Below are 59291 nucleotides of genomic sequence, written 5' to 3'. Positions count from 1 at the left end.
CAATGTATTAACCTCTAAATCACTTAATTTTCTGCTTAGAGCATGTTATGCAGCAGAAATGCTGTGGACACATTTACTGTTGTTCAGCAATTTTCATGTGTATTCAATATAAATTCACACGATCTGGAATTGCATGTTTTAGTTTTTCCCTCGCAGATTCACAATGAGTTCAAGACGGTCAAGAGAAGTTTGCCACGGAAGCGAAATTTCCAACGAAATCTGTTTGAAAGTTACTTTGTCGTTACGTTACGTTTTTGACAGCACTTTTAGTCAGTATGTTTACATGGACTTTAAAAGTTTGATTTTAGTTGAAATTAAACAATTATTTGTTATTTGCATTGACCGATAAGGTGAACGTGATTTCAACAAGTGCAACATGATCCTGGATCAACATCTTTGTTGATCCTAGAACATTCCAATCAACCAATCAGATTTGAGGGACAAGTTTACAGTTTATGTCAAGTTTGACAGGGACATAAAAAAGGATGACATCTAGTCGAGTAATAATATTCACGTTAATCAGATATTGGTTTTCCGAAATCGCCCCTATACCCTCATATCAATATCAATTTTTTTTCTAGAACACAGTTCTAGTAGTGGGATTGAATGTGAGATTGAATAAGTGCACTCAATAACGTCCACAGTGGTTTCGGACACCCAAATGGCTGTTCCCTCAAATAGTGGCCTATTTAAAGTCTCCAAAACAATGACAAAATGTGCGTTTAGAAGACCAAACCCAACGTTGAAAATCAGGTTGATGTCAGAATCCAACGTCAGATTGACGTCAATCTCCAAAGTTGGACAGACGTTGTATTGTGGTTGAAAATGAAAATCGTCACCAACATCAGTCAGGTTCTGAAGTCAACCTGACTTTCATTTCCAGCCAAGATCCAACGTCTGTCCGACGTTGGATGTTGACGTCAACCTGACGTCGGGTTCTGACGTCAACCCGACTTTCATTTACAACCAAAATGCAACCTGTGCAACCAAAATCATCCCCTGACTGACGTTACTACTTTATACTCAAGGACCTTGACAGAAATTTAGAGGAGTAAAAGTGCGACATTTGTCTTTCAAATGTAGTGAAGTTAAAGTAAAAAGTTTCCAGAAAAAATAATACTCAAGTAAAAAGTGTACTTAAGTACAGTACTCAAGTAAATGTACTTTGTTACTGTCCTTCCTTGAGTGTTATTCGCCTATCATTTCCCTGTGATTTTAGGGATAAGTTATAGGGTTAGGTTTAGGGGTAGGGATAGGGTTAGGACTAAACCTTTGGACAAAAACGTTGTTACAGGATCAACAAAATAAGTTGTAAATAGTGTAACGTCTTACTTGGCAAAATCACGTTGACTAACAGATAATGTGACTGTAGCTCGGCTTCGTTCAGCATGCATACAGGTCAGTCAGACTACATTTGCTCTCAGGACTGCAAAAGACAGAGGTCACACGGAAAGTGTATTTAATCCTTCAAATATCCGATTACGCATTGTGTCGTATACTTCGACACATAGATAAAGACTGTAGCTCGACTACGTAAAAACCTGCTGCAGCTCAAACATATTGAATGTGAGTGCTTCAGTTACACTGCTGCTTTGTTTACGTACATGCTTGTGTGTGCGTTCTGAAACAGGCCAAAAAATGATGTTCTGTAAAAGTGAAAGTATTGTAATCTGTCAAACATTCAGTGTTTCCTGGGGAAGCCAAGCACAGTTTGATCTAATAAGGAAGCAGTTGTGCACAATAAGGTTTCTCAGATTGCTTTGAATGAGCTGCGGACCATTATAACTAATCGTTACAGTATGATAATTCAAGCCTTTTAACAGTGGCCTTAAACACACTTAATATGACCCTAGAGGATCAGGGCGCTGATAGAGAGATATAGAAACAGAGGGATAGAGAGAGATCAGTGCTGCCTGCAGCCTCATGTCACCAGCAAATAAATAGGCATCATGGTATCTGACTAATGCCAACCGATCGGGCCCCGCTGAGTGGTCTGTTGGGTCTGCCCTAATTCCGCTGGCGGGTGAGAGGGTGCATGACCCTGATTAGGATCCAGGTTGCATACGATGATTTATTAAACCTGGTTCAGAGAAGTTGGTTACAGGTTACTCTCAAAACCATTTTGGGTTTGCACGGCATGCACCCTTCTCAGTTCTGAGAAGAGTTGTTTTTTGAGGCCGAATAAAAAGACAGATGAATGATCTCACAGCGTTCTACTATTGACTTAATCCATCCGATGAAGAGAACTCAGGATTTAAGTTCTCTTTGATGATTTCAAAGTGAATTATAAACCATCCGAAAGGGTTTCTAATTAGGTGAAATTTATTAGTTGGATGGATGAAGATGTGGAAAATTATAGAATCTGACATGTCACATAGTCACTCTTAACTATATACAGAGGTATTTGATATATACGTATATGCAGAGGTATATATATATCAAAGGTTTGTGGTTAGTAAGATTTTTAAACGTTTTAAAAGAAGTATCATATGCTCACCAAGGCTGCATTTATTTGATAAAAAAAATACAATAAAACAGTAATATTGTGAAATATTGTAATTTAAAATAACTGTTTCTATTTGATCATATTTTAAAATGTAATTTATTCCTGTGAATTCCTGAGTATCTCTCCAGTCTTCAGAATCTTTCAGAAATCATTCTAATATGCTGATTTAGTGCTCAAAAAACGTTTCTTATTATTGTAAATGTTGAAAATATGCTTAATATTTCGTGGAAACCTTAATACATCTCATTCAGGATTTTTTGATGAAGAAATTCTGCATTTATTTGAAATAATATATTTTTCGTAACAATGTAAACGTCTTTATTGTTACTTTTGATCAATTTAATGTCCTTGCCTGCAGAATAATATATATATATATATATTGTTGCTAGACAAGAGGCCATTTGTTGTCATGATATCAAATAATAGTGCAAAATCTTAAACACTTTTCTTCATCTTATGCCATAACTTTATTTTAACTTTGATTTATTTGAATCAATACTGTAGTTTTAGCATAGCAAGCACTGTTTTCTAAATTTTTCACACACACACACACACACACACACACACACACACACACACACACACACACACACACACACACACACACACACACACACACACACGCACACGCACACGCACACACACACTATACTGTACAAAGAAAGGTGAGGAAAATATTTGATGTTAAATGATATTTTATAAAGACTATAAAGGAAGACAGAAACCAAAAGCTCATTCCTGTACTCATACAAGAGAAATGGACAGAGATGAAGGGAATGGGAAAAGGGGGGAATGAAGAGAGGTGAGGAAAGAGAAGAGAAGAGAGGAGTGTTGGGTTTCTGAGTGGCCTGGCGGGCATTTTTATCAGCAAGCCTGATCTTAATCTGAGCAGAAAAGCAGCCTTCTCAGAAACACACACACACACATTCATCTTCATTACTTCTCCTGTCACCTTGTGCTGCTCCAGTGCATGCTGGGGTCTGAACGAGACCCAAAAATCCAGTCAGGACGCTGCTAAAGATGCAAACGCACATACATATACACTTGCTCTCAGACTAAAAGATATCAGTATCACAGACCCCCCACTATCAGTGACACCAACTCGCCATTTGTCCATCTGAGTGCCTGCATGTCATCGGATTTTACCATACTCAATTCCTCTCTTCCTTTCTCCATACATCATTCCCTACCTTATTCACCTCCTTAGACTGACATCAGGTGAAGCTCTTCATCAGGTTGATAAGAATTCATGCTGTGAAAGAATCTAACATTTAATGCATAACATCATGGGAACTTTTCTCACAGATCTTTTTATAAACAATAGTTCACATACACATGCATACATGCACAGACATGCTAATTCAAGCGTATGAGGGCTGCTTCAAATCAAGCCAGAAACACTGCATTAGTTTCCTCTGGGGAAATTGGGATATTTAGTGAGTGTGTGCGTGTGTGTGTGTGTGTGTGTGTGTGTGTGTGTGTGTGTGTGTGTGTGTGTGTGTGTGTGTGTGTGTGATGATAGAGAGATATAGAAAGGAACAAGTTCTAGGAGGAGCAGCTTTATGGTTTTACCTATGTTTATAAGATTGCAGAGGAAGGCCAGAGGGAGTGACCACAAAACAGAACATAGAGTCCATTACGTGGTACCATATAAAAAATCCCCCTGAGTCAGCACTCAAGAATGCCTTCAACTGATCTTCCCTGTTACTCTCTGTCTGTCTGTCTGTCTGTCTGTCTGTCTATCTATCTGTCTATCTAAGACATTTTCCTAATTGTTGATGAATGATTTGCACTGAAATCCTGCTGTTTTTCAGCATATTTGTGCAGTTGTTTATCCTAAATTATTTATATATTATTTTGCCATATTCATTTATCATTGCATTTCAATGTGAACCTGAAAGAGTATGATTTTTGAAATGCTGAAAATATGTACAGCATCCAAAAGTCTGAGACCACATTTGAAAATACGGTTACACTTTATTTTACGGTGTCTTTGTTACACTGTAATTATACATTTAAGTACTGAGTGATATTAAGTAACTACATGTACTTACTATAGGGTTAGGATTAGGGTTTGGTTTGGTTTAGGTTTAGTTACATGTAATTATGGATAATTTATAGTTATTACTATAGTAACATGTAACATATGTAACAAAGACACTGTAAAATAAAGTGTTACCGGAAATAATTTGTATGGCATTAGTCTAATCTTTAATCTTTAATCTATTAATTGCATTATTAGCATAACAATTTAAGTGAAATTTTTAATTGAAAAATGTTCATTTGAGAATATCTGGTGACAGTAGCACTCAAGCTGCATGACATTTTTGTAAAAACCTGATGATAATGTTCTCCAGCATGATTTGAGAAAGATCCAAAGAGAATCTTGTGCTTCAATGGATGCAAGTGACTGTCTGACTATTATTGCAAACAAACTTATTTGATTAGTGACCTAGAAATCTTATTTTTTTATTTTTTATAAAGGTTTGGTTATTTTAAGGCGTATTTGTTACAATGTAATTATACATTTAATTACTGAGTAATATTAAGTAACTACATGTACTTACTATGGGTTAGGATTATGGTTTGGTTTAGGGTTAGTTGCATGTAATTATGCATAATTTATAGTTATTACTAGTAACTACATGAATGTAACAATGACACTGTAAAATAAAGTGTTACCAAAGTTTTTATCAAAAGTATTATGATTATGTTATATTGATTACCTGATTACATGAATGAGTGAATGAGTGCTGACTCTGCTTGTTGGCTTGAGGGTGTCCGGGTCAAATGCATGAGATTCCAGTCCTCTGAAAGGTATGAGTGCGCAAGAGCGAGAGAGAGAGCAGACAGATAGAAGGCTGGGGGATCATTCAGGTGCCTTTGAAGCTGCTTAGTGACTGTGCGTTTGTACCGATGTACTGATGCTCTCTGAACACACTTCACAAAAGTTTGATTCTGGGATTATGGGGGTAAGGGTCAAACTATTAAAATACGGACACTCAAAAACCACCTTTCCTGTTCACTTTATTTCTCAAGGTTGTTCAGACCAGATCATTTATACTGTGTGTTGTTAACGGGAGAGTTGCTCCGTCTGGAACACTGAATCAATGAGTCGAACAGCAAACATTACTGTATAAGATACAGTATGTCCAGTTTGCTTTTCACAATGAATCATTCAGTGCGATTTGCGAACCAATCTAACAGGTTCACTGAAAATAATGATTTGATATGAAACATATTCTAAAAAAAAATCATATATGTGCTCAGTTGAGGTGGATAATGTTTTAATCCGATAAGAAGACATGCGCATAAATTATGAATGAAACATATTTACCACATAAATCCCTCAATGAGCACTTTAACATTAAACATTTTTAATGAACTGTTACAACTATCCCCACCCAAAACAGTCATAACTTAGCATGTGGGTTTAAAGTTAGTATGAATGCAAAGCATCAAATTAAACTAGAGAAATAGCTTTAGATTATGCAAGTCAAACAATTATCTTTGCTATGCAAAAATAGATACAGATACAATAGATACTTGCTAAAAAAAATTACTTTCCTTGGAAAAAAAAAAAGTATAATTTTTTGGTCATAAAATCTAGTGTTGCTCAAAGTCACATGCCACTTCTCCTGTAAGCTCAAAAAGGTGATGCAAGTGTATGATATTGATGACGTCACCACAACTCTTTTCTGACTTGTCAAACTGACAGTGTTACAACACTCCCCGGTCTGAACACATTTCAGATCGTTCAGAAAACATTTAAAAGTAATGATCCCATAAAGTTTGCAAAATGATCAAATGGAATGTTAATGTTCAATTTAAACATTACAAAAAATTAAAATTAAAATTAAACATTAAAAAAACTGGATGGTTTGAACGATCAAAGAACATTCAGAAATAACTTAATTGACTTAATGGGTGTCACAAGCCGCGTTTCCATTACCCTTCAAATTGCGCAAATTGAAAATTGGAAATACGCTCAATGGAAACACGTCAATTTCGCAAAAACTCCCATTTATCGCAAAAAAGTTTCCACGCTCGCATGAGGTGGTTTTTCAGGCAATTCGAAAAAGGAATATTTCGCAAAACTGCAATGGAAACAGTTTTTGCGCATTTACAGGTCACCTGACTTAGAAGGTGTGGTGTGTTTGGACAGAATATGAGACAGAGTTCTTTGTTAAATTCATAAAAGACAAAAGAGTTACAGAAATACTGGATTCTAAACCTCATAGAGGTGCCACAATCAAGACCTCGGAGCAGAAATGAGTGAGAAACACCCAGAAACACCTCATATGTGCTGCAAGTAAGGGTCTTGCCTTGCCATTAATGCTTGGATAACAAGCCTATGTTTCCTTCTATTAATAATAATAATGTCTAGTGCGGTACCACGTCTGTTGCCATGGTACGTGGTACCAACGTCCGTTGCCATGATCTTTGGAATGACTTATCGAGAGAGGAAAAATTACTCTGAAGTCGCATAACATCGGTTAATGGAAACGCCGTCATTTCGCAATAGGTTTTTATTGATATTTAAAAAAATCTCAAAAGTTTTGCGCAAATCTGTAATGGAAACGCGCCTACAGTCACCAGCTCAGTCACCAACTCTGTAACCTATCTGCACTACACTTCCCAGCATCCCTTCTGGTCCCCACCTGCACTCAGTCAGCCATCACCACACCTGCTGCTGATCATCACCAGATACTGATTCCCTGCACCTGCAATCCCTCATCAACACAGCCTATATCAACCTGCATCATCCTCACATCAGTGTCTGGTCTCGTCAATGTTACTGCTATGTAAACAGTCAGACTCCTTACCTGAACACTCACTTGAGATTGTCCTGTGTCCTGTCTGTCTCCTGTCCGTCATCCAGATCCACCATCGTCTGGTTCTCGCTGCTGTCCCATCACTCTGCTTTTACTTGAACCATTTCACCTTACCATCTGTCTGTTCCCTTCTGTGTGTGTGTGACAATGTGAATGTAAGCAAACCATTCTTATAGCACTTTTCTGTTTGCTGGCTCAGAGTCTCGATTTCTTCATTTGTAATATTGAGGAACAATTTTTTTTTTATAAAATGAAACAAATTAAATTATATTATGCTTTAGAATGCAGTAAAATAAGTTTTCCAATATAAAAATACTCAAAGTAAAAACAATTTCTATCTACCCCTGAAAATGACCATGTCATTTGAAAACAGGTTGTTGAGAGAACTTTACCATAAAAAATGTCCTTTCTTTCTTCCTCAAAATGAATGCAATGGAATCGTTAAGGAACATCGGATTGTCGGATCAAAACCAGGATTTTTCAATTCCTAGATTCCCAACACATTACTAACAAACCAATGTGCGCACAAAACACGTACACAAACAAACACACCCTTACACACATTGTAACAGCTGAGTTCTTTTTTGCTCCTTGGTTTGTTTGACATTTCTCTCTTCCTCGTCTCAGAGCTGACATCATCGAACCCCCCCCTCACCCTTGATGGCAAGGACACTCCAACCAAAATAAACAGGCATGCCAGGGACACCTTAACGGCGCTCCCTCTCACAGCACTTCACTTTGACTCTCAAATCACATTTCTCAAAAGTGTTTAAACTGTAGGGGTTTACTCAGCCATAAACAGACTCCTAATGTGTTTACATAGCCATATATTCTGCCCATCTACAGCTGTTAGAGAGAGATGGCATGTGTGGGGAGGGCAAGAAAGAGACAGAGTGTGGCGGATGACTGACGGAGATGTGAAGAGAATGAGATTAAAACACCTGTACATCTCTGACACAGGTGTGGAGACCTACTTTTATGTCTGTGAAGCCATTGCAAGACTTTTTTTTCTAAATAGTGCAAGTTAGAGAGAGAAGGGAGAGAGAGAGAGAGAGAGAGATGTTTGTGCATGTTTGAAAGTCTCAGTAAACATTTCAATAAACACATTCCCACTCGACTAGAGCAACAGCACATCACATCACAGAGATGTTCATCTGCAATATCACGACATCTCACTGACGATAATCGTTCTCACTCTCTCTTTCTCCCTCTTGACCCCCACAGGTCAATCGGGCATATTTTTTATTTTACAGTTGTTTCTCAGATAAAGCAATGAGATTAAATGGAGAGCAAATGGAGGCCTTAATAATCTCAGGTCTCTACAAAGTCTAACACTGTGCTCGGATTCACCAAGAGACCAAAGTTTGAAAATGAAAAGTCCCAGAATGAAACCAAACTTTCTCACAAATTCTTCTAAGACCAAGTCAACAATTGACTCATTTGTTTTTGTTCTTTATTGCTCTTCTAGGAAAAACATCTGAGGCGAAGTTGATATTTAAAATACCTGAGAACGTACTAAAGCCACTCGAGCACTGAAAGAAGAAACTCTGAGCAATAAAAGAGTCTTGTTTTTCAGTTTTTCCCCTCGATTCATTCATCTGTATCTTTCCCAGTGCTTTTAGAGAAAGAGATTTAAGGGTTTCCTTTTTTCTAGCTTTGTTACACTTTTTCAGCAGCCAGTACGTCCAGTTTTTTTTTACAAGATACATTGCATAAGAAAGAGACAAAATGTGTGAGAGAGAACAGCACATTTGCTCAGTGAAGACCAGTGTTGTTGCTGTTAACTAAAACTGAAACTATTCAATATTTTGGAAATATTTTGGTTATGTTCTGTGGGAGAAAATGCCTTGTTGATGCCAGAGGTCAGATGAGAATGGCCAGACTGGTTCGAGCTGATAGGAAGGCAACAGTATCTCAAATAACCACTCGTTACAGCAAGGTCTGCAGAAGAGCATCTCTGAACAACATACAACACGTTGAACCTTGAAGAAGAAGATCTACAGCAGCAGAACACCACACCGGGTGACACTCCTGTCAGCTGATGCTACAGTTCGAACAGGCTCACCAAAATCGGACAATAGAAGATGTGGAAAAAACGTTGCCTAGTCTCAATTTCTGCTAGGACATTCTGATGGTAGAGTCAGAATTTGGCGTAAACAACGTGAAAGCACGGATCCATCCTGCCTAGTATCAACTGGTGCTGGCGGTGTAATGGTGTGGGGAATATTTTCTTGGCACACTTTGGGGCCCTTCTATTCTTCATACGGATCTTCTATTCCTCATACATACTGAAATACAAATCTAATGTTATTGCCATTCAGGTAATCAGTTTTCATGTCTCATAAAGGTCTTTGAAAGATGCTTTGATTTCTTTAGAAGATTCTCAGTTTTTCTGTATTACGTGAAGATTACATAAAGTGTCATAAAGTGACCAAAAAAAGTCAGATACCACTAATGAATCACTTTAACTTTACAAGAGTTTTCCCTGGAGTTTACTCAAAACACCATCACCACCTACCACACACACACACACACGCACATACACAAACATCCCGACACACACCTGAACGTGCTGATAGCACTCTTCTCCCCTTAAACACCAGCAGCAAAAACAAACGCTGCAGGGTGTTGTGATGCTTTACCGTCAAACAAACCTGACCTTCTGTCCCCCTCCTCTGTCTCTGTGTTGCTGTCTGGGTTTAGTGGAATGATAGCCTCTGCGTGAGGGATTTTTCACTGTCCTCACTGTGTGTGTTTGTTAGTGCTAAAGACTCTTTTCAGTCGTAACCAGAATTCCTCTGTGGAGATGAATCAGTCTGATTGGTTGTGACACAGCAATCGGTTGATATAGCAGTTATTCCCATCACATTTAAAGCCACGACCACATTTCATTCCACAAAAAGATCTTGTATAAGCTGTGTTTGATCCGCTAAGGCACAGAACACTCCATCTGGATAACTGGAGGTCTCCATGGACTCTTTGCCTTTGTTTTTGTGTCTCAAATGCATGAGCTGCCATTCTTGGTTTGAGATGTTTAATAAAATAGAAGGTAAACCCTTCTGGCAAAGCAGAGGCCCTTGACAGCATCTTGTTGGTGCAATCTGTGTTGGTGGGACCAGCTTTATGTCACCTCAATGTCTCTACAGAGAGAAGTACAGCGAGACAAAAAGATATATCTAGTTGGCTTCACATCAGCACTACTGCATAGGCTAAAAAAAGTCAAATAAATCATACAATGCAAAAATGCATGTGAGAGAATATGAAATAAAACACTTCGGGCAATGGAACAATGAGAAACACAGGTGACACTTTATTTTACAGTGTCCTTGTTACATATGTTACATAGTAATAACAGTAAATTATGCATAATTACATGCCCTCAGTCAAATCCTAATCCTACCCTACATGTAGCTGCTTAATATTACTCAGTACTTAAATATATAAAAGATACACTGAAAAATTACACTGTAACAATGACACCTTAAAATAAAGTGTAACCGAAACACATTATATTATATTATATTATATTATATTATATTATATTATATTATATTATATTATATTATATTATATTATATTATATTATATTATATTATATTATATTATATTATATTATATTATATTTAGGGCTGTCAAACGATTAATCGCGATTAATCGCATCCAAAATAAAAGTTTGTGTTTACATAATTTATGTCTGTGTACGGAGTATAATTATTTTCTATATATAAATACACACACATGCATATATATATTTAAGAAAATGTGTTATTTATATATAAAATATTTATATATAATATAATTTATATATAATATAAATATATATACACAGTATATACATGCAAATATTTCTTAAATATATACATGCATGTGTGTGTATTTATATATAGAAAATAATTATACACCGTACACACACATGTATTATGTAAAAACAAACTTTTTTTTTGGATGCGATTAATCGCGATTAATCGTTTGACAGCCCTAATTATATTATATTATATTATATTATATTATATTATATTATATTATATTATATTATATTATATTATATTATATTATATTATATTATATTATATTATATTATATTGCATTATATTATATTATATTTATATTATATTATATTATATTATATTATATTGTAATGTATTGTATTTGTATTTGTATTTATTATATTATATTATATTATATTATATTATATTATATTATATTATATTATATTATATTATATTATATTATATTATATTATATTATATTATATTATATTATGCTAGTTTTATTTTATTTTTTATGTATGATTCAGTGTCTATATTTTTGTGTATTATTTCTGCCCAAGCTGTTAGTGCATTCTTTTGGCAATAATGTGGGGGAAAAAAGTTGGTCACACTAAGCACTACTTTCTCCCATCCAGATTTATATGCAAGCCATTTACAGATTTCCCTCAAGAGTTTAAATGCATCTTTGGCACTTGCAAGTTGTTTGTTTAAGCAGTCTGACATGGAACACAGTGGCTCAACCAATTGTGTGATTTTGTGGTGGGGTTTGTCTGTTTTGACGACCAATTGAGTACAAGGGACACTGCCCTTGTCCTTAATTGGTCGTCAAAACAGACAAAGGAAACCTGCTTGAAAATAGTCATAATTTTTACCAATAATAATGGCACCGAAATCCACTGTGTCCTCTGCTGTGAAGTAACAAAAGCTTCTCAGTTACAGCACATGCGTGTGGTTTGGAAGAAGTCTCTGTGTTTGATTGGATCACAAAAGGGATAATACCTCCACATATCCCTCCACATCAAAGCGGGAGGCCTTAACAACTGTCACATCACATCAGTGGCTTTCCAAGTATGTGTGTGTGTGTGAGGCAGAATCTATCAGGGCAAAGCAGGATCAAAGGGAGGTAAGGTTACTACACGCACAGGTCGTGGGAACACACCTCACTTCCTCACCACACACGCACATACAAGGATTTTAACTGCAAAGTTCAGTGCAAGGGAGACGAACACAAGAAATATAAACCAATAGACACTAATGTTGGTTATGATCAAAGAGATGACACATTAGTGATGGATGACTTTCTCTCTCACTTCTCTCATCCCTCACTACCCCTATTTTGCTGTGTTGTGATGATAAGGCTTTAAAGAGTTCACACACACACACACACACACACACACACACACACACACACACACACACACACACACACACACACACACACACACACACACACACACACACACACACACACACACACACACACACTTGCATGAGTCTTTGTGAGGACGTTCATTGATATAATGCAATCCCTAGCCTCTTTCCCTAACCTTAGCCATCACAACGAAATGCCTAATCCTAACCCTAACCTTAACCTTAATCTAATTCTAATCTTAACCTCATATCGAAGAATTAACTCTCAAACAGCCCTTTAAAGGGGTGTCAGAACATGAGGACCGGCCAAAAGTTGTCCTCACTCTGAAGGTCTAAAACTCAAACTGGTCCTCACAAAGATAACTGTACAAGTAAACACACACACACACACACACACACACACATTTGTTCCAGTTTTGCAGTCTTCAACTGTAATCTTTATGGGAATGCCCTCTCTATAAGAAAATATTCCTCTCTGTATCTTTTCACTCTTTTTTTCCTGTTCAGATGTCATACGTCAATGCCTGAAAGCTGTTTGAAAGGTTGTGGAAAGAATTTGTAAATCTGAACGATATGTTTGCCTTTGCTTTGTTTAATTCTGCTCTGTTAAGAATCATATTTAATCTGTAAGGTTGAAATATTGAGGCCCTTCATAGTGCTATATGTAGCTTAGGTATGAGATAAACCTTTTTGCATCCAGCCTCTGGAAAATAAGGAGTTCACCAGAATCTGTGGTTTCAACAACAGGACATGACAGAGGAGATGGGAGAAGAGGAGCAGAGAGAGAAAGGGGAAAATAGGGGCGTAAAGGCTCTCTAGCAGCTCTCTCCAGGCAAGCGCATTAGTTCCAGGACGTTAAAATGAAGTCCGATGGATCATCCTCTTTCTGAGATCGACTTTCAGAATGCCTTGTTTACATTTATATGTTCATTGCATTTATGTTTTTGGCATACACTCTAAAACCACTTACAAAAATGTGCATGTATTGTGCAGTTACTTCAGCAGGTGAAAAAGTTAATAGAAAAGTCCTCTTTCCCTATTTATCAGAACTTGAACTCTTTATCTCCTTTTGAATTAGTGAATTGTGAGTAGGTAGGCCTACTCTGTCAAATATCTTCTTGAGAATAAAACAGGCCCCAGATGTGCATGTTGTTGGCCTGCAGTGATTTCACCACTATGGTTTTAGTTGTGAAGGCGCTTCCCACAGTGTTGGCGCCATCTGCTGGTCAATAAAGTTTTTTTTCTTCTTTTTTTTTTTACATTGAACAGCAGTTCAAATGTTAGATAAACACTGCTGTCTGCAGGACAGCAGAAGAATTGAATCTGAACGTTCAATTTATTTTATTGTAATACTATTTTTTATTAACTTTACTGGAGGATTATTATAATGTCTCTGTGTGTACCTGCTTAACCATGTATTTTTTCAACTTGTGTGTGTATTTGTATATGCTTTGACCAATTTGCAAATTAATACTTTAAAAATAAAAATTGAATGGAAATTAAAATTGGATACCTGGGATATTATAAAGCTCAAGTAATTTATATTTCAGACAGTAGATGCCATGCAATTATGGAGTATGGCATGCAGCTTTTTATTGTTATTATATAATAAAATGTATTATTTGTTTTTTTACACAAGTTCTTTCAATCAATTTGGTGTTGTTTAAAGTAAGCATGAAACGGAAGTTCCAGCCTTTTCTTTTCCTATTTTGATGTAGTGAAACGGCTTCTCAAAAAACAAGCAATGTAGGGCACAACTTGATTTTGTCCATTGGGAATTTATTGGATTGTTGTGATTTGCTATTGTTGTGATCTCATGTGTTGGATCAAACGTACTGGTTTGTAGCATTGATCAGCGGACTGCAGAAGCAGCAATGGCATCAAGCGATTTTTGCAGGATGTGAAAAAAAAACTAAAAAAACATGAAAGTGAGTGGTATTTACATCCACTTGAGCTATTTGTTTGACTAAAGTACTAAAGTACTATTTGTTGCTAAAGAAGCCATTGAGCATCGTCGAGAGGTTAAAAGGATTGGATTGGATTGGATTGGATTAAACCCGCCAATAGCGTGCCAGGTGGATAATCCAGTTTGTGATTTGTCCCCCGCAAATTTGTAACGGAAGCAGGATAGAAGAATGTACAGGTTTCCAGCCTGAGCTGCAGGGCAAAATCAAATCCCCGGCAGATCGGGCTGGGTTTACCCAGTCTAGCAATATTCCATAAAAAAATAAGAACTGTCAATTTTTCATGTGACTTTAAAGAATCGGTTGAGTGAATGATTCAGTGACAGAACATGCTCACATGTCGCCACCTACAGGCTTAACATTGTAACATGCAGAAGGACCACTAAATTAATCAGTGAATGTTTTTTTTTAACAAACTGATTCAAAAGATTCGAGTCATCGATTTGAATGAATCAATCCCGGACCCCATTAATAAAGTGCAACTTTAAATCTTCCTTATATCCTCTCTTCGAGTCGACTGTCAGACCGGAGGCGGGAGGGGAGAGCAGGAGCTGCGCGAGGCGGTGGCTCGCACTTCGTTTTGCCCTATTATGGTCACGAGCGTGACAGCGCGCGCTACCCAGCATGCGTCGCGGCGTGAGGCTCCGCCACAGCCAAGATGACCGACTTTGAGGAGCCGCTTTCAGACGAGGAGAAGGTAAAAATAAACAATAAGTTACCTTTCACAAAACACTGAAATACATGCGCTCGTATGTCCTTATATTAAAGCCCTCCGCTTGCAGAGGGCTGAATGGCTGCTTCCCGGAAGAAGCGCGAGGTAGTCTAGCCGGTTAGCTATGTGCTAATTTGTGAGGAAGTGAAATCGCAGCTTTGCACTCCCGTAAAACACAGAGACCTGACTTAATAAAAGCGATACACCGAACAAACAAACTGAATTTTAACACCTCTCGGGCTGTACGTTAGAGTCAAAATGGCCGTGTTGTTTTCAGTGGAAGTGTTGTGAGCGTCAGCTGTTAGCCTGTTAGCTGTCAGAGTGAGTTCAGAAATAGATGTCAGCAGATCCACCCACTCCGAACCGAGCCGATGGGCTTTAACGGGCCGTGCTCCGGTAGAGTTACACATGTGTGGGACAGCAGATGCCAGATCCTCCTGACACGACAGCCATCTGAGCCGAAAACATCGGCCGGATGAAGTTACGACCGCAAGAACGGGTGTGTTTGTAGGTGGAAGTCTGCAATCTCTGCGGGTTTGAGTGGATAGTCGATCATTTATATCAGTTTTTTCATCATTGATGCACTGTGATGTTTCTGCAGTAAAACACAAAATGAGATGTTAGGAGAATGCTAGTCTCGGTCACAGTTCACTTTTAATCGCGTCTTTTTCCATTTATTAAAAGTGAATGGTGACCGAGGCTGTTATGTTCTGTCACTTTGACAGTAGTTGTGAGTTTCATATGGTGCAGGCCAGTGGTGACTGATTTTATTCGTGGACTTTTTTTTTCCCGTTCTGTCTCTGTCATTTAACCGCCACATTTTCTTCCCCTTTAATACATGTGGTCATTTTCTGTATACTGTCAAAGCTTTGAGTTCCAGGCTCAGCTGACTTCCCCAGCCAGACCACATGAGATGGTAATTAGAAAGATTACCAGGTGCTTCCCTTTATGTTAACCTCTTTCCCTTCTCTTCTTTAAATGCAGTCAGAAAACTGCACTGTTAGTTCTGGTTATGTGAATGAATATGGTTTCAAAACAATTTTAAGAGACAAAGTTTACCCAAAAATGAAAGTGATCATATTTTAATCTCAATATGTCTCTCCAAACCTGTTTGACTTTTCTTCTTTGGATCACAACAACAATTTTAATTTTTTTTTTTTTTTTTTTTTTGTCAATACAATGAAAGTCAATGGTGTCTAATGATGTAAAATAGGGAAATATTACAATAGTAATGTTTATTTTGTTTGTTTTAATAATAATAATTATTATTATTACTATATTATATATAATATAATATAGTCATATTGATAATCACACAATTTTGGGCCAAATTGTGCAGCTTTTTTAAAAATCACATTTTAATTTACTATTGCAATATTTATCAGAAAAGTGCAATTGTTTTTTTTTTTTTTTTTTTTTTGCCTCCAAATCATCAGCCCAATCATTGACTTATTATATGGACAAAAACAGTTTAAAGGGCATTCTTCAAAATATTGTATTTTAGTGAACTATCATTTTAATAGCACACAACAGATCTGATGTATAATTGTCCTGATCTGAAACACATAGACATTTAAGCTAAGTTTGAGATTATGTGAAGTTAGGTTAGAGTGAGATGTTTATGTACATTTGTTACTGTGGTTTTGAAGTATTAACATTGTTTAAGTGGTAAGTTGTGCTTTTTTGGAATATGTGTATTGTTGAGATCTCAGCAGTGTGTGTTATTGAAGTGTTACAGGGTTTATGTATGTTGTAATTTGAGCTCTGGAGTCACCCGCTAGAAACTGGCTGTGATTCAGTATTGCTGAAGCCACCGTGTTTCAGTAAGGCAAATATGTGCCCGCTCGTAATTTATTATGTTTTATTTCTGCAGGTCCGCATCGCATCTAACTTTGTGACCCACGCTCCCCCTGGAGAATTCAATGAAGTCTTCAATGGTGAGTGTCAGTTTAAGCTGTTCTGTTCTGGGACCTTTTTCAGTTACAGTATTGGTCTAAAGTGGTAGTCCATGAACACATACTTTAGTTTTTCATTATGCTTTTACTACTTGCTGATGTGAACTGAAGCGGCCTGTTGCATACTACGACATGTATACTAAAATCAAACACACACATTTACACTACTAAGTTTAGGGTCAGTACGATTTTTGAATGAAATTAATACTTTTGTTCAGCAAGGATGCATTTTATTGATCAAAAGCAACATTAAAATGTTACAAAAGATTTCTATTTCAAAAACTTTTAAACTTTCAAATAAATCATAGAATCCTGAACAAGTGTCATGGTTAACACAGAAAAATTAAGCAGCATGTCTTTAACATAAGAAGAAATTATTCTTAAGCACCAAATCAGCATATTAGAATGATTTCTGAAGGATCATGTGACACTGAAGACTGGAGTAATGACTGCTAAAAATGTAGCTTTTACATCACAGGAATAAATTACATTTTAAAATATATTAAAATAGTACTGCAGTACTGTATTTTGTCAAAATATTGTACTGTATTTTTGATCAAATAAATGCAGCCTTGGTGAGTATAAGTGACTACTTTCAAAAACAATAAAAAAAAATTGTATGTAACAAAATATTGACCCCAAACTTTTAAACGGTAGTGTACAGTTTCTATACTGTACTACAGCACACACTATACTACAAGCCTGTGAATTTCAAGATTGTTATCTCCAACTGAAGCTACAATCCCAACATATCTCCCTCAAACTTGAGCTTGTAGCAATAACAGATTTGATTCTTGACATCAAACAACACGGGGGGGAAAGTCTTATGATAATTTTTACTGATTTGCACAGAATGTGTAAAAAGAGCCTTGGAGTTTAGTTGGCTGTTCCAAAACGAAATTTCAAACCAGCTTTATATTACACTAGGTTTTTGCTTGATTTTTATCTTTTTGTTTTTGTAGATGTGCGACTTCTCCTCAACAATGACAACCTCCTTCGGGAAGGGGCAGCGCAGTAAGTTATTTTGCAGATCCGTGTCTCTCATGTCATAGTGGCAAGAAAAAGTACGCGGATCCCTTGGAATGAACTGGTTTTCTGCAGTAATTTGCCATAAATTGGTATCTGGTCCTCATCTAAGTCACAACAATAGACAAACACAATGTGCTTAAGATGATAAAACAAAAACATTGAAGCCACCCTGACATTATCCTGTAGGATATTTTGGCAAATGACTGATGGATGCATAAACACTTTGAGATTGCTTTGAGTGTCTTGTCAATCAAAGTAGCTCTACACCACACCTTCAAACTCATTTCATTAATTGGTCTCCAGGTGTGCAACCTACTGACTCCAATTAGCTTTTGTTGAAGTAATAAGTCTATGGAATTACTTTTTCTTCCAGCACTGTGAATGTTTAATGGGTGTGTTCAATAAAGATGTGAGACATGATGAGGATCAGATCACATTTTATGGCAAATTACTGCAGAAAACCAGTTCATTTCAATGGGTTCACATAGTTTTGCCATTGTATGTCCAGATGCATCTGTGTGTAGTTTAAAGTTTGTGATTATAAAGAGGATTCATGCTGCATTGTCTCTTTCTCTGTTTCACAGTGCCTTTGCTCAGTATAATATGGATCAGTTCACACCTGTCAAACTGGACGGTAGTGAGGAGTCGGTAGGTTCATGTTTTGATTACAGTTCAAACTCTCAGATTCAGTTTAGGTTTTGTAAATGTGCATGCCCTAAGACTCTGTGCTAGTTTTGAATTGAGAGCACACTGTTGACACATTATTTATTCAAGCTGGGTATAAACTCTGCTCTCTGGAGATCTGTGTGTACTTTGTATGTGTGATTAGGGCAGGTGTGGTCATTGTACTGTGAGTGTTTGCTGCTGCGTGAGAGTGGCTGTAGAGCTCTGTGTTTGATTAGTTCTGTCTGATGAGCAAGGCACATCCTGTTCCCGCAGGTTCTGATCACTGAGCATGGAGATCTGGGTCAGGGACGGTTCTTCGACCCACGGAAGCGGGTTTCATTCCGTTTCGATCACCTCCGAAAGGAAGCGAGCGATCCTCAGTCTTACGAGGGAGAGACCGGCCTCCGGTCTTGGAGAGACGCCTGTGATGAAGCGCTCAGTTCTTACGTGAAAGAGCACTATCCCAGTGGAGTCTGCACGGTACACATGTTTCCCATGGGAATCTCAACAAAATAATATGATTTCTGTAACATACACATTTATGCATTGCAGCCATTATTTGTGAAATCATGCTCCTTTGGACACATGTGTTCTAATGTTTCTGCTGCAGGTGTATGGGAAAACTGTTGACGGTCAGCAAACAATCATTGCTTGTATTGAGGGTCATAAGTTTGAGCCCAAAAACTTTTGGTGAGTAATGTTCAGTAATTTATCTTCTTATAGGTGACTCTCTGGAATACTTCATTCTTATTGTTCAATCAAAGCGTTTAAATATTGTCATATAATGTGGCAACTGATTTACTACATACCTGTTTCATGTTACTTTACAGTCTCTTTCATCTCACATGATAAATTAATTTAAACTCTTATCAGAGTATTTCATGTCTTTTTTATTTATGTATTTACACTACAATTCAAATGTTTGGAGTCAGAAAAGTCTCTTCTGCTTACCAATGCTGCATTTAGTTGATTAAAAATACTGTATAAACCGTAATATTTTGAAATATTATTACAATTTTAAAATGTGTTTTCTCTTTTGGTATATTTTATGTTTTAATTTATTCATGTAATGGCAATTTTCAGCAGCAATCATCAGTCACTTTTGGTAAATAATAGATTCAGGAGCTAGAATGGTCTGATTGTCCCTCGACTCTCTGATGAGCTTATCTTGTTATTCTCTTGTCAGGAATGGCCGGTGCAGGTCAGAGTGGAAGTTCACCATTAGTAAGTCATCAGCTCAGGTGGTGGGAGTATTGAAGATCCAGGTGAGACCTGACAGACTAGAATAGTGGGGATGCGAAGAAAGTTTGACTGTGAATAGTTTTTGATAAATAATTTGGTTTCCTACAGGTGCATTATTACGAGGATGGTAATGTTCAACTGGTGAGCCATAAGGAAGTGGAGGAGTCCATTGAAGTGACTGTAAGTTAAAAAAAATTATGTTTGGTTAATGTGTAAGATTTCAAAGTAGTTTTAAAGTAAATTCCTGCCTTTTTATCTCTAGAATGAAACTCAGACTGCCAAGGAATTTGTAAAAATCATTGAAAACGCTGAAAATGATTACCAGGTGAGAAGTTGATCTGATCAACATGTGTACATGTAATTATTTTATATGACTTTACAACCCTAATAAATGCTTCCCTCCAGACGGCTATCAGTGAGAACTACCAGACAATGTCAGACACCACCTTCAAAGCTCTCCGCAGACAGCTGCCCGTCACCCGCACCAAGATCGACTGGAACAAGATCCTCAGCTACAAGATTGGCAAAGAGATGCAAAACGCTTAGAACCACCCCGGTTCCTTTTCCTTCTGTTAAATTGCGGAGCCGGCTCTCAGAACACCACATGCCGTTCGCTCAGTGTGAAGAAGTCTCCCAAAAATGAAAAAAAAAGAAAAAAGAAAAAAAAAAACTTTAAAAGAGGATGTAATTTCATTCAACTTTCTGTCATTAATGGACTTCGATGGGTCTCAGCTGTGGAAGAGGTTTAAATGAGAACTTGAGGGAATCGTGGATCTAAATTATCTGCAGTTATTGCTTTTCTCTCATTTACCCGCTCGCAAGTCACTCAAAGAGTTTGTATTGGTTTGACTTTTGTCCTTTTTTTTTTTTTTTGTGAACTGTTACAGCTGCAATACTTGTGCAAACGGTTTTGTGTTTTAAAACAGTGGATAAGTTATGCCTCACTCACTGTATTTCCAAACCCCAATCAGGCACCAACCCCTCCTTCCTTCCTCTTCCTCCGCCTACTGACAACCTGGGGAGATGAGGTTTCCTGCTGTCCTGTCGACTATCCAGGCTGTAACAGGATGATGTTGGGAGAGGAGGGGACGGGTTGTGTGTCTGGGTTTGGAATGGCAATCTGTCTTAACTGCTTTCTTCATATCTTTCTCTAACAGTGACTCAGTCTGCTAAACTAAAATGGTTTAATAACCTAAAAAGACAAAATAAATAAATCCATGGATAACCCTCTTTTGTGGCAAAGACATCCAAATTAAGTCTTGATTTTTATATTTACACACCATTTGAATTGTTTTCAGATATAGTGGTTCAGACTGTCTGTTACAGGTACTTGTGATGCATTTAGGATATCCACAGTCTGTTGTGCAACAAATCCAAAACCCACACACAGTAAATCTGAGTCTTAATGTCAGCCTGAGTACTGACTGAGCTCCGTTGCATGTTTCTGCCACACTGCTTTCACATTGACTTTAGTCTTGTTTGTCTTTAATGTTCCATCAAAGATCCTCTGTAACATACACCCATCATGTAAGACTGGCATATTCTCTGTCTCTCGTAACCTTTATTTTTTTCAGATTTTAAATCATGCAAAGTAATGTCTACTCAGTAAATGGCACCATAATGACTAAATGGTTACTGCTGAACCTTTTATTTTGTAAATCAACTGTTGTATTTGAAGCTTAAGTCTGTGCAGGTTCCACTTTTTTTATTTGTAGTGATGTTCTCCTGTTGATACATATTCACAATAATGTCCATTGTATATAAAAAAAAAACAAGAGTAAACTTCAAAACTCTTTATTAGCTCAGGGAAATAAATTCACTCAACACCTAACTAGCTGTAAAAATCTTCTGGAAAAATTCAACTAAATTTAACAAACTGTATTTTCATACAAATAGCTAAAAACTCAGAAACTGGTCTTTGCAAGTCCCAGGTAGAAATATAAAATTCTGGTTCAGTTAAAAAAAAAAAAAAAAACATTCCAGTAGTAAAAATCTAAACTGCTACTTGAAAAGGTTTCAATACAGTAGGAGAAATGGTGAGGTATTTAATAAAAACAGAAAGTAAATGACCATAGAGCAGCTGAAATCAATGCAAGAAAGGACAGAAACATGCATCACATTTACTTATAAAAACACAGCATACTTTGTTCTTTTGTAAGCAAGTTAAGACTGTATGCTGCATTTATGTGAGCAATACCTTCATGCCAGCAAGATGTTTTTACACAAACATTACATTTCTATTTTCATACTAGTTAAAATATAAAGGTCAAAAGAGGACATGGGTAAGAAAAAAGTCATTAAATTATGACATGAACTCATTTGTGCTTTTACCATGGTTAATCATGTAAACTGGTGCTATGGTTTCTACCAAGTATTCAATTAAGATTACATTTTCAAATACAAGGCTGTCCAGTATAAACATTAAGAGCAATATATATATCAAGGCATGGTTATTAGACCCAGAAATGCATTCTTAGAACATTTTGACTTGTTTCTAAATATTGTTTACAATCATTTAAACCATGTCTGCGAATATGTGGCATATAAACAAGCATTTTTAACCCACATTTATAGAGAATGTATTCTGGTTTGGCTGATGTTTAACACCACCAGATGGCAGCTTCCTGAGCAGCACTTCAGATTGACGCTAGAGGACGATGTAGTCATGGTGCAATACAGTAGGACAGAGGTTTTTTCATGACCACTTCATATTAGTTCCTTAGAAAGTATCTCCAGTAGTAAATTTTGACATTGACTGAAGAACAGTAACTGCACATCTTATCATATGACTGCTCGACAGAAAACCAACAGTTTATACATTTTACCATAAACAATATATAAACATCACACATTCACCAGACAGATCAAGACAGATTGAGAATGTTCTCATTAGTAGCCAAAGACTGACAGATTGGTTGAAGACTTGGTCAATCAGTATTGCATGTGCTTGATTTCATAACATATTTTACTTTATATACTTCCATTTTTTTTATGTGCAGGTCATTAGGAATGGACTAATTACAACAAATAACATTATTTATTAGGATAAATAAAAATCTTTTTGTAAAAAATAAAAACAATAAAATATATATATAAAAAAAGATTAAAATAGTATTTAAATAGATTCAATCTTATAGGAGTAGAATTTGACACGTTGGTTAAGTTGTGTGTGAGCGTTAGTTACCTTTCAAAATTTGACAGGATGGGTTAGGCTCAGAATAAGGTTTGTTCTGGGATACCAACGTTTTTCAATGGGGGCATCACCTCTGAGTGCACTTATCCAGGACTGCGTCTGAGAGACCAGTCTAGTGTAGATAAAGCAGGAATGTTAAATCCTGCTCCTGCAGGACCACTTTTGTACAAAGTTTACCTCAAACATGCTTCAACACACCTGCCTGGACCTTTCTCACAATCCTGAAGACTGGTTCAGGTGTTTAATTAGGGTTAGACCCTCCAAAAACAGGACTGGACACCCTTTGGGGGTAGCCAACCCTGCTTTTAGAGAGCTACCTTTCTGTTTCCTTCCTGAAAAGTTCAGTTCCAACTCAGCCTGCCTTTAAATCTTCAAGTAATTCTAAGCTGGTTCAGGTGTGTTTGATTAAAGTTAGGGCAAAATTCTGCTCTCCAGGATCAGGGTTGGCTACCCCTGCACTAGACCAAAGGTTCTCAATCTTGGAGTATTGTACGTGGCACTGAACAACTTGGATGTCTTTCTTATTTAAGAAAGTTTCCAAGAACTCAACGGTCAGATAAAGGAGACATCCAAAACGGGGCACTGAAGGACAAGAATCGACAACTACAACACTAGGGTGAAAATAATAAAAGAAGGAAACCTTAAGGTTCTAAACCAAAGGAGTGCTTTAGATGCCACGGGAGTGAATAAGGCAAAGGACTGGCTGTGGACTCTAGGCTGGTTAACTAGATGACGACACGACCAAGTCAAGCTCTTTAGCATCTTCCTGACCACTGGTGAGACCACAGCTCCCAGAGAGCTCAGGGAAGTGGCTGGCCCTGCCAGAAGGAACCGGTGAGTTAGGAGACTGGTTGACCCCCTGCTTTTTGGGAGGAACAGGAGGTGGATGAATCTTCTCCGCCCTAGGAATTATCGGTGAGCGGATCCCCGGTGAGAGAATTCCTGGGCTCTTCCCTGTAGGCGAGGAGACCGCAGCCAGGTTGCGATAATCAGTGCCAAAAGGTGAGCTGTTGGACGGAGGGAGTTTACTTGCCACTTGTTGGCTCGTGAACCGTGACAGCACCTGAGTGACAGTGTTGCGGGCAATCTGCTTTGCAGTAGAATTGTCTGGAGGAGGAGGAGAAGGAGTGGCGGCAGTGGGAGAGAGGTCTCGAGGCGAGTGGACAACAGTTCCTCCGTGTTGCTGGTCTACCTCAGCTTGTTGCTGAAACTTGTGGCGTGCTGCTTGGAATCGTTGGTTGATACTGGCCTGGTAAGAAGAGGGATAGGTCGGACTAGAGCAACCTAGAGAGGCCAGACGCTTGGTCAGTACAGGGGAAGAGCAAGGAGATGAGCTAAGGGAGGACGAGGCAGGACTGCCGGGGGAGAGACACTGTAAGGCCCCACTTCCTCCAGGGAGCATTACCCCATTGTCCGCCAATCCCCCTTCCTTACACCTCTCTTCGGCTGGAGACTCCGGTTCTCTGGGAGTGTGTTGACCATTTTGTTTGTGCTGAGGAGATGATTTAGATGCAACAGGTTTGCCATCGACTTCTGTTTGACTTAGAGTAGGCATGATAACTGAAGGTGTAATATCTTTCTGTGGGATTTTTACCTTTTCCTCATTATCCTTTTCCATCCCGGCCTTTTCTCTTTCTTTAATTTCATCCAACTCTTTCTTTAGACTATTGAACTGTTCCAAAAGCTCTTGATATCGTTTTTCTTCCTTCAGTAGGTTCCCTCTCATCTGCTCGTGCTCTGTATCAAATTCAGCCAGCTTTTTCTCAGCTCTCGCCTCTATCTGCTGAGCACGAGCGTTTTCGCTTTCGAGCTCTCGCTTTAGGATTTCGATGGCACTGCTCTCCTGTTCCAGTTGGAGGCTGAGGTCTGCGACACGCTGGCTCTCCTCCTCTGCCCGTGCTGTAGCCTTCTGACATTCTTTAGCCAGTGTCGAGGATAACTGCTGCTGCTGTGCTAAATCTTCCTCAGCTTGATTTGACAGAACTGACTGCTCACGTTCTAAACGCTGGACTTGAGCCCTCTCAAACTCCAGCTGTGAAGAATAAAAGCAAGAGATGTCACTTTAAAAATGCAAAGAAGCTAGTAGAGTCAGAAGGAATAACATTATACTTTATAGACAGCAGACAATATACAGTAGCCTGACTACGTCAGACTTCCTACTTCCGCTAATTTCATTTCGCTCCTGTAGTCAGTCTGAGATAGCAGCCTATCTTTCAGTTTTCCAACGGCCTGAAAACAGCCGGGCCAATCAACGAACAGAGGGCGGGCTGAGAGCCGTGACGTAGACGCTGATTGTACCGTGGATGCGTAGATTTACTTCACATAATCTGCAAAAGTCGTTCACACTCACAGCCATGTTCACTCCGGTATTTCGCTCGATGGTTTAGTTTTTGCATCATACATGCATTTACAGTGGAAGTTAGATGCGGCTGAGCATGCGCATAACACACGCCATAACCAAACGTTATGTGATTGGCTTACGGGAACCAATGATTTTAAACTTCAGACAAGCGCCCCCCCCCCCCCCGCGAGAGAGAAAACACTTCTCTATTATGCTATTCCAGACTCTGTCTACGAAGCAAAGTGAAGTATCAGAGTCTGGTATTACCAGGCTAAATATACAGTACTATTGTTTTAGATCAGGGGTCTCCAATCTCGGTACAGGAGGGCCACTGACCTGCAGAGTTTAGCTCCAACTTTCCTCAACACACCTGTCTTGAATTGTCTAGTATGCCTAGTAAGACCTTGATTAGTTGTTTCAGGTGTGTTTAATTGGGGTTGGAGCTGAACTTTGCAGGACAGTGGCCCACCAGAAGCAGGATTGGAACACCCCCTGTTCTAGAGGATATCTTGTTTACTTGATTCTTCCTGCCTCAATCAAAACTGAATATCTTTTAGATATCTGATGCCATAATCCCCACAAATTGTATCAGCTTCATATCCATGCATTATTTATACTGTGCTATCATGTGTCTGTGTGTTTACTTACAGCTGTAACATAACAAAGTTAATTAAAATAAAGCAGGTTGTTCACTGCAGGGGAAGCACTTCAGGCCCCTATGAGCTGCAGAATGTGTGACGTGGCCAAGCATCCAGAGAAAGACAGTGTGTGAGTTTGTAAAGGAAACCCAGGGCAGGGCAGGAAGGGCTTTTTACATAATACTGCAGTCTGTACTTTGACCATAACATCACCTTATCCTAACCCTATAAAAACACAAACAAACAATGGATTGTCTTCACACACACACACACACACACACACACACACACACACATAGGCGGACGGACTCCATAAAAACAATGGAGCCTTTCCTCTTTAGAACAGAGACCTGCACTAACACTGTTACACAACAGAGGCACACAAAATCTGCTGGCACATGGAGGCATGGTTGTTTTTATTTGGCAGTTTCAGATGTATTTATAATGGTACAGTGTGTGCATGTGTATATATGTTTTTGGCGTTGCCTGGTTACCTGTTGCAATAGTCTGTCTCGTTCCCTCTCTAGCATGGCAGTGATGTCATCATCCGCAGCAGCGTCTTGAGCACGCCGTCGTTTCTCTTCTTCTAAATCAGCAATTACCTGCAGGCATCCACTCATTTAAACACCAGGAAAAGACAGATGACTAATTACTGTATGACTTCTAATTGCTAACTTGAGTCACATTAATTGGGAAAATGACTTGTGACTGATTAAAACTGTCATTATTTACTCACACCGCCAAACCTGTATGACTTGCTTTCTTTTGTGGAACATAAAATAACATTTTTGATAAATGTCTTTTTTTTTCCTGTCCATACAATGGAAGTTAATGGGCACCAAAACAGTTTGGTTACTAACATACTTCACAATATCACTAACAAATTATTTTTTCTGCAGAATTTTCAGAATCAGAGTCTTTTAAGAATGCAGTGTGGGCAGGTGCAAATCCTGCTGGAAAATGAAGGAATCATGAAGTGCTCTGAAAATGTCCTGGTAGACGGCTGCGTTGACTCTGGATTTAATAAAGCACTGTGGACCAAAGTCCTCTTTTCTGATGAGAGCAAATTTTGCATCTCATTTGGAAACCAAGGTCCCAGAGTCTGGAGGAAGAATGGAGAGGCACACAATCCAAGATGCTTGAAGTCCAGTGCGAAGTTTCCACAGTCTGTGTTGGTCATCGGCTGGTGTTGGTCCACTGTGCTGTCCACTCAACGCAGCCGTCTACCAGGACATTTTCAGAGCACTTCATGCTTCCTTCAGCAGACAAGCTTTATGGAGATACTGACTTCATTTTCCAGCAGGATTTGCACCTGCCCACACTGCCAAAAGAACCAAAACCTGGTTCAATGACCATGGTATCACTGTGTAATTACTGTGTGATTTCATGTAATATTCTAATTTTTTGAAATCCTGTTTTCGTGGGTTTTATGAGCTGGAAGCCCAATTTATGTACAAATAAACAACTAAATACTTGAAATCGTTTAAGTTGTGGGCCCTGAATCTATAATCTATGAAAGTTTAACGTTTTGAATGGAATTATGGAAATAAATAAACTTTTCCATGATATACAAATTTTTTGGAAAGGGTCTGTATATATATACACACACACACACACACACACATATGTGCGAAAGAAAAAAGTGAACGGATAAATCAAAATAAATAATACATTTTCATTATTGGGTGAACCCGATATGCATTTCTTGTTTTTATAAGAAGTATATTAGAGAAAAAATAAACAATGTTTGATCAGGTTCGGTTTGTGTTTCAAAGTATCAAACCCTGTTATTCATAGATCCTTTAAATAAGACTCACCCAACGCACATAACAGGGAGAATAGTTGTGTTTAATTTTGGATTAATCTTCCATACAGTGTTTATGAAATAAATAAAATTACTTTCAAAGAACTGAACGAACCAGTCCTATAAGTAGCCAGCCCTTAAACACACACATCTTCAATACATGCACTCAAGCTCTGTTCCAAGAACTTGTGAGCTAGTCTGTTGTCTATATAGGCATCTACATTCAAACCCAGAATCCTAACAATTGTGTAACCTCCAAAGTGACTGATTGAAGTGACATAAGCGACACTCCTCACAACAGTTTTAACGCCTACAGCTGACTTAGCACTACCATGTTGTTAAGCTGGAACAGCCTTCACATTAGGATCCTAAAAATACAGCCTATGTAGCTCAGGACTCTCTCTGTCTCTCACCCGTCGATGTCTCCTCTCTGCAGCGGCAAGCTGTTTCATCATTTTCTCCTTCATGTTGGTGCAGTGGGCCATCACTAGCTTCAACACGCCCAGCGGGTTCAGACACACGGGACTCTGTCCTCCATCATCCTGAGCCTGCGACAGCTCGCTGTCCCTCAGCAATGCTATGAAGGGGTCACGGAGGTCATACTGTCCATATCGCTCCTGAACAAATGCATCTCTCTGTTGTGCCTGAAATAAATGTCAAAGATAAACAGGAAACGATAAGAATAAGTAGTTTTCACTGAGATGTCTGAAACACGCTGCAAGTTCATAATACGACTGATTAATATCTTTCATTATGTTTGCATATAAGCCATGTGTTTTTTTTATGAGGGACAGAAAGAGAGCAGGATTTCTAAACACCGTGATGCAAATACAGCTGGTCACTATCAGATCCATTTTCATCAAATATAATCATAGCCCTGACCCCTCCTCTACGGGCAGGTGTTAAACCTCCCCTGGGCTGAAGGGATGGAGAGGGGGGCTCACGGCACAAAAGGCCCAGCTGTAGGGGGTGTTGTTCGCTACTCATTGTATGTGCATGTGTGTGCTTGTGTGAGGGCAGGGGGGCAGTGTGACTAATTTAGGAGGGATGGGGTGGTCTTGCTAAATAGATCAGCAGATGGGAGACATGCACACACAAACACAGAATGAAGGACTGGAATAGACATGTGGTTTATGTTCTGGGAGACACATATGCTGCATACTACTCATTTCTTCATGCTTGGTCTTTTGTCCACTACACTCTTCTGTTTTCAAATCTGAGTTGATTGCCCTACTCAAAATATATGGATGAGAAAATAACTGAATACAAAAATATATATAATATATTGTTTTAACCTTTATATTATGGCAGATAACTGATACTCGGTTAATATTAAAATTCTATACGATTTTTTCTAAATATCAATAGACATATAGATCAAATCTTATATCATTTGTTTTTCATTTTCATTTTCATTTTGAGATTTGCTAAAAATAACTTTTATTTACATTTGTTATTAATGTATTAATTGTTAAATGGAATAAGCAATTAGTATGCAGATCATTTCTTCCGTATTATGACATACATTCTAGTGAAACAGATTATCAATTATTATCAGCAGGACTTGGTTTTATTCATCTGTTGTTGATTGGATGGAGGCATATCTAAATGCGAGCTCACAGATGACTGTAAGAGACTGAGTTATACATTTTGATGAAAAATTACAAAGGTAAAAATTTCATTTCATGCTGACTTTACCTTTACATGATCATTCGGTCACCTTAATGTAAAAATAGAGGAAATGACCATTGAATGGAAATGTACAAATGATTATGCAATATTAGTCAATTCTGATTAATAAAAAATCTCTAATATGTACTCATAAGGCTAATGTGTACAGTACATGACACATAATCGGAATTTTCAGAGCACACCTTTGTGTCCTTTTTAAACACACCAATGCAAACAAAAAATGTCGACTTTTATCTGCTAGATCACAATGCATGTGGGAAAGAGTCATTTTAACCAACCAGACTTCAAAAGACCTCAGTTTCCGCCCTTTGCTATATTATCTGCTGATCAGTCTGGATCTCAATGTCTTTTAATAACACAGAGAATCAGAGGGTGTGGTGTGTACTGGGTGTGAACATCAATAACCACAATAACCATTAAAATACAGGCTGTTGTTAACACTTTATGTCTCTCACTCTCTCTGTGTTAAGCAGAAATTCATACTCTACTTATGCATGTCTATGATGAAGCTGTGTGAGTGTGTTAAGTGTGTCTCAGACCACCAGGTCGGAGAGATTATTTGTTTAACTTCAGCCTTAAGCAGCGCTGCTTACTACTCCACATCATTACAGTAAATTACAGTCCATTTCCAGCCCTGGAGGCCTCAATCTGTGGCCCTGCTGGCCTCTGAGTGACCTTATCCAGAGATCAGGGAGAGACACACACACACACACAACTAAAGGAAAGACATGAGACAGCGGAAAGGCAAACATCGCTATTACTATTACTCATACTATGGGTTTTGGATTTGAACAAACCTCCAATACACCAGTTATTAAACTCATCCTGCACCTTTTGTGCTACAGACGTAAATGATACTGGAAATTGTGCAGCTTGTTGAGTTGAAGATCTGCTTTTACTTTTTTTAAAGTGATTATGCCTTCAATGTTGCATGGTGGATGATAGATTGAGTGAAAAATGACATAGACAAACAAACAATGAAGGAGAGAAAATGATAGACTCAGATAGAATCTTTTGACGTGGGCAAAAGTGTAAGGAACCACCCGGAACACCTTAGCAACCAAAGAGCATTGTCTTGGCAACCAACGTTTTGATATACATTACCATTGAAAAGTCTGGGGTCTCTAGGATTATTTTTTGAAAGAAAGGAAAAAAAATGAAATCAAAAGTGACAGTAAATACATTCATAATGTCACAAAAAATATATATTTCAAATAACTGCTGTTCTATTGAACTTTCCAATGATGAAAGAATCATGAAAAAAATGTGTCATGGTTTCCACAAAACTATTACGTAGCACAACTGTTTTCAACTGTAATAATGATAAGAAATATTTCTTACGCACCAAATCAGAATATCAGAATGATTTCTAAAGGATCATGTGACACTGAAGACTGGAGTAATGATGATGAAAAATTAGCTTTACCATTAAAGGAATAAATTACAATTAGATTTTAAAAGTATATTAAAAAGAAAATTCCTTTCAGTCACTTTGTCTCTCCTCAGATCCAACACAGCAGACTCGACAAACACCCACATAAACAATAACAGTCTACTGGGACAGACGGCACTACACACACTAGCGACTGCTTTTCCCACCAGAAATCCAGCTGCTATATTTAGCCATTTCAGTCTCTCAAGACGTTTAGTTTGTACATTAGATCCTTATTTCACTGCTTTCATTGTACATTTACTGTAAATTACTGGCATAGTTGCTTTGCTTACAGTACTACCCTATACCATAATAGCTCTGGATGCAAATATACGGTTTTAGGAACTTCCTGTGATATAGCTATTGTTACTTGAGTCGGCACAGTTCATTTCTATCGCAAGACAGTAGCCATATTTTGAAGGGATTATATAAATAGTTGTTACTTAGAGCTAAAAGTCCCAATGCTCATCCAAGTTTAAGAGCAGGGGCTTATGGGTATTCCCTCACTGTGGGATCCCACAATGTAATGATTCATTATTTTATATTTTTTACTCTAATTTATTGACTTATTATTGTGTGTGTGTGAGGTTAGTATTGAATGTGCAGGACAGAGCAGGATGCTGTTTGTGCTGTTGCTGTTTTTAATCAAGCTCTTGCTGATCTGAGGTGCTTACCGTCGGAGACAGAGAGGAATCAGGAGACTTCCTGGAAGGAAGTTCACACAGAAGGAATCTTGCACCCCTCTAATCAACACACAGACACACACTCCAGGCGGTTCAGAAGAGCGAAGAACCCCATTGCTTCTCTGTGAGTGTGTGTGTGGAAATGACACATTTATAAGGTAAAACACTGGGTTTGACATCCTCCCTATTAGGACAAAATAAACTGGTTTGTTTAGTCTGTCGGTTTTAGCATGGAATTCCCTATTCATGAAATTCCCCTTTCAGAGACCTGTGAACAGACCTGATCTTTCTTTATAAGGCTTAGATGATGAAACGGCGAGTGAGTCATATTAACGGCTGGTTTTCCGTTTTAACCTCCAGCCCTCGGGATATTGGCTCCTGCATGACATCAGAGTGAGCCATGGGAAAATAACCGAAAAGGAGGAGCAAAAAGTGCGCTGCTGTTTCTGGAGCAATGCAGCTGGAGGCTTCCAGAACATCTGACAGGTTTGAATTCACTGCTTCACCACTGCCTGGACAGAACTTTCTGAGAGCAGTGAAGTGACACACACACACACACACACACACACATATACATACACATACACGTGCACACAACGCAACATTGATCAAAGACTCAAGAGCCCCAAGGGCCTCTCATGGTTCCCTCTGTGAATAAAGCCCTTACTGGCCAGAAAGCAAGTCAAATGAAGCTGAACACACACACACACACACACACACACACACACACACACACACACACACACACACACACACACACACACACACACACACACACACACACACACACACACACACACACACACACACACACACACACACACACACACACACACACACACACACACACACACACACACACACACACACACACACACACACACACACACACACACACACACACACACACACACACACACACTTAGCATCTTGCCTAGGGCTGAGCAGTAAAAGAGGCCTAAGCCTAAAAGAGAGAGAGAGAGAGAGAGAGAGAGAGAGACTCACAAACATCTTACACACCAAGGCTTTGTTCAGACAGGAAGCAAAAATCTGATTTCAAAAAGCCGCCTAAAATCTGCTTAGTTATTTATAGCAAATAATGTATGAAATGTGATGTTTATGAACCTATTTTAAACCACATCCATGTGTTGTTTGAAATCTGACATTTTCACTATGTAGTGAATAGTAAACGAGTCAAAAGGTTTTGGACATTTGCAAAATGACCTAAAGATTGAATATGAAAATCAAATCAGATTTGTGTGCAGTGTAAAAAAAAGCCAGTTCGCATGTATAAGATTGTTGTGAAAGACAGTTACTTTGAAATACAAATACGTGTGTAATGTGAATGCACACACACACATATCACCAAATGCAACTCACTTTCAGATGAATTTAGCTTTCCTCTGTGCTGTTTTCAAAGTCACAAACTAATCTCAGAGTCCAGTGCAAACAGTCAGCAGTTGATCAGCAGGTCACAGTGAGACACCAGAGCCCCTCGTCTCATGTTTCCATCTTTCCCACACACACCCCTGAGCTACATGAGAAGCTGCTGTTCTCTGTTATTAACACTGTGTTAACTCTTTAACCAAAACATCAGACAGAATAATTACAGGCCTATTAAAACACACATACTATATATATCTAGAGGGAACACCATATGCTTCTGTAGTGTTTGAGTACACACCAAAATGAACTACATTTGTTCTAGTTTTGAGGAGTAAAGACTCAATTGAGCACAGCTGATTTCATTTGCGTGCTTATCAAAGCATAAAATGAAATGGAAGATGGAGTAATGATAAAGAAATATGGGCTTTGTGCTAACGACTTTCTTCAGGGGCACTCAGATTAGGTGTCAAGAAGTTCACAAAAAAAACGTTTTTTTAAGGTCAGTGTGACATAATCAGGCACTAAAAAACTGAATAAAGATTTACTACAGAATTCAGAAATGTAAGCTCTGTTATAATATGTGACAAAAGACAATGATTACATTTTTATTTATTTTAACTTAATTTTTTTTTTTTTTTTTCATTTATAAGTAATATTTTATGTAAAATATATCAGTTTTTTCAGTTTTTCAAAAATGCTTACACAGTTTTTGAAACTATGGCTCCATTTCTCTAAACTCTACACACAAACCACGCACACAATCAAAAGCAAACACTTAATTCAAAACTATTTTAACTCTTTTAAAAATGGAATTTTTGTGTAGTAACTCTACACACAAATATAAAATGATTAGCTACATACACAGCAAACACTGTAAAACACTACTATATTGTGTCTTTTGCTTGTTCAGTGTGCAGTGGAGTGTACAGGAGTATGTCACATGTACATGTATGTGAACAAATACACCGTATATAAAGTATGTACGCACAAGTGATGAATTTTACACAGTTATGGAACTGATCTGAATCAATACTGAACTGACTTGAGCTGAATAATAACACTTTTGACTTGTTAGAGCTGCTTTACAGAAGAATTCTGTACAAAGCTGCAGTGAAACAATCTATGTGTGTGTGTTTTACAGGAATAGCACTGCCTTCCATTGTTCTCCTCTCTGCCTCTTCCTCTGACACACTTCCTGTGGTTCCTGACCACCAGTCCACACCAAACACTGATCACATACTGTACTGCCTGTTATATAACACAAATCTATACACATACAGAGCTAAAAATAGGCAGCATGTTAAAAACACAACATTCAAAATGCTTTCTCCTTTCCGAGCTTAATATGCAAAGTAAGCCAAATAAGCTATTTATGTTGTTTTCCCCAAATTAGTGGAAACACAGCACTTTGGTGCTATAAAAACACGTTCCCGACCAACACAGCTCTGCCTCCATCCCAAATTTATGTTATGGTTTAGCCAATGCTGCTATCTGTTTGTAGGTAGGGTAAATGCTAAGGAGATTTAGCACAGCTAGCAATGTGCTAAAATATGTTAGCAATACCTAGCAAAATAAAATAAAATAAAAACAGTATTAACATGCTAGTTAAAACATGCTTACAACACCAAGCAAAATGTTAAAAACATTTTTACATTTGCATTTAGATGCTTTTGTCCAAAGTGACTTACAAAAGAGGACAAAAAAAAAACATTTAGTCAAAAAGCCAAAAATAATCATTATACAATGCCAGGTTTATTAGACAACCATATTAGGAAGCAAGCTAGAGAAGACGATAGAGAAGAAATTTTCTTTTCTTTTTTTTTACTTTGACTATTATGTGTACCAAGCCTGCCAATTTTAAAGCTTTTAAAAGCTTTTAAAAGTATTTTAAACATTCAGACAATGCTTTGTCAAGCCAACATCATAATTTGTCTTGTCAAACTTTGCTCTAGCTATTTTTCCATTTCCATTTGGTGACGCTAGTGGTGAAACAACGACACACTTCACAGTGTGTGTGTGTGTGTGTGTGTGTGTGTGTGTGTGTGTGTGCTCTTACCCTAAATGAGTGTATGACTACATCCTGTGCTTCCAGTTCTCCTTCCAGAATGCTGAGCAGCATCAGAAGTTCAGCTTTACTGAGAGTCTCCACATTCATCCTGCTGCCCTGAAACGCACAAACAGATGAATTCAGTATCTGAGTCCTGAAGCAAAACCACAGGCCTCGCCATACAACTCAACACACAATGCGTTAGCAGGTCATGTATGACACAACTGTACTTAGACCAATGAAACAGGATCCTACCACACACACAGATCAATTTTTCTGGCCTAGAAACGCAATAATGTTCCATGCATTTTATCAGTGAATCACTCTTGATCTGAAATGACATTTGTGTGAGTCTGGCATTCATGAACATTAAAACACACACAGCAGTGTTCAGCATCTCTGCATTGTGGCCTGGCTCTCTGTCAGACCACATAAACGCAGGAAGCTATTAGCATATCAGCACAGAGGTCTCCAGTGAACGAGCTCAACTGCTGTACTGTAACAGATTCCCTCAGTCTATTAACACACACACACACACACATACAAGGACAGAGGGAAGCCCGCCAAACACCCGAACACAATCTGTGCGGTCGCTGATTTATAAAATACCTGTCTAATTATGTTCATTCTGTAATTCTTTCTTTCTTTGTTTATTTATATAGCACTGCTAAATCCAACCGAGGTTGCCCACAGTTCTTTACATTAAAATAAAAAAGAATAAAATATAAAATATAAAACAACATACATAGTAACACATCTCACACCACATACCACATTGAGATTACCTGTTATAAGAGGTCAAGAATAAATGCGCCTTGAGCAAGTTCCTGAATACTGATATAGATTTAACAGATCTAATAGACAGAGGCGGCTCATTCCATAATCTCGGTCCCATAACAGCGAAAGCGCGAGTCCTTTGTACGACAAGAAGTATTTGATTTTCTGAACGCAATGATAATGGGATTATAAGGAATCAAAAGTTTTGCAAGGTACACGGGGGCCTGATTATTTCGAGATTTGTATACAAACATTAAAATCTTATATTTGACTCTAAGATGAACAGGGAGCCAGCGCAAATTAGCTAAAATCGGAGTAATAGATTCATATTTCTTAATCCTCTTTAACTAGCCTGACTACGTCAGGCTTCGTACTTCCGCTCAATTTCAGTTCGCTTAGTCTGAGATATCGACCTGTCTTTCAGTTTTCCTCCGGCCTCAAAACAGCCGGCCAATCAACGAACAGAGGGCGGGCTGAGAGCCGTGACGTAGACGCTGATTGTACCGTGGATGCGTAGTTTTACTTCACATAATCTGCAAAAGTCGTTCACAGCCATGTTCACTCCGGTATTTCGCTCGATGGTTTAGTTTTCGCATCATACATGCATTTACAGTTGAAGTTCAATGCGGCTGAGTCGGCGCATAACACACTTCTTAACCAAACGTTATGTGATTGGCTTACGGGTAACCAATGATTTTAAACTTCAGAAAAGCGCCTCCCCGCGAGAAAGAAAACGCTTTTCTATTGCCCTTCCAGACTCTGTCTACGAAGCAAAGCGAAGTAGCAGAGTTTGGTATTACCAGGCTACTCTTTAACAGCCTCACCACAGCATTTTGCACTGATTGTAAAAGGGCCAGGGATGCGGCAGAGATGCCACAATAGAGGGAGTTACAAAAATCGAGACGCGATAGAACAAAAGTATGAATAACTCTTTCGAAATCTACATTAGATAAGAAAGGTTTAGTTTTTACTAGGAGACGCACATTATAAAAACAAGCACGTACCACCGAATTGATTTGCTTCTCCATTTTTAGGTTATCATCGATTTGGATGCCTTAATCTCATACTGATGTTTTACAGTAAGGCGCCAATGGGCTCGAATCTAAAAGGACCTTGGTAGGGTCATTTGGCTGGCCAAACACAATGACCTCTGTTTTGTCCCCGTTTAACATTAAAAAAAAATTTGCCATCCAGTTTTTAACATCATTTTTTAGGCAAGCTAAAAGACAATCCAAAGATCTCGTCGGGTGTCTTAGTGGTAAATACAACTGAGTGTCGTCGGCGAAACAGTGGAATGATACTCCATGCTTTCTAAAAATGCTACCTAATGGGAGCAAGTACAAAGAAAAAGGTGTTGGACAGAGAATAGACCCTTGTGGTACACCCCATGGAAGGCTTCTTAAAGCAGAGGAATTGTTTTGAATTTCCATAATTTACTGAACAATATCTAGCTATCACTTACAAAGGATTGAAACCATTTCAAAACTGTACCTTTTAAACCTACTGTGTGTTCAAGGCGAGAGATAAGGATATCATCAATCATGTCAATCTATGCTCAAATCTAGCAACATCAGAATAACAGCATCTCCTTTGTCTAGTGCCAAAAATATATAATTTAAAACTTTCAGCAGTGCCGACTCTAACTTTAAAACTGGATTGAAACGTTTCTACTATAGAATTTTCATTTAAAAATGAAAGTAATTGTTGGAAAACTACTTTTTCTAAACTTTTCGAGACAAAAGGCAGCTGTGAGATAGGTCTATAATTCTTCACATCATCCGGGGCCAGATTTGGCCGCTTCAGCATGGGTGTCACCACAGCATGTTTAAACTCTTGTGGGAATGAGTCTTGAAGCAGGCTTTTGTTGGTCAAATGCACTAAACTCACTGATACACAGTCGAAAGCCTGCTTTAACAACCGACTAGGCATCGTTTACAGCGGGTGGGTTTCAAATTTTGCACAATGTCTTGTAGTACCTGATGCAGTAATAGGCTAAAACTCCCTCCAATCTGCAATGCAGGCAGGAGTGTCTGATGGATCAAAAGCCACAAACAAAATCTGGGAACGCTGATCAATGATATTTTGGCTGAAAAAATATAAAAACTCCTCACACGAAATCAGTGAGGACTTTTGGTGTGAGTTGTTTAACGGATTAATACCAGAATTTATAATCAAAAACAAGAATTTCTGATTACCAGCATTATCCTTAATAATGTTAGAAAAGTAAATATTTTTTGCATCTCTTGCGGCTATCTGGAATTGGAATAAAGAGTCTCTGAGGGATTCATAGTAGTTTGCTCTTTTTCCATCTTCTCTTTGCATGCCAACATTGTCTTCTGAGGGAACGAGTCATTTCATTTAACCAGGGATTTACTTTTGATTTATGTTTTCTGGGTCTTAACGGAGCAATACAGTCCAAAGTATCAACACAGTTGGATTTTAACAAAGTCCAATGTTCATCCATGCCAAAAAGCGGCAGAGAAGATTCTAGCCAGTGAATATTGCACTTGGTTTTAAACAGCGCAGAGAATTCGACATTTGTAGAATCACTTAGTTTCCTTGACCAGCACACACAGAGTCATCCAAAAGCACAGGTTGAATGCCAGTCGATGTCTTAAAAGTGACAGGCATATGATCTGAAAAAATTGTCTCACAAACCATTACATCATCAATTTGCAAATTATGAGTTAAAATCAAGTCTAACATATGACCCAGTTTGTGAGTATAGGGCTATTTACCCATTGCACCAAGTCAAACGATTCAATCAGATTTAAGAATTCACTTGAACGTGTGTCCTTTCCACAGCAAATATGCACATTAAAATCACCCAAGAGCAAAAAGTGATCATACTTAGTAGTTTCGCCCAGCAAATAGAAAATTCCTGGACAAACATTGTATTTGGTTTCGGAGGCCGATAGACTAAGCCGACCGTCACAGGGTTTGTAGCTGTAATTTGAAACAGTTGAAGTTCAAAGCTTTGTAGAGGTTCAACCGGGACTATCTGACATTGAATGTTTTTTTTTTATGTATAGTCATTAATCCACAGCTGAACACCATCATAATCAAAGTCACTTAATACAGCAGTATTGTTAATTGCTTAAATCTGATTGGTTGACTCATGTTCCAGAGGTGTAGATTCATTTTCATAACTACACAGAAAGGAATAACTTCCAGGTTTGACAACCACATTACAGCTGCGCATAATTTTGCCACATTCTTTACGGAAATATGCTTCTAGATATATATCGTTCTTCACACAAGAGCGTTTTAGGGATAAAAAATTAAAGTGTCTTATGATAAAAGTGGTTAATGTCTTAACGGTTGATGGACAGCTTCATATTGTGGCTTTATTATTTTGTTCAATAATTTAATGTCCATCATCAATAATTTGTTATAACACATGAATAATTGGTAAGATTTAGTTTTTTTATTAAATAAGTCTCTTCCGCTCTTCTGCTTTTGAAGAATGTCGGTAAACATACAGTTGATGGACCCCATTGACTTCTATATGGAGAAGAAGAAGAAAAAAAACTACGGAAGTCAATGAGTAAATGATGACAGAATTTTTATTTTTGGGTGAACTATACCTTTAATATTTTTGAGGAAATTGTGATAAAAAAAAAAATCAGGACACTTTGATGAAAAGAAAGTTCAAAAGAACAGCATTTATTTGAAATAGATTTTTTGTAACATTATCATAATACAACAGTTTTGATCAATTTAATATGTCCTCGCTGAGTAAAAGTAACCCCTTTTTCAATAAGTTTTGAATAAGTATCTGAAATAAAAGTATATGATATGTTAGAAGGGATAGCTTACCGATGTATATGCTATGCAGGAATCACACATTTCATTTTTATGACAGAACTTCAAAACTTAGCACAAGAACTTTCTCAATCAATCCTAAAATCAAGAACCTAGATCTGAGTCTTAAGTAAAGTTGGTTTTCTCAGTAAAGTTGGTTTTCTCAGTAAAGCTGGCTTTCTTAGGGTTTTTTCCTCCTAAGACAATCTAATGAGATCACTTCCTGATATGATTCAATTTGGCCACACGTTAATGTGTTACTAGGATGGCTGCAACAAGTATGTTATTCTTTTCCCTCTATTGAAAAGAAAGTCACACAGCTTGACCAGACTTAATATAATCTCAGGGCAATGATGTCATCCAGACATTACGAACACACTGGGGATGTGGGCCAGTTTGTAGAACCAGAATGTGTGTGTGTTAAATCTGGAATGCATCTTGATGACTCAGTGATAAAGCTGTCAGTGATCCAGCCGGAGAGTGCTTGTGTGTGTCTGCTCACACACTGATTTGATACACCCATATCAATTTTTTTTGAGTTAAACATGGATACAGAAACTCAGTTGTTTGCTTAAGAGTTCCACGTTTATTTTCATGACATCACTGACTAATGCTTTGATAAATCTCTACATAAAATCGCATGCAAATTAATACACAAACACGTCACAATCATCTTTTCAGTTTGTGAGTCAGTTAATCCATTATTTACATTCATTCAATCTAAATAGGAAACAGACTGCATCAATATTCCCGAAAGAATCTTCATCATGCGGCATCCGGTAAAAACACTATCAATGCAGATCAGATGTGCATCCTGCCTTCATTCATTTCCTCTCAAGAGAACCTGTAAAAACCACACACTTAGGCTATATTGTTTGTGTGAGAGTTTGACAAACATAGGTATGTCAAGAGAGGATTGAAACGCTGAGCTAACAAGCAGAAGCGAACAGATCTTGAAAGTATTGAAAGTATTTTAAAGTCGACATGAAATCAAAATTGACCCTATTTACTTTGTTAGCGCATATCACTAGTCTTGTGGTGAACAGTTAACGCGCTGTGTGAAAGGGGCTAGAGAGACAAATATGGTTTTCTGTCTAAAGAAACCTCTGACACTAGGCTGTAAATAACAATTACACAAATACCACATTTGACCAAGAACTGCATTCCAGAAAAAGGAAACATAACTTTAAACTACAGCAATCAGAAAGAGGAAAGTAATTTCAGCTACGACAGCCAAGATCTGACATACTGAAAGCAGACTGAAATTTAAGCCATTGCTTTATTCATGAGAACCAGATCAGTCTGATTTGTGAACAAATTATTTAGACCAGTTGCGCGAACTAGATCAACTGATTCACTGAAAAGATTCTGCGCACAACAACGATGAGCCACAGACTGACCTTGATTCTGTTACAAATTAAGCAAGTACACCAATCCTGACCATGCGAAATCAGCAACAGTCGCAGTGAAAAACAAGACTAGTTAACAGTAAAATGTTTCACAGAGAATAATAAAGCTATGAGGGAACAAGAGAGTGTGTGAGAGAGACATATAGAGAAAGTTACTGACTCTGTAGCCAAAAACATAATGCACACCAACTTGTTTGAAGCCAACATTCACACACAAATTGTGAAGTGACAAATAGCCTATCTCCTGACAGACAACTGATATGAAATGTGCATCATTTAAAATATAGTTCAACCCCAAAATGAATGCCGCGTTTACACCAAAATTACCCGGAACAATTTGTCCCAGGAACTTTTTTTGCCCCAGACCGGTTGCTTACTGCGTTTACACCGCGGTCTAAAGTACCGGGAAGATTACGCAATAGTCTGGTGACGTTGAACTATGCGCGACTGCTCCTCTCAGTCTGCGACGGACAGTAACGTTAATCAGTTTTGAGCGCCTTTTGAGTTTTGATTTTTAAGTATGGAGGAGATTCAAGCTGTGCTGCTTTTGTGTGTGATGTATTGGTTTACTAACGAGGTAATTAACAAAACGGCAGAAAAGAGACGAGCACTGATACAGCACACAAGTCCCACCCCCGAAAGTTCCGGAACTTTAAAAAAGTACTACCTCGCCAGCAGGGACTTTCTGAGGGGGAAACATTTACCCGGAACTTCATTTAGACCCTGGTTCCTGCGGTGTAAACACATACCACCCCAAAGTTACCAGCTAGTTCCTGGGTAAAGTTCCTGCGGTGGAAACGCGGCTTAAAACTCTGTCATTATTTTTTTATATTATTTTTTCGTTGTTTTCCATGCAATTATAATCAATGAGTGCGGTCAAAGTTACCGTTGCGTGCCGAAATTTCATTTTTTTTAATCCAGTCATTTCAATAGGAATGTGATTGGGAGTTTAGAGTGAGGCCGGAAAATTTCCCCATGTAGATTTCACAACTATAGTTCAAGTTGGTTGTGGAAATTGTGCACAACTGGTTCAAGTGATTCGTTAAAAAAAAATGTTTGGGTTGTGTCAACCCAAATTTGGGTCAGATATGGACAAACCCTAGCCTGGCTGCGCCCTCCTACGCACTTCCGCTCAATTTCATTTTCCTTCAGTACTACGTCTGGGACTGCTGTATATTCTTAGGTTTCCAGAAATCAATTTTTTGTAGGACCAATCAGCGAACAGAGGGAGTGGCTGAGAACGATGACGTTGATGTGATCACACACATGACTAGCGTCGGCCAATAGTGAGCCAACGTGTGGCGTACAACACAGACGCGCTGCTCTATCAAACTACTTGAAAAGACTCGAGGCACAGAGAGAAGGAAATGAATAGTGGAATAAAGTCGTTATTTTTGTTTGTTTTTGCGCACAAAAGGTATTCTCGTCGCTTTATAAACTTTATAAAAGACAGACATCTTATTCGAAACATAATCCTCTGATCATTCGGACTTGTTGTTTCCGGCCGGTTTCGGCGCATGACATTACGTTACGACCACACGTTAGCGATTGGCTATGGCAGATCCTGAGTGACTCTGGGCAGATCCAATAGTTTTGAACTTTAACAGAGAACCCGCCTACAAGGAAGTAAACGTTTCTCAATGGAGAGAGGCCAGACTCTCTGTACAAATGAAATGTACGAGAGTCTGGTAGAACCAGGCTAGACAAACCCAGCCATTGGGTTCAAAAATGATTTTAGTTTTATTTAACCCAACAGTTTAACCCAAATTTGGGTTGAAACAACCCAGCGTTTTTTAGAGTGTGTGAACTAGATTCAACTAATTCACCTGAAAAGATGTGACAAAAAAAAATATGGACCAAGATACTTTAATAGTGCTCTTGCTTCTTTTTAATGCTTGAAAACATCACTCTCATTGCTATCATTTCATGGAAAAGAGGTGATGAAGACTAGCACATCTTCAAAATGTCTCACTTTATGCTCCACAGAAGAAAGAAAGTCATACAGGGTTGGAAAGACATAATGATGATGATTAATGATAATGATTGATAGAATTATTATTTTTGGTTGAACTATTCCTTTCTTATGTAAGAGGTATAGGAAGACAGACCTTTTCTCTTCCCTCATCTCACTGACAACTCACTAAACCTCCGACTTAACCCACAGCTGCTGAGGGCAAGCCTTAAAAGAAACATCAGACTAATGTCAGCTTGCTTAATGAATCATTATCTGTAATGAGGGAGCGGGACATGTGTCAGATGGGAGTGTGGTTCACGCCGCCGCTCTGATGCCGTAACCCCATATTAAACCTGGAAAAGCCCAGTAAAACCATTATCTGGCAACAAAACACAATCTCTACACAGCCACAAAGAGTGTGAGAGCGGGAAATAGAGAAACCCTATATGGATTACAGGGACCGAAAGGAATTCCAGGAATTCACACCCCACACATAAATTAATCAAATATTAACTGAAAGAGACTCCAGACGAGACTGTGACGCATACTAATACATCCCCACTATATTCCCAGCAGATCCAGCATCTTCATCATCTCCCTGTCACCGATACATCTTTTTACCGACCTTCTAATTCAAGACTCTGATTCTGAAGCAGTAACACAATAACACCATGCCGAATGATTTCAGAAGGGGAACTATTGCATAACACTTGTATAAAAGCAACATGCAGTGATCTGGCACGTTGGTAAACCTGACCTGTTCACCCTGCTCTAATGAGGTCACTATATCCTAAACCCTAAACTCAACCCTTTCCCCAGGCAAGGGAGTCAAGCTGGGCTTAAAAGCTTTGATTTTCACTGAGAGTAACTTCCTCATTGCTGTAGATTTGTGGTTCTGAACTATTTGTACAGAGTGGGACTCAAACAAACCACCCAGTGGTTACTAAAGTGGCAAACCACGGCTTCAGACTGTCATTGACATCATTGCTTAAGAGATTTTATTCCAAAAAAAGACCAAAATCTTCAATCCAGGATGTTATGGGCCACATTTATTCACAAACTGAAATGGAAGGAAAACTGTCCATTAACTAGATACATTAGAACTAGAGGAGAATCTACAAAACGAGGCACGCTCTTCTTTGGTGTAATTACGTCCTGACCCAATAAGAGCTCTTCAACCCAGCTCTCAAGTGACTGATTCTGACATGCCAGTCAAAGCAGAGCATTTCACCGCATACAGGCTAGACCACATTTTTTCCCTTCACCCACTGACAAACACTTACATCTCTGCTCCTTGAAATCACTGCTTGTTTGATTCAAAAGAACACAAATAATAAAACTGAGAGATCACATTCAGAGTAACATTTCACCAAATGTGTCCAAATCTCTGGCAAATGAATTTGATAGCTACAAATTATTACAAACATAACATCAAGGGTTTTTTTTTGTTTTGTACTGGAACATGGAAGAATAAAGTTCCAATCAAGGAAGGATCAAGGATAAACACTGTCAGATATATTTTAAATATTTCAAATTTTGCTAAATTCAGTTAGGCTACATTTTTTCTTCTTCTGGTGTTCTGGCATAAATACTTACTGTATACTTAAATGAGTGAAATTATCTAAAAATCACAAACAATTTCTTCACAATTATAAAATAACAGAATCGACATTTTTAAAACAACTGCTTAAAATGATAAAACATTTGATTTAGAAAAAAGTCACCATAGTCTGTGCGAGCTTGTTGAAAACATGAAAATGTGTTCCATATATGAAATATGTACATATTGGTTTATAAATGTTTTCATAAATATCTGACGGTGTGAAATCTTAAATATAATATGTATATTTAAAAAAATAACATCTAGAAAATAGTATTAGCCCAATTGTTTTTTTATACAAATATACATATAGCCTGTTTCTCTTAAGTTAATATTTTATTTTACCTGTTGTTTTTAATATACGCAAGTTATGATCTGGGGACACTGTAACAACATAATTTTGATGATAAAATGCTAACTAGAATCTTTTTAATCCAAATACACCATCCCTTACTATTTTCAAAGTGGAAATATTGCTGATTTGGAAAATAATGGCAGGTGAGGTTTTGTCACATGTCTCAACAATCAGTCTGTGGTTAATCTTTTATAAGCTGCGTGATTAGGAATAAGAGCCATAAATTGAAGCACTGTTCAGCAAAATGCATTGCTGCGGTGGATATCAGATTTCCTGCGGGACACAAAGCTTTCCTTTCAGGGTTTAAAAAAATCACTCTGGACATATGTACAATTTCACATACTGCTAAACAAGCAATCAGTGCACTTCTCAAACATTTGAAGCACTAACGATCAGACGTGTGACATCAGACCGGGACAAACAGAAACAGGGACAAAATACTTTTTGTGCTACTTAGCATTTAATGGACATACTATAACGATCATATACAACTAATTCTCTAATGGTATATCCAAATTCATAAAAAGAATCAAATCTGCGTGAGACCGTATTACGTGCATGAGTACGAAAGAACGCTGTGTGCAGCAGAAATTATGTTTCTCATTTAAAACCGATGTTCAGATGTCATAATAATAGCGAGATAATGTATTGGAAATCTGTCCTGGGATCTGAGATTCAGTCTTCCACACCAGCATGCTCTAAAGATCACATTCACACCCTCTACCCTTTCCCTAATAAGTCATAATTCCAGAAATATTAATTTTATTACCTTCATATGTGTTTTTGTTCGCTCATCAGTTCTCGCGATCACAATTATCCCAGTTTACGGAGTTATTTCTCACTTTCACTGCAGGGCTGGCCGCGTTACTGTCCCGGCCGAAAATATGGACTACTGTCACTGACAGATCTTTCAGCCAATAGGCGGAGATCACGGTCCAGAATGCTCCGTTTGGATTGGATGTTAGGCTACAGGGGGAGGAGCTTAGTAAACGTCGGTTCAGTGTCTTTGTCTACGGTTGTTTGTTTTACATGCAGTTTATTGTAGTGATTTCAGCACATTTGATTTGATTTTTTTAATCTAAATCTATGATTACATTCCTTCTTTGAGAAGGTAATTTTTTTTCTGAGACAGTATATTAATGGCAGGATTTTAGACGTCTACAATGTAAAGAATCTTTATAAAAAATAAAATATTGATGATGATATTATATGTTACAAAAAACGCTAAAACTCTGTCACAATATTATTGCTCTAATGTACGTATTACTCTAATGTAATCGGGTGAGTATGTTTTAATGCTGTCTAGACATTTGTAGTGGCATGGCAAAGGTGAGCAGATAAATGCGCCTTTATTTGAATCTCAGTGAGTGTTAACTGTTAATGAGCTCCCCTTTAACCTCATCTTTGTCGCCCCCTCTTGGACACAAAGAGAAAACACATCAAAACAATGATTTGAGAAACAAATAGATTTAAATTGTCTTTTTGAAAAATCACTAATTATTAGACTTCATTTTAAGATTCATGTTATAGCATAGTATAAGAAGCAAGCTGGACTCCCAGATTAACTCTCCAAAACCAGGCAACAGACCAAAAAATAAATAAAAAAAATAACCCCAAACCTGGGGTCATGATAAAAATGGATCCATGGAAAATACTTAGATGATTGTACATGTACCAGAAAACAAAATTTTGCAGAGGACTAAATATAAGATTCACTATGAACTTTGTAATGGGTTTGTACAAAGATTCATGAGGAATCACTGTTTTGGCCAATTGTTTGACTCGACTTTTATAAGTTGGGAAAGTTTTTTCATATTGTTTAAGTTGGACTGAATGAGTGCTTGTGGTTTATGTGTGAGCTTGTCTGTCTTGTGTGGTCACCATTTTATTCTTCTCATGCATGAAATTGTTTTGAACTGAGGTTCAATTGAGACTCACTGAAATGGATAAAAAGATTAATTTATGCATGCAAATGAGATGTGTTTATGTACGTAATTCCCCACTGGACCCAGGTCTCTGTATGTGTGCAATGCAAAAAAAAAAAAAAAAAAAGGTTTGAAATCGTCATTCATTGCTTTTCTAGAAGTTTTTTGGATACTTCTGGATGTCACAATGGTTTTAGTCCATCTGTAATGAGAAAAGTAGCCTATTTGCAAACTCTTCCCTCATAACGTGTTGCTCCACACTCATATACATGTCTTTTTACACATTTTTCTTTAATTTTTGCCTTCAAAGCCATGATGTTACTATCGTTTGGTTTGTTTTTCATTTGAGACAGAGATGGTGTGTGAGAGAAAGAGATATTCAACAAAACAAATGAGTGGCCCTTCTGGTCGTGATCTCGGATTAAAAAGAAATAAAAACAGACAGGAGACACTGCTGCTGCCAGTATCGACTAACCAAGCCATTTGTCTGTCATCCTCAGAGCTTTTACACTAATAGATTCTGCTCAGGATCTTTAGCCCTGTGTTTTCACTCTCACACTGTGTCCCTATCCGTCTCTCTTTCTCTCTCTGCGTGAAGCTGTTTTTCTTCTCTTTCTCTCATATTACTTGGCTGTCAGGACATCACTGTTCCACACCAGCTGAAGCCACACACACACACACACACACACACACACACACACACACACACACACACACACACACACACACACACACACACACACACACACACACACACACACACACACACACACACACACACGCACGCACACACACACACACACACTCTCTTGTACATCTATCTTTATGAGGACATTCATCGACACAATGCAATCTCTAGCCGCTTACCCTAACCTTACCCATCACAACTAAGTGCTTAACCCGAACCCTTACCCTAAACCTACCCTTAACCTTATTATAATCTTATCCCTAAGACCAAGTCTGGACTCTCAAACAGGCCTTTAAAGGGGTTTCAGAAAGTGAGGACCAAAATGTCCTCACTTTACTCTCTTTGTCCTCACTCCAGTGGTCTAAAACTCAAACTGGTCCTCACAAAGAAGTACAAACACACACACGCACACAATATTTTTAAACTCACACTTTTAACATGGAAATCATATTTGTTTTTTCTTTGATCACACTATTACAATTCATTTTTATTTGACAAAAAAAAATTATTACATTTTTATTTATTTAACTACTATAGTTTAGGCAATGTTGTTTGGCATGTCCCCTCTATATACTTTCTATGGTTGAATTTTATTAATATTAATATTGTTTTAAAGGAACACTCCACCGTTTTTTGAAATAGGGCTTATTCACCATCTTTCCAACATTTAGATAGGTGGGCAAACGCATTTTTGTCTCAGTGCATGCATTGTTTTAGTTTGGCAGCGCTGCCGCTAGCTTAGCTTAGCATAATGAATGGAATCCTTTGTTGCCAGCTAGCATGTCGTGAGTAAAAGTAAAAAAAAAAAAAAAATTACTTATTGTGGCCTGTGTATTCACAACGAGTACAAATAGCAATGCAGATTAAGACGAAGCGATTTTCTAGGCAGATACTGACTTGGGACTATATTGGGGTGAAGCACAGGCAAAGCACTGCTACTTGGGCGCAGAGATATCACACAACACCTGAAATCCCCCAACTTCCGTCAACATACCGGCGTGAATAGTAGCTGGCTATTTTTCCTACAGTAGACATAGGGAATGGCGATGAACATGGCGGATTTTGTGAGAGACGAAGAGGGTGACTTCTCAGACAGTCAAGATCCAGAACCATACCTCTATGAACCAGAGTTTTCAGAAGAGGAGCTGCGTGCTTTAGAAATAGAACGACAGGAGGAGGCCTGAGGACGTGAGGATGAGAGCCAACACAAACTGGTGGTGTGAGTGTGGGGGAATATGCCAACCTATGCCGACTGAAATAGAGTGTCTGTGCTGTGGTGAGTGGGACAAGGTACTGCCATCGATGACCAGGCTCAACGTGGGGGGATTTCAGGTGTTGCGTGATATCTCTGCGCCCAAGTAAGTGCTTCGCCTGTGCTTCACCCCAATATAGTCCCAAGTCAATATCTGCCTAGGAAATCGTAAATATTTGTACTCGTGAATACGCAGGCCACAAGAAGTAATTCTGTTTTTTTTTTTTTCACTTTTACTCACGACATGCTAGCTGGCAACAAAGGATTCCATTCATTATGCTAAGCTAAGCTAGCGGTGGCGTTGCCAAACTAAAACAATGCATACACTGAGACAAAAATGCGTTTGCCCACCTATCTAAATGTAGGAAGACGGTGAATAAGCCCTATTTCAAAAAACGGTGGAGTGTTCCTTTAATCAATTTCTAGTCTTCAGTATCACTCCCTCCTGTTGGTCTTTTCCGAAAGATGATTAACCAGGGGTCCGGGACCCACAAGGGGCCAGTAAAATATTGTATTGGTTAGAAAATGCTGAGAAATTGTCATTTGTGACTATTTGTGAATAATTTAAAACAATCTTATTTTTATAAACATAAACAACTGGAAATAGAATACAGAATTTAAATATTTTAATGTTAATTATATGTTAATTATTTATTTATTAAATTGTTTATTTAATTTTTTTTTTTTTATTTAATTGACACTGCTAGTTAGTATGATCTATAAGCTGGTTTCCTCATTGGGGCCAAAACATTTCCCCACAAGGACAACGATTTGAGATATTGCCATCTTTGTGGGGACATTTTTCCCCATAATGTAGGGTTTACCAGGCCACACACACACACACACACACACACACACAGACAGACAGACAGACACAAATGAACATTATAATCAATCCTATAGTGCATACTGATGTTCAGTCATTGTATGTGTGTGTCTGTCTGTGTGTGTGTGTGTGTGTGTGTGTGTGTGTGTGTGTGTGTGGGCATGTGTGCGTGTCTTCAAAGCTCCATCAGTGCCACTTGACCTCCTCTGGATAGACTAATGATGAATGTTACCTTTCCACAGTGTCTCTGTTTCAGTGGAGGTGAGTGAGTCATGATTGTGAGAGTGCTCGAGCATATGATGTGAGAGATGTCTGTAGGTTTAATTTCCCTTTGATTCACACTTTGTAGCATGAAGTGAAAATAGAAGCTTACAACCATTTCTCACACACATCCAGACAGGCACACTCTAAACACATACAGTCACTTGCTACTGCGGCATCCCAACTGAAATACGATCTGTCTCAAATAGTAAGCAATATTACAGTTAGTGCATCCCAAATCATAGTAGATTGAAAACAGGCTTGTATTGTATAGACTCACTGGCCACTTTATTAGGTACACCTAGCTAGAACTGGGTTGGACCCCATTGTGCCTTCAGAAATGACTTAATTCTTTGTGGCATAGATTCAACAAGATGCTAGCAACATTCCTCAGAGATTTTGGTCCATATTAACATAGCATCACACAGTTGCTGCAGATTTGTCAGCTGAACATCCATGAAGTGAATCTCCGGATTGAGATCTGGTGACTGTGAAGGCCATTTGAGTATAGTGACCGCATTGCCATGTTCAAGAAACCAGTTTAAGATGATTTGAGCTTTGTGACATGGCGCGTTATCCTGCTGGAAGCAGCCATCAGAAGATGGTACACTGTGGTCATAAAGGAAAGGACATGGTCAGCAACAATACTCAGGTAGGCTGTGGCATTTAAATGATGCTCAATTGGAACTAAGGGGCCCAAAAGTGTGCCAAGAAAATATCCCCTACACCATTACAACACCAGCACCAGCCTGAACCGTTGATACAAGGCAAGATGGATCCATGCTTTCATGTTGTCTACACCAAATTCTGACCCTATCATCTGAATGTTGCAGCAGAAATCGAGACTCATCACGCCAGGTAATGTCTATTGTCTGATTTTGGTGAGCCTGTAACCTAAAAAAGTTTCCTGTTCTTAGCTGAAAGGAGTGGCCCCCAGTGTGGTCTTCTTTTATCACCTCAAACAAGTTTGGCCATTCTCCTCTGATCTGTGGAATCAACGAGGCATTTTCTCTTTTTCTGACAATCCTTTGTAAACCCTAGAGATGGTTGTGCGTGAAAATCCCAGTACATCAGCAGTTTTGGAAATACTTAGACCAGCCCGTCTAGCACCAACAACCATGCCACGTTCAAAGTCACTTAGGCCACATTTACATTACATAGTTCAAATGACCCATTTCCGATTTTCGGATATGACCCATGAATGTGTAGGCAGGAAAAAACACATGGATTCCGATATTCTCAGATTTCAGGCCTCATTAATATGTGAATAAATCTGATATGAATCAGATAGGTGCATTTGCGCCTGCCACGAAAGCGGACAGATTGGATATTCCCCTGTCAATGCGAGTCGTACGTCACTGAAAAAGCGACGGTTGCAAATGGCATCAACTCAGGTGGACGCCAACCGCAACTCTTTTCCATGCCCAGGCTGCAACAAGTGCTCTCCTCTTTTTTTTTCCTCCTTAAGAGACCAATGTTTTGCTGAGCTTTAAAGATGATGCAGAAAGCAAAAATTTTGTCTGCGTCCATTGCAAATGGCATAGTTTTTACTTCCTTTTCAGCACAAGCTTTTGAAAGTCTCAGCAGAAAGTCTCAGAGTGCACGTTTGCTATTTATTCCATAACGTATTTTACGATGGTAGTGAGCTACAACAATTCATGTTTAGTTGTATAGAAAAGTTCTTTGGCGTTTTTGCAGCTGATATTGTTCACACTGCTCACTCAGTCACATGCAATAAAAGTGGATGGGGATCAAAGGCTCTCAAGCAAAAAAGGACAAAAAAAGGTTGTCCAAAAGTGGTTTTGTAGATATGCAATTAATTTTTCTGAAGCCATATGATGTTTTGTGTGAAGATCATACTGAAATGTATGTTGTTCTTGAAACTGAATATTAATTAATTTCTTGTCAGCCATGTTCACCGTTCATTTTTATTGATTCTGAAGCTTGTATACAAACACAAACAAAGATGCAATATTATGAGGGGGTATATTAATGCTGGTGTACTTTCTTCTCAGTCACAAAGAATATACTTATAGTGTGTAGCATGAGTTTAGGAATTGGGGTACAGCCTAAATAAGCCGGCACACGTCACACAAACATCACATTCAGTAATGACCAGCAGAGGGCGGCACATAACTGCCAGCTATGAGAATCTGCATCTCTTTGAGGGTTCAGGAGAATCCAACTTAGTAAGCATGATAAAAAAGCTAATAGCTAGTCTTGTAGGACCTTAACTAGAGTTGAACTAGAATAAACCAGAACTGTATTCTCTATCCTCTTTGAAAAGTATAAGCTGTTTCCATATTCATGGCTTCTGTGGTGTCTGTGTGAAAAATCTCCAACCAGTAAGTGTTTACAAAACAAAAACCTTCAGCCAGCAAATCTTTTCAGTAAAGCACAAAGATCTCCAGCCAGTGAGTATCACAATGATGACATTGATACAGTGGAGCTCATTCTCTCTCAGTTTTGTCCTGCTTTTCTGCCTTATACATTCAGTTCTGTCCTGCTTTATCTGCTTTTACATTCCAAAGTGCACAGAGTAATTCCAGTGGGAGCGAGGGCATGAGAACGAGGCTCAGAAATTGTGTGTGTGCGTGTGTGTGCTATAACATATAATTTGTATGTCCTTTAAATTGGACAAGGTGCTCTACTTGTTCATTGAGGCACTAAATGTCTTGTATTGGGCACAAGTCAGTGGTGAGGAGCGCGTGCAGCCTCCTCAGCTCAGTGTTGGCTCTATTCCCTGTACCCAGGCAGTGTGTGCTTGTGTGAGTAATTTAGTTGTATATAATTTAATCCCTGGTGTCTTGGCATAGAGATCAGTGCAGTAATGGTGAAATGTGGGTCAGAATTAAACCTTCTCTGAAGCCCCGAAATAAATACGAACTCAGGAACCAACTGAAGAGAGGAGAGACTACCAATAATCTTTGACGGAGTTCCAGCCAGCCTGCTGGGCTGAGAGTTCAACAAAACTCAGAAAAGTGAGACGCTCCTGGCTCTGCATGGGAGCACTAGTGGGTTGCAGTCAGAGATGACCAGAGCTCTAGACATGCCTATGGACCGCAACAATCTTTCAATCAATTTCTGATAAAAAAAGAAAGAAAAAAAGAAAGAAATAATAATAATACAATTATTTGATGTTGTGATCCCCTTTCAAGCTACATTATTTATTGGATGAAAAATACAGTGAAATATTACTTTGACTACATATCATTACAATTACATTACACATTATTTAAAATAACAGTTTTCTATTTTAATATTTTTTTTAAATGTAATTTATTCTTGTGATGGCCAAGCTTAAATCCTTCAGATGATCCTTCAGAAATCATTCTAATATTCCGTTTTGGTGCTCAAGAAAAATGTCTTATTTTTAACAATGTTGAAGTCAGTTTTACTGCTTGATATTTTTTTTAAACACCCTCTTGGAGTTGAAAAGTTTGAAAAAACGAGTATTAAACTACATTTAACGTGGTTCCTTTATACAGGTCTCTTTAAGTGGCTGGTTGGGCCAGAATGAGCTACAATGTGTAGTATACTAATCTACACCTTATGTATACCAAATATGGTTATATTTTACAGTGTAGGTTACTAGTAAAGAACAACAGTAGAAGAGTCAATGTAGGGTCACTTTAAGTGTATTATTTGAAGAGAAAGAAAGCAGCATAAACAAATAAACATCCCCTTCCATTTTCAATTTCCTTCAAACAATTAGACCCCTATGGAGGCACTAAAGGGACACGGTAATGGGGGGGGAAATATGAAATGGGAAAAAAGGTATATTTTAATGCTCTCATAAATGTTTTGCATTCTCCCAAGAAACTTAGTGTTCAAAACTCAAGTTTTAGAGTGATTGCAAAGTTTCGTGGGAGAACGCAGAATATTTGCGAGAGAACGCGAAAAAACAAAAAAAATCCTCCCATCCCTTAGAGTTTCCGTAGCCCCTCATGTGACCCATAACAAAGACAACCAAATATAAACAATAAGAGATGCATTTGTTAGAACCCACTTTGTTTAATCTCTGACGATTGTGCCAATGTAGTTTGAAAACACTTAAAATGAAATTTATTATTTTTGTTTGATATTGACAGCCATTTGGTGGATTAATTTATGGCGCCCATTTTGTTTTACTTTACTGTACTGAAAGGCATAATATAGGTAGCCTAGTCTACTTCTACTTTACTACTTAATGGTTTACTACTTTAAACTAATCAAGAGCAAAATAAAAAATATGTAATGTGAGTAGAAGAGTTCAGATGCAAAAGCCTCTAAGTGCCATCTGAAATTTTCTTCTAGAATGATCATTTTTATCAAGCTCGTATATTTAAGTTGAATAATTTCACTTAAATGGCAATGCAAATTACCTATTAATTGTCATTTAAGTGAAATTACTTCACTTTAATATACAAGCTTTATAAAAATGATCATTCTAGAAGAAAATTTCAGATGGCACTTAGAGGCTTTTGCCAGCATTTTTTGACCAGTTTTAAAGTTTTATTACATTTTTGTTCCTGAAATCCACCCTTCCGCTGGAATCAGCTCCTGCTAACCCAATCTTGCTAAAAAAAAAGTTTTGAACAACACAAACTGAAGATTTGATCCTGATCAAAATCAAGTTTGGATTTTGTGATCTAATCCGATTTCCTTTTTTTTAATGTTTTTGTTTTTCAACCCGTTTTCTAGATTTGATACAATCCGATAGCCGAAATCTGATTATGTATATGTAGGACTAGAAATGGGAGAGACTAATGTGATATGGAAAAAAACAGTGGGTTCCTACTGACCAAGTAACAGCTGTTGAAATGTATGATTATATTCACAAAAGAACTCACCTTCAATCATAATGTCACAGCTAAACTGGAACAATGGCCCATGAAGACCCATTCCACTCTTGAATGGGGACAAGTGGTACCAGCGCAATTTCTCTGTAACACACACACACACGCTGTAAAAATGCCAAAAACATTGAGAAAATGGCCCGCAGTGATTAAATTTACAACAGAAGGATTGTGGCACTCACAACATCTCAACAACAATCAGTCAAGGACCATAAATCGTCTCAAGTTCATATATTTTTAATGCATTAATGACACATTTCAGCTCTGAATGCTTCTGTAACAATGCGAAAAGGAAATTTATCTTCAGTTCCTGCACTATGAGCATGACTCTGCACACTGTGAAAAAGAACACAATCTCATTTCCATAATTAGTATTCTTGAATTCTTGAATAGTGTTACATATACATTTATGGATAGCCAGAGGTGTTTTTCCCTTGGATGCCAGTTCAGTTGAGGAGAATAAAGCAGTAATCTCAGCACAAATAAACTCGATTTCTCTTTAATGCTTTGCTTCAAAAATGAACACATACACAAATCTAAATGCTCGAAAGGTATGCATTCAAACTGGCATTGGTCAACATCTTGAATTCATTAATTATTATCAGAGGGGTTTTGTTGAGCTTAGATGTATTAACTATAATCTAATTGATGCAGGAACAGAGAGATTTATCCTAAACAAAGCATGTGTCTAGAACTTTGACATAAACATATGTGCCCATGAAATCAAAAGCTCTGAAATATTCATAATTCTCTGAAAGTAAACTACATCAAAGTGCATAGCCTGACAATGTCTTCAGGGCATTATACAAGCTTTTATTTCTCAACAATAATTTAAGCTTTCTTTAACTGTGCATGCCACTGTGAAAAATGGTTATATAATGTTGCAGGATGAAGGAGATGCATTACAACAACACAAGCAGTCAAGAATATTATTAACATTCGAGTCAACTGGAATTAACATTCAAGTCAACTGGAATCAAAATTGGCCCTATTTACTCTCTTAATGCATGTTCCAGGTCTCATTGTGCATGATTAATCAGTGTGTGTTATTCCAAATACAATCAAATGTAATCTGTTAATGTTTTATCAAAATGAAATACCATGCTTTGCTTCTATGACTTTTTGGCTGATGTCATGAATGCCTTTTTCTTTTTCAGTCCCTTCCCTTTTATCACCTGCATGCATTGTGGTAAGTAACACCCACTTTTCACAATCCAACCAGTTCTCAATCCAAAACAAATCTTGTTCAACATTTTGTTTTTAAAATATCATTTTCCAATACGTCAGACTGTCGAAGATTCATGTCCAATTGAGCGTTAGGAACAATGCACATGAATTCATCACAGGAGTCTATAGAAGATAACCCCATCCATCCATCCATCCATCCATCCATCCATCCATCCATCCATCCATCCATCCATCCATCCATCCATCCATCCATCCATCCATCCATCCAGCCATCCATCCATCCATCCATCCATCCATCCATCCATCCATCCATCCATCCATCCATCCATCCATCCATCCATCCATCCACTATTTATATATAATATAATATAATATAATATAATATAATATAATATAATATTAACATAACAGTAATATTAGTTAATGCATTAGTTAACATCAACTAACAATAAACAATACTTCTGCAGCATTTAATCATCTTAATTTAAAAATAAATTGATTAAATATATACAAATATAAAAATATGAAAATATATATCATATAATATGAAAATCATAATGTATCCCAATCAATAAAAAATATAAATATATATAAATAAAAACATTAAATAATAATAATAAATATTGTTCACTTTAAAAAAGGTATTGTTTACTGTTAGTTAATGATTCCTAATGCATTAGCTAAAGGTCAGTAATTTTTTTAAATTAAATAAAAAAATATATATTTTTAATTAGCAAAATGAATTACATTCATACAAATAAATTCAGTTCTTATGAACTTTCCATCCATCCAAGAATCCTGAAAAAAATAATAGTCACAATTTCCCCTTAAAACTTCAACACTGATAATAATAAGAAATGCTTATTGATCACCAAATCACCAAATCGAAAAGATTTCTGAAGGATCGTGTGACACTGAAGTAATGATGCTGAAAATACGGCTTTGATATCACAGGAATAAATTGCATTTTAAAATAAACAGTATTACAGTTTTACTGTATTTAATGTATTTGATTTTTTTTTTATCAAATAAATGCTGCCTTGATGAGCATAAGAGACTTCTTTCAAAAATATGAAAAAAAAATATAAACAAACAACAACAACAACACACACACACACACAAAACATTGATTGGTAGTGTACAACCTAAGAGTTATCAACTCGATGGCAAATTGGGTCTCGCCTGGGCAGAGCTGGTCTCTCATTGCTGAAGCTCTTCTGTTCACATATTCACAAACCAAGAGAGAAAAATCATAAAATATTAATCAGTCCAAGCACTTCCAGAACCATTGTGCTCATCTACACCATATTTCATACAGGATAGAAAGACCAATGAGTTTTTAGAGCAATTACCATGCACTATATGTTAAGTGCCATATTGAAAGCATTTAAGCAGAGAAAACAGAGGAAGAAGAGGCGAGATCAACTCTTTCTCTCTGACTTTTTGGTGCTCTCTTTGGGGCAAAAACATTTCTCCATTTCGACATGGTGTCCTCTATGGACAGTGATGCGAGGCTGAGAAAACCTGTGTGAGAACACAGTTTCTCCATTAGGGACGTCCATTCATCCGTTAGTGAGAGGAAAAATGTGACAGTCTAATCTGTCAGGTGTGAATGAAGGGCAGATCTTCGCTGCTGGCCCTGGGTCGGACCTTCTAGATTGCTAAAAAGCTTCATAAACAGGTTTTGGGTCAGGAGGAGTGTACCTACACCCCTGTGAGTTAAAGACATAATGACTGCTGAGCCCCTGAGCAGCTCCAGTGCTGTCAGAGAGAATGAAGACCTGCATGTGACAAACATACTCTCATGGACTGAGCTGGCATCTGATTGGTCAAGGCCAAATAAGTGAAGGGACATGCAGTGGTCCAAAATTTTTTTGGGGATTTTGTCAATGATATTTAAGGCAAGATGTAAAATGTGCTTCAAAAGAAGTTGAATTAATTAGCCAAATGCATCTGATATAAGATTCATCAGTTATATAAGCAGCACAAACATAATATTGTATCTGGAAAAATTGACATTTTTGTTGAATGTTGATAGATGTTTACATGAATAAAATGTTAGTCAAGTAAAGTGAGTAAAATTGGAGTAGAATTTTGACTAAAAAGAAGACTACAACAAAAGCCCCCCAAAAAACAGCTCAAATAAAGAATGCTGTTGGACCTTGTGAGTTCAGCTGGTGTGAATCTCACTGCTCCTTAGTCTTAACATGTTCACAACTGATCTATGAGAATGGTGAAATGTTCTGACATGATCTTGTTTTCAGGCGATAGTTGTTTTTAATTGAGAATCAATAGAGCAGAGGGTGGAAAATTAGAGGCAGAGCCTCGGGGAAACATGATAACTCATAAAACCTTGACATAACATATCAGCTCATATCGTGAACTCAGTAAGCCCAGTAAGTGATAAACATTAAAACCCCATGTGCTTATACATTTTGTCACATAACGTGATCATGCCACAACAGCATCTACCATGCCAGCAAACACCCATTTAGACTAATGATTATTTACATTTACATGTTATTTATGGACACTTGCAAGAAGAATTATGGCAAGAAAGAATATATGTTGTGTTTTTAAGGAAATAATTACATTTGCAAGTATCTGTATGAGTGGAGCTGATGTTTGATTTTGTTGAGTTCACTGATCATTTGAAGCCAAGTGACATGTTTCTCGTATGACTTGTGACCGAATGCCATTTATGCCAATCATGATGCAATATATTACCAACGTAAAAAAAGAAAAGAAAAAAAGAACACTGACATTAACCCTATAGAACCTGAAGCTAAAGTAGGTGTTTTTCACATAATTTGATTTTTTGACTGTTAAATTCTAAAACAATGTGCTATCTTCATGTGCAAGGTGTCATCTTTTTCAGACAAAGGTAAGCTTTCAACAAATTACAGTTATTGACCATTATTGTGTGTGGTGAGTTTGTAAATAGAATTTAAATAGACAAAAAAAATAAAATAACGAGATTGAATGTACTGTTTTTTATTTAGAAAAAAACAGAAAAAAATCATGAACGAAAGAAACTAACACTTTGAGAAAGTTGAAAAATGAACTATAATACATATATACAAGTCTTTTTTGTGACATTCGGTTGCACAGTTTTCATTTCTTTTTTTCATACAGCACACATACAAAT

The 59291-nt window shown here is 37.8% G+C and overlaps 2 protein-coding genes across 2 annotated transcripts; one reads left to right on the top strand and one right to left on the bottom strand.

The window, feature by feature from the left end:
- The first annotated feature begins 14797 nt into the window (after positions 1 to 14797).
- capza1b (capping actin protein of muscle Z-line subunit alpha 1b) lies at positions 14798 to 21679 on the top strand. The gene is made up of 10 exons (XM_084389416.1): positions 14798 to 15143; positions 17032 to 17095; positions 18076 to 18127; positions 18727 to 18790; positions 19082 to 19288; positions 19419 to 19498; positions 19995 to 20073; positions 20159 to 20230; positions 20313 to 20375; positions 20456 to 21679. The coding sequence occupies exons 1-10, from the start codon at positions 15105 to 15107 to the stop codon at positions 20594 to 20596; spliced, it is 861 nt and encodes a 286-aa protein (XP_084245542.1). The 5' UTR covers positions 14798 to 15104; the 3' UTR covers positions 20597 to 21679.
- A 2149-nt stretch (positions 21680 to 23828) lies between these two features.
- Positions 23829 to 46065, bottom strand: cttnbp2nlb (CTTNBP2 N-terminal like b). Its single transcript, XM_084389415.1, has 5 exons — positions 45935 to 46065; positions 35276 to 35383; positions 28440 to 28670; positions 26717 to 26824; positions 23829 to 25275 (listed from the first exon to the last, which is right to left on the bottom strand). The coding sequence occupies exons 1-5, from the start codon at positions 45938 to 45940 to the stop codon at positions 23965 to 23967; spliced, it is 1764 nt and encodes a 587-aa protein (XP_084245541.1). The 5' UTR covers positions 45941 to 46065; the 3' UTR covers positions 23829 to 23964.
- Positions 46066 to 59291: the final 13226 nt, after the last annotated feature.

The sequence above is a fragment of the Rutilus rutilus genome (assembly GCF_951802725.1).
Source record: "Rutilus rutilus genome assembly, chromosome: 19".
NCBI lineage: Eukaryota > Metazoa > Chordata > Actinopteri > Cypriniformes > Leuciscidae > Rutilus > Rutilus rutilus.
The sequence above is the reverse complement of the archived record's forward strand: the minus strand, read 5'-3'. Positions and strand labels throughout refer to the sequence as shown.

Coding starts and splice junctions, on each gene's coding strand:
- capza1b (XM_084389416.1), top strand. CDS start 15,105: ATGACCGACTTTGAGGAGCCGCTTTCAGACGAGGAGAAG. Junction 17,096..18,075: donor ATTCAATGAAGTCTTCAATG/GTGAGTGTCAGT, acceptor TTGTTTTTGTAG/ATGTGCGACTTCTCCTCAAC. Junction 20,231..20,312: donor AGGAGTCCATTGAAGTGACT/GTAAGTTAAAAA, acceptor TTTTATCTCTAG/AATGAAACTCAGACTGCCAA.
- cttnbp2nlb (XM_084389415.1), bottom strand. Junction 28,671..35,275: donor TAGTCATACACTCATTTAGG/GTAAGAGCACAC, acceptor CATTTATTTCAG/GCACAACAGAGAGATGCATT. Junction 26,825..28,439: donor CAGAGAGGAGACATCGACGG/GTGAGAGACAGA, acceptor GGATGCCTGCAG/GTAATTGCTGATTTAGAAGA.